Source organism: Sciurus carolinensis, chromosome 13, assembly GCF_902686445.1.
Source record: "Sciurus carolinensis chromosome 13, mSciCar1.2, whole genome shotgun sequence".
Lineage (NCBI taxonomy): Eukaryota > Metazoa > Chordata > Mammalia > Rodentia > Sciuridae > Sciurus > Sciurus carolinensis.
The window spans coordinates 47,181,532-47,252,951 of NC_062225.1; the positions used below are offsets into that span (position 1 = coordinate 47,181,532).

The following is a 71,420-nucleotide window of genomic DNA, read 5'->3' on the forward strand; positions in this document are numbered from 1 at the left end:
ATGCATTGATTTAAAAAGGAAAGATATTCTATCTTTGGTAAAATTTGAAAAATCAAAGCTTCTACCTTCTGGAGCTAACTCCTGATTATGTGAAGATATTATCCAATTGCTTTATGCTAATGGTTCTCAAAGTTCAATGCACAGTAAAATTGACATCCAGATATTTTTCCAAAAAGCAGATTCCCAGGTCCCTCCTAAGAGATTTTAATCCAAGTCAGAGAATATCAGTTACCCTGGTTTTGCAATAGGAGGAAATTTTTTTGCTATAGTTTGGGTGGATTTTGAGTATTCTCCAAGGTCCTATGTGTTGAAGGTTTGGCTGCCAGTTTATGGTACTATTGGGAGTTGGTGGAACCTTTAGGAGGTGGGGCCTCGTGAAAGGAAGTTATGTTATTGGGGTGTGTCCTTGAAGAGGATACTGGGACCCCAAACCTTTCCTATCTCTTTCCTTGCTTCCTGGTTGCCATGAGGTGAACAGGCTTCCTCTGCTACATATTCCTATCATGATGTCCTGAGCAGTCACAGACCTGAAGCAACTAGGCCAAGCAACAATGGACTGAAACTGTGAGCCAAAATAAACCTTTTCACCTTTTAAATTGATTATTTCAGTTATTTGTTAACAGTGGCAGAAAGCTAGCTAAGACACGTTTCTAAAAAAAAATTCTCAGATGTCACGTTGTTAACCTCAATAAACCAAAGAGGAATGATATTTTTCTAGGAATAGCAGAGCACTGCAATGGGAACACTCATGCTGTAGAAAATTTTCAAGAAAGTTGAGGCAAAGGGAAGTTTTTAAACAAAAATGAGGAAGATTATACCAAGGATTTTGAAACATTAATCCTTGGCAACGATGATCAATAATAAGAGCGGTGTCAACCTGAGACAGTTACTTGCAGATGTCCTTGTAGAAGTTTATTTTGTGTGAGTTGCTACAAGCCTGTCTTCCTGTCTGTGAACTTGTGCCTCTGGCAGTCTTTTATGATAGTTACTATCAGGCAATCACCCACAGGAATGCTTTCTTCACAACCTCCCTGCTGGCTTATTGCTGGTGAGGACTGAAATAAGCAACTCCATCTTGATTCTGACAACGTTCACCTTTCCTTCACAACTTGGTAGTAGTTAAGAGATAGAAAAAACAAAATCCACCTCCCAAAAAGTCTACAATTAATTTTGTAACAATTATAGATAAATGTGTGTCTAATTTACCAGGATAGTGTGCACATAGGTATTTGGGAAAAAGTAGGATCCCTATGTAAGAGATAGTGCTTAATCTATCTATAAGCAATGCTTGGTGCACAAATGGTTTCAAATCTTCAAACTCTTTTGTAGATCATTCTATAAACCTTTCCTGTACAACATCATGCACCTGACAGGGAGAAGAAAGGGGGAGTCACGTCCACGGAGCACTTACTGGTACAGCAGTGAACTCTGGTCCTGCTTTATACACAAATGTTCACTTACAAGCAAGAGGCCAGTTCTTTCTTCCATTATCTGCACTAACAGAATAGACACTCAAATTTGATTAAATTCTTTTTTTACTATGATATGATATCCTATATCTCCATTCTGGTTTTTGTGCTTTAGATGACTAAAACCCACATTTGTAAATGATCATGAATCAATAGAGGTATAGAGCTCGTGCATATTCTGTTTTCTAAATTCAAAACTTCTCAACGTTAGAAGCTAAGAAATAGAAAGAACGGGATCTCCCTTCTTTAATCTTTATTAAAGTAACTCTTGAGTTACTAGGTTCTAACAAATGTGGCTAAAAAAGATTATTGTCCCCATTGCTTTTTGCTTAAATTCACATTCAAATTAGCTTGGGTTCCCTGGAAATTCCTGAGTAGATAGTGGGAGATGCTGGTCTAGAATTCAAAATTCACAGAGAAAATCTATAAAGCAATTAAAAATTTTAAAAAGCATGTTAAAGCCAAAGGAAACGACAGCACAATTTTCAATAAACAGGAAGTATTAGCCCAGACTCTCAAGTAACCTCTCACCAAAGGACTGACTCCCGGTTACCACAGGTTAGTTTGATATTTTCATAAATAGTAACAATGAAGACGTGGTCTGTGGAAAAAGCCCACCAGACATACCACACCAGGACAAAAGCTCTCAGGAAGCTAGCTCCATCGACTCAGTGCTGATCACTAGGATACGCCTGGCTTTAAAACCATCAGGCTCACAGATGATGGAGTTGTAGTTCATTAAGAAATGTTTGAAGGGGGCTGAGAAAGGAGAAAATGAGAGCTGCTACGCTGGAAATTTTTTTAATGCTATTTGTCTTCATAACACCAAGGAGAAGCACAAGGAGATCCAGAAGCTACATTTAGCTTGTAAAGACCTTTCACCTCTGTTGACCTCTGACCTGGCTGTTTCAATCATACAGACACAGGAGCTCCACAAGGCAATGTTTTAGGAGGTCGTTTTCCTTTGTGGTGTGGTGGGAGGGGAAGAGGTTGAAAATAGAATCTCTCCAGTAAGACAAATTGCCCCGCGCTTCAGCTGACAAAGGGTTAACAGAACTTCAGGGCTGGTTTCCGCCTTAGCTGTTTAATTGCTGCAGGCTAAGGAAGCAGTGGAGGGAGAGGGGGCTGTTACCAGGGACCTCATTTGTCAAAGACCTGTCAGAAAGCAAGTCTACTTAATGGGTTTATACCAAAACCAGGAATTGGGTCTGTTCCCCAAATTCAAACTAGGAACATACTGACCTGGCCCTCAGCAGGGATTCTCCAGTCCTTGGCTACCAAGGTCCTCTCATCTGTTTATACATTATTCCCCCAAATAAGCACAGCAAATGTAGGGCATGTATGGTGAGATTCTAAAGCAGGGTTCCCAAAACTTGAGCACACATCAGAATCACCTCTAAAGCTTGTTAAAGCATAGATTGCTGACTCCACTGTGATGGTTCTGTTTTGCTAGATCTGGGGGGACAGGAATCTGCACTTCCAACAATTCCTTGGTGATGCTAAGGCTGCTTGTCTGAGGACCACTTTGTGAGAACCACTGTCCTAATATGTATCTTACACTGTCTTCTCTCTGCCTTCATAATTACACTCATGCACACACACATCCACACAATAAATGTTACATATATGTTTTAAAACACTAAATATTATCAACAGTTAATTTGAGTACTTTCTGTGCACCACCATTATTAAGCCCTGAGACAGGCATACTGCCCCCCCAGTTAAGGGCTGATTCAACCCAAATCTGACTCCTAAGTCCACACTCTTCAATACTTTACTTGAGTTGAAATCAACAAGTATTTTTTAAATCAATGCCTTTTCTCTGTTCTACTTAAATATATTCTTGGGCTAGCTCCAAGTGCAAGAGTGTAACCTTTTTTTTTTTCCTTATGTGTCACTTAGAGCCAAGAAAAGAAGAAAAAAAGGGGGATACACAGGAATATTGTAAAATCAACCAACCAACAAATACATTGAGTTCTTCCTGGATGTTTGAGGACCACAAAACAAGCCAGCTTCCTGACCCAGTGACCCTGAAGCTATCAGGGAACAGTGTAGGATTCATGTGAATGTGAGTACCACAAGGTTTTTTTTTTTGTCTTGATCAGCAAAAGTAGGTGCCAAAGGTAACTGGCACCAGAACAATGACTGCAGGCAGTGGTTCTCAAGCTTTAGCAGCGTCGCCTCACCCAGAGGCTTATGAAATGCCCACAGATGCCTCCCAGTTTCTGATTGAACAGGTCTAGTGTGAATACCAAGGCTTTGCATTCCTAGCAATTTCTCAAGTGATGCCAACGATGCCGATCCAGGGACCACAATGAAAGAACAACTGCTTTAGAACAAGTTTTCCCAGATCAACCCAGCCTCTCTGATCCAGTTTTATTCTTGGATTCAACAAACATTGCTTGAATGCCTACTATGTGTACATCATCTTTCAAGTTCTCAGATCAAGCAATAACCCAATAAGACATAATGAATGTCCTCACAGAACTTGCTGTCTAGGAGGGCCAACAGATGAAACTTCATAAATACATAATGTGAAAAATGATCCAAAGAAAATCAAAAGAATAAAAGTGGGCAAATGGAGTGAGACCATTTTAGATCATGTGTTTACCTTTCTGAACAGATAAGAGCCTCAGAGCAGATACCGAAATAAGGTAATGGAGCAAGCCTGGTGTGGATGGCTGGGTGGAGAGTTACTAACCAGAGGAACAAGCAAGTGCAAAGGCCCTGAGGCAAAAAAATTCTCATTGTATTCAAAGAATAGCAACAAGACTGGTGGCAAGAGAGTGCTAGATGATGATATTCAGACTTAAATTCAGATTTTTTAAAAAAACTCTCCAGGAGATTCCAATATACACCCCAGTACAGAATGACTTCATAGATGCACTTATTTCTAGAGTTCAATTCTTATTAACACTATGCAGGATCTGTGAGTAGATGCACATGTAGGACATGTGACAAGAAGGGCATCCTTGTAGGGTAAGGTTTACTGACATGTCCAAGGACTGGGCTTTGTGTGATTTTATTTAATGAAATTGTTTCTCTTTCTTAAATAAGATCCTGAGCCAAGCTGATATGTTGGGTGTGGAATGGAGGAGAAGGACTCACTGCACAGAGGAAGGGAGAGCTCTGAGTGACAGGGGAGATGAGGGGCAAAGGAAAGAGACTGGAGATGCGTGGCCAGAAATGGAGATTCCAAGAAGGAATGGATTTGTGTGTGGGTACAACAATGAGTTCAGTGTCATATGTGTATACATGAATCAAATGGAATTGTGTGTGTGTGTGTGTGTGTGTGTGTGTGTGTGGTGTTAGGGAGTGGGGGAGATGGCAAGAGGCGGGGAACGCCACAGCTGGAGGCACACAGGCAACCAATGCAGGCCCGAAATTAAATAAATTCCCTGAAAAAGTAAGTGAGAATGAAAGAGATCAATGGGGTGCAGGAGGAGAGGACAGAACCCACAGCACAGTACCAGACAGGCACAACAGCCCACCAGCACACTGCCCCAAATTACTGTTTGCAACAGAGCTGCAGCAAACACAAACGGGCAAAGGTCAGTTCACCTGTCCTTCAAACCCGTGGGTATGTAACCCGCCGGCTTTATAAAAGGGAACTCCGTTTATAATGGAGAACACTCTAGCCCATAAATAAGTCAGTCTCAATTATTTTATATCAAAACAATATCTTAGCTTTTAACGAGCACAACTGCCAATACCCCGAGTCACACATAATGAATCACTATTTGCTCCTTCCTACACTTTCTAATTTCCTGCTAAGGAGACAGGGCTGAATGGGGTCATTAATCTGAATTAGAAATACTGTGACCTGTTCTGCACTTTACTTGCTAACACTGTGTGACAGAGCTGGATCTGTGGGGGTTTTGCTCTCTGTACTGTTCTAAAGAAAAGGCAGGGTAGGGGGAGATGCTGAGCTAGTTTTATTTTTAAACCCTTTTTAATTCCAAATGCCATTTGGCACCTCAAATTGAGCTTTGAAATCATTGCTATCATTTCAATGCTTTTACTGGTGTTGCTGTCAAATGACGAGCTTAGCTCAGCCTTTTTCCAGAACTCTAAAAGGCTTACAACCTATGAAGACTAAAATAATGTAACCCCCACACACATTAGAAAAGGGAGTTGTCAGTCAGCTTCACATCAATGTAATGAAATACCCGAGATAATTAACTTACAGAGAGAAAAGGTTTTATTTTTGCTCACCGTTTTGGAGGCCCATTGCCTTCTGCCTTTGGAGATCATACTGGATGACAATGGTAGGAAATACAGAGCAGAACAAACTGTTTACCTCATGGCCAGGAAATAAAAGAGAAAGAGAAAAAGTCTGAAGTCCCACAATCCCCCTTGAGGGCATGCCTCCAATAACATATGGGCCTCCCACTAGGTTCCACCTCCCAATAGCACCACCTGGGGACCAAGCCTTTAACACTTTTGGGGGACCCTTATTCAAACCATAACAGGGGGACATGTATTTTTCTGGTACAATTGACACAATGGATGTTTCACTGGTGATTCCATGGAGGGAAGCAGCTGAATGAAGTAGAAGCATCAGCAAAGCATTAATTCAGTAAGTCTCTCTTTTACTTTAGGGGGGCTTAGATCAGAGGAAATACAAGGATGGCACCTGGAGAAACATTAACTGCAAACCCTTCACTTCATAGCTGCCAGACATTTACAACTTACTGTGTAGACTAGAAAAAAAATAAACAGGAACTTCATATTTATTAATTTCCCTCCTTGTTTAAAAAGTTGGTTAAAAAAAAAAAAAGTGATGGGATTGCCTTGGCTCATGGGGGCGGGGATTATCTCCAGAGGTACGTCAGCCTTTTTCTCCTTATTCTCTTAAAATAGTCACAGATTATAGCAGGCCCCAGTGTAAAAATTTCACACAGCTACCTTTGACCCAAAGAAGGCTCTTTTGACCTGCCCCACCCCACTCTCACCCCTGATTGATCATGGTCCTTATCACTAACAATGCTAGCAGTAGAAACTGACTCGAAATAAAGGCAGACTCCAAAAGGGCTGGCTACACTTCCAGCAGGCAGGTCTGTTCGGAACCGACGCAGGTGCAGCCCCAGCCATCTGAAGTCATCATCCGGGAGAACAGCTGGTATTCCCTTAGGGAGTCCTGGATGTCTCTCCCAGACTCAGAATGCAGAGCTGAATGGATGGTGAGTCCGAGCTGAGGGTCATTCATTTGTCTTTTCTTTCTCCTGGGCTCTGCCGCACTACTCTGGAGCCCTCAAAAGCTAGGAGAATGGGGCCCTCAAATTTCATTTATGACTCCTGCATGGAAATGTCTTGCTTTCTGACTGACCTGCCTTCCTGCATCCTCTTCTATGGTCCTGGATGGTGTGGGCCCTGAAACAGCTCCATCTGCAGCTTTGACAACCCTTCTGAGCTGGTCAGCATTTTCTGCCCCTTCCACATGCCTCACCTCCTGAGTGACCCAGAAGTGACTGTAGCCAACTTGCTTTGGAGCCTTGGGCTTTGGGGGTTTTGTGTTGCTCTAGGGCTATGGAAAATTCAAGTAATTTTCTGCAGTCACAAGCCCCAGGGTCCCCAGTCAGTGTAATTATAAGTCAATCACCTCCTTCTGACTCTGGTTCCCCTTCCCTTTGGGCTAGTAAAATCATTACCATGGCTTCTTTCCCTCCCCAGTCAAACCTTTGTACAGGCCATTTGCCTTGCTTCTCATGAATCTTCTCAACTGAATATTATTTGGGGCAGGGGGCGTTTATTTATTTAACTCAGAACTGCAAAAGGCATATCTGCCATTGATTTTCTTGCCTCCCACAGCCTACAGCCGCCTTCTGTTTTTCTAACTGTGAGGGCAGGAACAGATGATCCCCGGGAGGAACCTTCCGGAGCCACAGCCCTACATGCAGCTCTCAGCCCCCAGAAGCCTGGCTTGCAGACATCCCTGATCAACAAGGCCAGGGGAAGCAACACTGCCTTACAGGGAGGCATGTGGGCAGCCCATGGAGAGGGTGCTTTAGGTGTGTGGGAAATGTGAAGAACCCTTTCCAAACAGGGCCAAACCTTCCCCTCTATGCTACCTAGAAAAATTAAAAGGATTCCCAGGTCAGGTGGAGGCCTACGTACAGGATGGTCAGTTATGGCAGGGAGTCCTGTTGAGCCAGAATCAAGGGGGCTACTACATTCTCCCAAGATACACTCTCATCTCCCTTCCTCTCCCTGCTGCCTGTGGCCTCTGCCCCTGGCTGGACAGAAAGTGTGCCCACTGTGGCTTTTCACAAGGTGGCAGGGTCCCCGCCTCAGCAGAAACCCAGGCTACAAGCTCAGGTCACACAAGCTCCATCAGGGAATGCCTTTCCATTTCCATACTCTAAAATTCCCCGTATGTGTGTACTTATAAGGGGATTATAAGTCCCCTTATCTGAGGGCACTGATTTCATATCTAACTTGGAGCCAGATTCACTGTCCGGCTACACTTCAAAAGCCTTCTGCATTTTTAATTATGTAGTTTAGCTGCTGTCAGCATTTCCACAACCATTTCTCATGCTCCTTCCTTCAGCATTTTACAATGTAGCAGCAATTCCCTGAAGAGGATGTCAATATAGCAGCATAATGTCATGGGAGAATGTGGTCAGAGTCATTGGGGCCTGGGTTCAAATCCCAAGTCAGCAATTTACTAGCTGCATGTTGGGAAGCTATCCAACCTCCCTAAATTCTGGTGTCTGAGCTAACAAAATGGGGATGCTAACAGCACCTCCCTCATGTCACAGTTGTGAGGATTAAATAAGAAAATGAGCAGAAATACTTTTCCTGAATCTAGAGCAGCGCTATCCTACAAATACAGAAGGTGAACCACACCTGTTATTTTAAATTTTCTAGTAGCTATGTTTTAAAAAAGAAACAGGTTAAATGAACCTTATGTAACCTAATACATCAAAATAATATCATTTCAACATGACATTGATATGAAAAATAAAAATGAGATACTTTAAGTTCCTGCTATCATACTAAAATTTTTGAAACCTTGTGTATGTTATAGCTATAGCACCTTTCTATGGAGACTAGGTATGTGCCAAAGGCTCAATAGCCACATGTGGCTAAAATATGGGGCAGTGCAGGTATAAAACAGAGTAGGTATTAAGTAAAGGCAATCTCCTTACTAAGATGCTGTCTTTCCATGCTGGGAGTTTAGAGATATTTGGAAATAAAACTCTGAGATCACTTTTAGCCACAGGTCTAAAAGACTGTTTCTGAGAATTTCCTCAATGGTCTCTTTCTTCATGAAACCAGTCAGTCTTGGTGCCTAGTCTACCTGTATATAGGCAGAGTTCCTAGGATACTCTACCATCCCGTCTGAGCCAAATGGGCAGATTCTACAACCATCCTAGTTTCTTGGAACACTCCACACAGTGTTGAAGGGCTCCTCAGTGGTCCAGTCTAATCTCTCTCAAATGATCAGGCAAGTATTGTGCAAATCCCTCAGCTGCTTCTTGAATACCTTTAGGGATGGGCAGTTCACTATGCCCTCTGCTTGGCCACCACACTTTCAGGTGACTTTGGTCCTGAGGAAAACCCCTTTATATGAGATTCACCTTCCTCTCTCCACTTTCTACTCACTGGCCCTAATGTCAACCTCTGGTAAGACATAAAACAAGTCAAAGCCATCTTCTGTGTGGCAGTTCTTGCCAGTACTTGAAGTTGACTCTAAAGTACCCTTGAATTCTCTGTATATTCAGGATAAATAGCCCCATTTTTCCTACCACCTGTTGGGGTGTTCACCCTATCCAGCTGCTCTTCCTTCCCAGCCTAATGTGCAAGGAGGGCCCAGGATACACTTCTATGCCCACACGCCAGCAACTGCAGGCCCTCCCAGCTTCTTCACAGCTTCCAACACAGAAGCTGGCCAAGGGCATGGGGGTAGAATGACCTTAACCCCCTAGAGAAAGCAGCCCAGGAAGCTTCCCTTCATGTGATATAGAAATTCCTACCTGGCCAGGCTGCAGCTTTGGTTCCTCCCCTTCAGAGTCTCCAGGCGTTTCTCTGTCTTGGTTAACTTAACAAAAAACTCCCTTTAAGATCTGGTAGAAAGTTGTGGGGCGCGTGATGCTTGGGGAAGTTGGGCCAGGCCAAGCACTTCTCCAGAGATGTGCAAGGGAAGGAGCAGCTGCAAGGGCAGATTAAGCTCAGCTTTGCTCCCATTGATCAATAAATCAGTCAATCCTTATTGAGCTCCTCTGCCCACACATGCTCATTAGCCAGCATGGACCCAGAAGGAGCAGACTGGAATTTGAGGGGGAGGGGAAAGCCTCTGGCCAAAATATTTCACCTCACAAAGGTCAGTGGTTTCCCTGTAGGGTCATTAGCTAATTCACGCTAAGGTGTTAATGACTTATTAGCTTTTATTCTTTCTAAAGAGACTCTATCCACCGGGAGCTCTGGGAAACCATCTTGGGGCCTGGGTACAGACCACCTAACAAGGTAAAGGACAGAGAAGAAGATACCAAATGCGATTTTCTCTATTTTGACATTTTCCCTAGGACTTGGGAAGGCTGAATATTAATTAGCATTGGGACAGAAGGTAGGGGCAGGGACTCTGGTAACAGCCCTGCTTTTCAATTCCTCAGTTCTTCCTCTCACCAAATGCAACCCACAGGTACATCTGGAGATCCTGTTCTCTCGCCAGTAAAACAAGGGTCCACAAGACAGAGTTGGGAGAGTAAAGCATTTAGTAACAGTTCTTGGTTTTAAAAAAAAAAAAAAAAATGTGGCGGCTGCTTTTGTTCAGAATGAATTAATTGAATTAACAAGCCTTGTGCCTGACAAGAAAACAGGAATGGTTGGTCGCTCTTCCTCAGCCTTCTGGAACAACTCTTAGCACCCAGGCCTCACTTGATGACCTTTTATGATATCATCATTTGTAAAATTGCCTAGACACTTTTGATATTCATTCTTGCTCATTTATGTAATCTCCCTAGATTACCTCTTCATGATCAAGTCTCACAAATTTACTTCTCTAAAATGTCAAAGGCAGCCTTCCCAGCCCAGCATTTTGGGCTTTTGGTTTAGAATTTTATAAATTCTGCCATGTCTTCACTCAGACTTTTGCCTCTGCAGAGCCTGCCACGTGTCTTTATGTCACAGACTTGCCTCTTCCCACCATTCCTTCTTTCATTCATTCCTTCCTTCAGCAACATTTACTGGGCTCCTCTATGCACTGCTGATAGAGGCGTGGCCACCAAGAGTCCCTTTTCTCATGATGATTGCATAACAAGACAAGCAATAGGTAACCAAACAATTTTTTTAAAATTCCAGTATAATGAAGTGTACATCAATGTAATAAAGAAAACAAATTAAGAGATTGAGATGAAGACTGCTAGAGAGAAGGAAGAGCCCCTCAGGTGGGAAAAGGGCTCAGAAAGAGAAACTGAGGCACTGAAAGATGCTGTGGTGGGTAGTGAATCCTGCAGGGACTGCAGTTGACCAGGGAGTCTGGAGCCAGGTCATGCAGAGCTTCATAACCCAGCACAAGGAGCCTGAACTTTATCTCAACCTTTTACTCCCCACATTTTTTATTGGCGCATTAGAATTGTTCACACTGCTGGGATTTGTCATTACATATTCATACCTGCGCACAACACACAATATTACAATAAAATTTGGCCAATCACACTCCACAGTGCTTCCCCCTTATTTTAACCTTCTCAAGAAGCATTCAAAGTTATTCATCATGGCAGCAATATAGGCTGATACGTCTTTTGAGAGATATCCTTTGCCATCAATGGGAGAATGGACTGGGTTTGGGAAGGAGATAGAGTGTAAATTCAAACCATTGCTTTAGTCTGAATGAGAAATGATGGTGGCCTGGACCAGTGGAGAGAATTCAATTCCAGGGGCATTTATAAATTAGAGGAGGTTAACAGGACTTGGTAATGGATCGGATATGTGGAACAAGGGGAGGGAAAGATCACCAGTGAAGTAATCTGAGCAGTATATGAAGGTGCACAAAGCAGGGGGAAGTAGAGATGATCAAGCGTCTTGTTTCAGACACATTTGTTCTGTGATGTCTGTGAGGTGTGATGTATCCAACATGTGTGTATAGTGAGTGAGTTGGAACTCACAAAGCCCAGCAGGGAGTAATTTGGAAGTCAAAGCTAAAGACCTTTAATCTCTGGTTAGGAGCACACCCCTCCCTCCCACCAAGCACTCCAGTGCTTCTCCTATTGACTGGTCTCATGCTATTATAGTTGTTGGGCAGCCACTATGGCTGGACTCATAGCTTTCCAGGTCTAACCAGGGAAACCCAGAAATCAACTGGCTACCCAAGGATAAGGGCTCACAGCAGCAGCCACTGCTATTTCTTTTTTTTTTTTTTTTGGGGGGGGGGGGTTTCTGGGGACACTGCTATTTCTTATAAACCTCACCCCCTGACTTCGATTCTACGGAAACTGTTTATTGCTCACACTGTTCTGGAAGGGGCTTTTTTCTCCCAAGGCTCACTGTAGCTATTATATATACCACCTGGCCAAATGGCCATCTCAGTAAGTACTCAACACACATTTGTTCTGTTTTTGAAAGTGGAGGTAAAGGACTATTCCTGTCTTACTCTTATTGATTGACACCATGTCATCCAGGTTGATTTTCCCATTACTCCTAGCTTTTTAAGACAAACATCTTTTAGGCGTTGTGTATGCCCATAACTAGGTCATCAAATGAAAGGAAATATAAAATTTGATAAACACAGGAAAGGGCAAGAAATGAGACCCGGGCATCTTTTTCCTCAAGAATACATCCTGAAGGGCGGCACACTTCCTTAAGGATCCCTGTCACCGAGGGGTTCCATGAAACATTCTTCATGACAGCTAGTCTTTTCTAGCTTTTACATTTTTCTCATTTTAGCAACCAAAGGAATTTTGGCTTGATTTCTCCTCCTTATGTGTAGAATATTTACTCCTAAGCATGGTTAACAAAATTTAGATTTTATACTTCCTTAAATATTTCCAGAGGTAGAAATTTATGATGGAGATTCTAGTTTGAACAAAAATCACTACACTATTAAATATTTTGCATGCTGTTATATTGTTTTTCATATGAAATGACAAAAAAAAATTATTTGGTAACTCCTTACCTGCTTTCAGTCTAAGGAAACAAACAAAGCCAGCAGCATATGCCACCCCAGCAACTTTTTCTCTGTTTTAAACTGCAGCCGCGAGCTTGAATTTGCATGCTAAAGTAAATGAAACAATTTGATTATATTTGCTGAAACAGCCCATTACTGTGTATCATCTGAGAAGACCACAAAATTCAGCCCATATAATCAAAATGGATTGCCTCCTCCTAACCCAAGAGCATTGAGAGGAAAAGATAAAAACATAGAGAATGGTGATGAATTGAGTTTCCGTAAATGAAACTGGTTAATTTTCTTACCAATTATCTTGCTATTACTTGAATACACTTTAAATACCATATAAGTCTTAAATCTTTGCATCCTCTCTATAAATATGTTGGAATTTCCCTCAGAAAGATTTGCCTCTGCATTTATTTCTCTGCATCTAATCTTCTCAGCTAATTAGATTTTCCTTGAGCTTCTGATGCAAAAGGAAGCATCGTTGAATGCAGTAAGTTGCTTACTCTAAGGAAAAAGTTCCTAGCATGTAACAATTTAAATTTTTATTTAAAAGTTTCTAATTTATTCATTTCTAGTTAACATACAAAGAAGAAATAGGTTAAAGAAGAGTTTCCTCATCTTTCTCTGTGCAGTATATGTGCTCTGGAAGCCTGCAAGCAAAAATTAGAAATGTTCTTTAACTCCATGAAAAGCACACACAAAGTCTAAAAGAGGTCCAGGAATTGGAATAGAGGTAGGTAGAAAGCTTACAAGTCCTAATAAGGAAACGCTTGATGAAATGGTGTCAGATTTCTGTATAGATGCTCCTATTCATCTTGCTTATCTATAAATCCCCTCTGCTGTCTTGGTTCCTGTCTATAATGTTAGGGGACAACATGCTTCTGGGCTTTTTGTTTCAGTGCAGTTGGGGAGACATTTTTTTCTCCATGGTCGATTCAATTGGGAGAGGATTTATTTTATGACCATTCAAAAATAAAACCAATAAAGAAACTTAAAGAACTTTTCTCACAAGTGTTTTTTGACACACAAAAAATATTAATAAGGATATGAAGTCAATATTGAGCCAAAAATAAAATGATGGAAAAAGAATGTTACGAAAAGGAGAACTGAAGACCTGTGGAAACAAAGTGCAAAGCCAAAACAGCATCATTAAGGAAATAACAACATGGAAGAATAGGGATCAAGTAAATACCACTGATAATCAGACTGCCGGTGTAGAATGAAATCTTGAGATAACTAGGGTCCATGAAGATTGAAAAAGTTAAAGCAACAAGAAAAAAAGATCATCAATATAAAAGATACAGGATAACTTATATCCCTGAAATAACCTAAAATATGAAGTAGTTAATGTATTCAAAAATACAATACAAGGCACTTTAACTGAACTAAAGGAATTTTTTTAAAGAATCATCTATAGTTGGAAAGAACATGTGTTATGTGAAAACTTAATATAGAACTTTACACAAAGAAAGATGATAGTCACACTCTTGAATTTCAGAGATAAAATAATTTCAAGCCTCTGGACAGAAAAAGCAAATAACAACAAAAAGACTTCCTTAGACTTTTCCACAGCATCAGTTGATGCTGTTAGACAATGGAACCATTGTTTTGAGGTAAAAATAGCATGACCCGGTAATGTATCCCAAGTAGAACTATGGAAGGGTTAAGGGAACGTATTACCCAGAAACCTGTCTAGAAAAAACAGACATTTCAATCAAAATGAAAATTCAGAAATAGAGAAGGTACATGTGTGTGTGTGTGTGTGTGTGTGTGTGTGTTACACACTGGAATTGAACCCAGGACACTCACATATTACTGAATATGCACCTTACCACTGAGCTACACTCTGATCACTCAAATGATAAGATTTTAATTATGAGCATCACTCCACAAAAGTATTGACCATTAAACAAGTAAAAATTGTAGTTAGAGAATAAAATGTAATGTTGTAGACCCAAAAAATGTAAAAATAATAATAAAATTTATAAATGTTGGAGGTGAAAGGGAAATAATAGATGTGTGATCATACTCTGGTCCTATTTCAAAGCAACAAGTAAATTTAAAATGTTGAAAATTAAAACATATAATTTCAAATATCTTGATTCTGACATCAACATTTTCCATATTTACTTAAGCTTAGAAAGCCCTTTTATGGAACAGTATTTCTTGAGGTGAGGAAATATCTATTTGACATTTAATAGTTCCTCTAGTCTTACATCAATAAGTTCAAAGAAAATCAAAGCTAATATTTTATTTCAAAATAATACATAATTTTAGAAATGTAATAATAAACTAAATCAAAATTTTTAAAAAGATTAAAAGCAAATATGCCTGGCTATTAGCAATAGTTCATTTTGAATAATGGAAATAGAGGTTATCATAATTTGTTCATAATTTGAACAAATATCATATTTGTTCATAATTTGTTCATATCATAATTTGTTCTTTTTTGTAATTTTTTTAATATTTAAAAATAAATAAATAATAAAATCAAGAGTTAGACCTGGAACTAGGGATGTCTAATAAGAACATTTCTCAGACTTCTCTGATTCTCTGTACTTCTTTTAGAATTTTTGTCTCGATGTGATTCACAATAGCCAAGTTATAGAACCAGACTGAGTATCCATCAACAGACGAATGGATAAAGAAAATGTGGTACATATACACAGTGGAGTTATATTCAGCCATAACAAAGGAAATTATGTTGTTTGCATGAAAATGGGTGGAACTTGAGAACTTTGTGTTAAGCAAAATATGACAGACTCAGAAAATCATAGGTTCTGCTTTCTCTCATACATGGAAGCTAGAGAGAAAAAAGTAAAAAAAGGGAGGAGATCCCATGAAAATAGAAGGGAGACCAGGAGGGGAGGGAGGAAGGGAGAGAAAGGGGAAGTACTAGGGAACAGAATTGACTAAATTATGTTATGTGCACATATGGATATATCACAATGAATCCCACTACTATGCTTAATTATAATGCACCAATAATTTTTTAAATTTAAAAAATAATTTTTGTTTTGAGTAGCTGAATGATTTATGTAGCTATTTTTATACTACTACATTGTGCCTACAATACATAGGTATGTTTGTCTAAGTGTTTTTAGTGCTGGTAAAAGAAATAAATAGCCACTTAGGTTTTCGTCTCACGTCTACTCCTCCGACTCTTCCCATTTCTGACCCTGGCTCTCTTCTGTGCTTCTCCAGTTCATTGGATTGGAGGAAGACTGCACCCTGTCATGAAGAGGTCTACTTCCTCCTCCCTGATTTAGGAGTCTCAGATTGGTAACTTCTCCTGTACAGTTCTTGTCATCTCATCTATAATTATCTGATGATTATTATCAGTCTCCTCAGTCACCCTGAGAAGAACTTTCAGTTAGGATTGAGGATCATGGAAGAGAACTGACCCCAGGACTATGGGTAGCTGGCTCATGGGTGGACCCAGAGCAACCTTGGCAGACTTGGGCCAGCAGTACAAAACTTGCTGTTATTTTTTTCAATCCTTAAACTTTTCTTTTTTTTTTTTTTCACAAATTTTGGTGGGGAGCTTTGGAGGCAACAGTGCAGGGAACAAGAGAGCACATTCTGTAAGTTCACTAGGATGGAAAGCAAGAGGACTTGGGAGGCAAAGATGCCAAGCAGCTGTGTGAGACTCTCAGTAAAACATCTGCATGGCTCAGTGCTTCACACCATTACCTTGTTTGGCTCTACAGACCTGAGAGTTAAAGACAAGAGGCTTCTCCCTACAGTCCCCATTTCACAGAACTCGTCTAATCAGGGACTTCCTCAAGGTCACGAGGTTACTGAGTGGTAGAGGAAGGCTTCTAAGCTACTCTTCTTACCTTAAAGATGATGCTCTTTTTGATACCCCAGTCTTTCAAACATAAAGTTATCACAGCCCTAAATTCATTCAACAAAGAAAGAAGCAGAAAACCTGAACAAACACAGTAAAAAGTTTTAAAAAATAAAATACAAAAACTTCCCAGACTCATACAAAGTAGTGAAATCTTTCTCCTTTCTTGGTCTGTGCCTTCTCCTTTGTGGACAGCATTCCATCCAAATGCCACAGGGTTCTCTGCATGCAGTGCACAAGGCTCAGCTAGAGCTCTGTACAGATGAAGTGAAACAGCACAGTGGGAGAGACTGTGTGTCTCACATAAACTCGCTCGTGAGTGCTTCATTTCCAAACCCTTTCATGTCTGTATGCAGACATCTGTATTGATCTGCTCACAGCTGTGTGGGGCTAACTGATAGGTGCCATGCCATCACCTTCATATCTCAACAAAGGAATAACATGTGTAGGCAATATTGATGTGTTTTATATTCTTAGTACCTGGGAGACTGCAGTTCTGTCAGTCTTTCCAAGTTCCCTTGTACACAGCACTCCAATTTCCTTATTCACCTGCACTAATGTAATCTATGGTAGCGTTAGGCAGAATTATCATTGTGAGAAGAGTTCACATTTCTTCAGTATTTATAAGTTCTGGGCTAAGAGTTTTGTTAGTACTATTTCATTTAACAGTATTACCATCCTAATGTTGTAGATGAGTGAACTGAGGATCATAAAGGTTAAGGAACTTACTCCTGACAGCATGGTGAGGGAAACAAGAGTCAAGCCATGGTCCAACTGACTTCAGAGTCATATTCTCAACCACTAGAGCAGCATTCTACACATTTCTCCTAGTTATTATCACAACTGGCGAGCATGAATCACCCACAGAATGCCTGCGGAGCCTCCTTGAGAAGCGATATGGAAAAGCTTAATGGCAGCCTGGCTTTGTGGCTAAAAGTTTGGGTCTTGAAGTCAAGAAACCCTAAGTTAAAATCCCAACTCTGACACCTACAACTGAATATATATGGAGCCTTGGCTTCTCTGGAAAAATAAGGTGTTTTAGTCAGCATTGTGTCACTGTGACCAGAAGACCTGACAAGAAATACTTAAATGAAGAAAAGTTTATTTTGGCTCACAGTTTCAGAGGTTCAGTTCGCAGTCAGCTGACTCCATAGCTCTGAGCCCAAGGTGAGGCAGAATATCATGGCAGAAGAAGCTGGTGGAGAAAAGGCAGCTCTAGACATGACAACCAGGAAACAGAGAAAGAGTTCCACTCACTAAAGACAAAATATAAACCCCAAAGGCACACACACAGTGACCTACTTCCTCTAGCTAGACCCCACCTGCCTACAGTTACTTCCCAGTTCATCTGCCTACCGTTACTGCCTACAGTTACCTACCTACTACCTATGGTTACTGCCCAGTAGATCAATCCACTGATTAGGTTACACCTCATAATCTAATCATTTCACTTCTGAAAATTCTGGCATTTTCTCACACATGAACCTTTGGGAGACACCTCATATCTAAACCATAACAAAAGGGAAATAACAGCACCAATATCATAGTTGTTCTGATGATTAGGTGACAGATTATCAAAACACATGCTTAGTTCAACAGCTATTATATTGCAAAGACTTGAGATGTAACTATTATTCATATCAAAATAGAAGAGACTACATCTTTCTGTCACCCCCCATTGGAAACTTATTGAGAGTATCACTAACAAGAGTTTCCAAATTTTAAAACTATTGACTGAAATGGATTTGTCACTTTTCAGAACTCCCATCTTTCTAGTTACACATTTTAATATCTACTCTAAAATAATACTGCGAGTGAGGCTGGCTGCAAAATGGGGTTAGATCTATAATTTTCATACTTCTCCTCCATGTACCCAGTAGGTACATTGACCAACTAATATTGACAAGGTGCATAATATTTGCAAAGCATTTTGAGACGCAAAAGCAAGTAAGCATGGAAGCCCACCCCAAAGAGATTTCAAGCCTTGTTATATAAAATTAGGATGAGAGGTAACAACAACAGCAACAGAAAGACAATCTGATACAGGAGAACTTGCAAAGCAACATTTGATAAATCATACTTGTAGGAGTATAAATGTCACTTTAAGCTCAAAGTTAGGACTCGTGAGCCAGAAAACACATAAAGCTTAAAAGAAAAAAAAAGAGAAATTTAAGAAAAGGGCAAAGACAGAGAGAAAGAAAACAAGGGTGCCTGATGGGAAGGAGAGGGGTGGAAGGACTGTGTGCATGTGAGTGGCTGCGGGGGGCATGTATGAAGACAGGAAGGAAGAGGTACAAGCACTGAGCTCCTCAGACCCCTTCTGCCTTTTCCTCACGGACACAGCAAAAAAGTAGGACAAGCCAAAGCGCTATAAAAAAGGGAAATTCTTAAAATCATTTTTCTGGGGGAATTTCAGCTGCATTATCTCTTTTGGAGTTTTAGGGTGATAACAGCTCACCACAGTAAATCCACTCTGAATTTGGAACCCATTAAAAGAAGGTGTGAGTTAAATAGTCAAAATACAATTATCAGCTCATAAGACTGACTAGAAAATGGATGTAGTTCGAGGGCCAAATTTGTAATTAATCCCCATACACAGAAGTTAAATTTATTGGCCCACTTAGGAGAAAGTAATACAACTATAAGCTCCCCCCACTCCCTGACCTTCCCATTCAGCTTACCATACAAAGCAGGGAAGGAAACCATATATATACTTCACGCAAATGGATCTGAAAGAAAGAGCAAGATCTCCGTACTCCCACCTTCCTCCCAACCTCACCAGTCAGATGTGGAGCCAAGAGAAGACAGATGTTTCCTTCCTCACAGTGGTCCCTCCGGGAATGAAGGGTATATTTTGCCTGGTAGAAATGTAAGCAGGTACAAAATTGAGTCTCTCAGTCTATCTTTGTCTCAAAATTTTTTGATTACAGTAAATAACAACTGAATGAAATGCTTTATCTTTTGTATTTTACCTTCTATATTTCCCTAGGAATTTACTATTGAGTTTTTATTTGTTATTTATTAACAAGTTTGTTTTTAAATACACTTCTGTGTTTTGAGGGTTTTATATCCATTTTGACCACTCGGAATAAGAATTAATCAATTAGCTTTCTGTGAAAACCAAAGAATTTCAAGTACCTTTGTTTTATGATTTAGAATTTTCAGGCTTTAACACATTCAAATTAGGGATATGATTTTTCTACTTTATAAAAGAGATTGGGAAATAAGTTGATATATTTGTGTACTGATAGTATTTGAAGATTAGTGTCTAAACTTGAACCAAGTTAAAATATCTCTCCCAAAGAGCTATAAGAAATGAAATCTATCACTGGACCTAAGCAATTAATTGTTTTGTCTCTGTTTAGATTTTGCAATGGAAGACCTGAATAATGTAATATCAAAAGTAAGTTCATTTCTCTCTCTTTTCTTCTCTCAATCTAGTCTAAAGTTTCATTTTCTTAATTATTTCAGCTAAGCATTGATCTGATTAAGGCAAACAGTATCAAGATGACTGACCAATAGTCCCAAATAACCCGATGTGCATTTACATTCCAAAGATGCACTTGTTCACTTGATGTAGGCCATTGGACTTGACAAAGCTTCTTCCCAGTAGACCATAGTGACTCTTTCAGGAAGAAATCTTCTGCAAACAATAACTCCTTTTTAGTGTTCCATTGTTCAGGTTGGTGCCAGGAACAACCAAGCAGGAGGGCATGATAGTGCTACTTCAGGCAGAGGGAAAGCAATCAGAGACCCAGGTGGGCCGATCACCTGGACAGGTTGGGGAACTTTTATGGTCTGGCACAAGTGAGCTGCAAGCCTCTGGCCACAGTCTGGGACATTCAAACATTTCAGCTGCCTATGGGATTGCCAACAAAGTGACCCTTGCCCAACTGCCTTGGAACTAAACATATTCTGAGTCAGCAAACTCAACATCGGTACTGACATTTCAACAATATGTCATAACATGACAGAACTGTCCAAGCTCTACACACACAGCAGAAGACAACCAATTTCAGATTTGATATTTTTCTTTAAACATCCCTTTCTACTGCCCATTTCTCTCTGATCTTACTGACACCATCACCCCAAACCAAACCTCTCTAACCACAGTGCTTCCATATCATCTCTCAAGCAGAATGTACATTTATCACACTAAAAGCTCTTGTTTCTTTCCTGTATTGCCACACACCTTTCACATTGAAGTTCATCAAGTTATCCCTCATGTAATCTATTCTACAATCTACTCTGAGCTCCAAAGGAAAGGTCCACAATTAGATGATTTTTTTTTTTTAACAAAACCTAGGCTTTACCAAGATCATGGGAACACTAAGATGGTTTGCTCATCTTCCTTATCACTTGTTGGCACAGGTGTCCTTATTTCTGCAGTGTCTAAGTCACTAGTGGCCACTAATTAATGATATCCATGAATTTAAGAGCACTGGTAATCCAGAAGAAAATGAATTCAACTTTCCCTAAGAGTAATATCAAGGAGTCATAATATAGCCAATCCTCAAATAGAACCAGCTATATCTTAAGACAGAGCCCTGAGAAATAAGAAAAGTGGGAAGTATATTGGTACTTTAAGTGCTAGCACACAAGGTGAATTGACATTCTTCCTGCTTGTTATAGGTAGCCCCACAACTCATTCTTTTTCTCCTTTACAAGTCTTCCTAGGTTAAAACCCAGGAGCAATGTTCCCAGGACCAACAATATTAAGTTCTCTAGGAATTTGTTAGAACTGCAATTTTCTGGGTCTCATCCCAGACCCACTGAGCCAGGAACCCTGGGGCTGGGACCCAACAGTGTGTAGCTTAGGACACCAATTAACATTTCTCTTCCCTCTCCTAAACTAGGCACTGTCTACTCATTGGGGGACGCTGAAATCCACAGGTGAGAAATACTACAATGGTTTGTATTCAGAGCACATAGCACTGGTACAAAATTTATTATCCCCTTAGGGATTTTTATATACAAAAGAATAAGCTATAGTGTATAATACCAATCCCCACTCACACCACAGCTTTTGGAGATTTAAAAAATAAAAAAGTGTAGATTAGGCTAAGTCTATTTATAAATTCTTTTAAAAATTAAGTGATCATTATTTGATTTCCACTTGGATCTCTGTTGAAAAACATGACCCTTGACCTTGATTGTACCACATCTACCAGCATGATATAAGTAAGTTAAATTGCATGAATTTTAGAAACTCATTTATTCTTCCAAATACTACCTGAGTATTTAAGAATCTGATCAGTAAAGATTGTTTTACTTAACATCATTTCCTTCCCTCTACCGTTCCCTACCTTCTAATCAGCCTCATCTTTCAGCCAGCGAATGGTCGCATACCCAGAGCACACCTACAACATTTACAGACCTTTTGGGCACTAACTTAGTGAGGAAATGCTAGTTGGGAAAAGAAAAGAAAAATGGAACTCAGAGAGAATGGGGGTGTGGGGAGATCAATTTAGGAAAGTGAGGAAGGAGAAGGCATTGGATTCAAAGAAAGTAATAAGCCTCCCACACGACTCTTTAAGTTCAGCTTTGAGTAGCCAAAGCTCAGTGTGGGAAACTAGCATCATTGGTAAACTGAGCTGAAGATGAGTCCAACTGCTTTCAATCCATTCCCAAGCAACTTTCTCCCTTGTCCAAAGAAGCATGAGCCGGTTGAGATTGCTGTGAGCTAAATAGGTTTCCTTCCCTTTATTTCTTATATTCTAGGTCACTCCTATCTTGTTTCTAATATATTTCTGAGAATTGCTTTGGTCATTTTGAGACAGGAAAGTGACTCCACTAGGTTCTGTCCAAATTTTCTTTAAAGAAAAAGGGTCAATCTGAAAAGTAGAGTTTGTATTGATCTGAAGAACTAGCATACATAATTATGACATTTTGGTCTAGGTGACAACTTATAATTATTTTCTCTGACACACACAAAAAGTGGCTTTTATACTTGTAGTGAATATTTTTTTCAAACAGTCAATCATATCCACCTCTTGTTCCATCCCCAACCAGCCTAAATGTTGAGAGGAGGTTCCGTTACTTTTCACCAACCCAAACGTTCATTTTTGGCCTCCAATTCTGCAGTACTGGGCAGATGATCCCAAATAAATGTGTCTGATAAAAAAGAAAAAAAAAAAAGAAAGAAAACCACTAAAAGAGAACCTAGCAGATACAGTCAAACATGTCTTCATTTCCTCTTTTACTTAACAAGAAAACATGTTACAAAAACAAAAGCTATTATTCCATTGGATAACCGTGGCAAGTGGCATGTTCATGGAGGGATGCATTTACATAATATATGGTTAGAGGTTAATCAATATTTAATTTCTATTTCACAACAACCAAATGTTCATATAGGTTATCTGATTGTTCTTTGGCATTTTATTGGTTAAATGAAATTGAATTATTCTGCAAACATTTATTAAATGCTTACAACAGTGCCTATTACATAGTAGCTATTTGCAACTCATGGTTGATGAAATTTCTCAAGAACTTGCTATCTGCAGTCATGGTACTACGTTTCCTGGGTAAAATCATAAATAAGCAGGGATGGGAATTTTTTCTTCTCAGAGCCCTGACTCTGACTTGAAATTATTTGCATATCAAGAGTCTCCAGACTCTTCCTTCCTCTCCCCCTCACCATTCTCACCACTGCTAATGAGACAAAAAATCTAAAACTTGAGCGATGTGCCTATAAATCCATTTTTAAAGATCTACTCAACGGTGTGTCCTCCCCTGGGCCCAATGCAGGAAAATATGCACCATTTGAAACCTGAACCATCTGCTGCTATAGAAAAATACATGAATCAAATGCAGCTGGCCCACAGCAAATTCCAGGGCTTACTGGCCCATCTTCTGTAGTAACTCCAAACACCGTTGTCATGATGGTTTGCTTAACAGGGTAGAGTCACCAAAAGCAATTGCCCAAATAGCTCTTGTAGCAAGAAGGAGCTTTGAGACTAAAGCAATCCTCCCAGAGATAACCTGCTGTGGACCTTCCCTGATAGTCTCCCACACCTTTTCTTCAATGGGAATCCCTGTGTTCTTTGTGCTCCCCCTGCTCTTAGAAAACTCTATGAGAACTTCAATCACATTCTACTAAAATTATCTGATGCATGTTTACCTGACCTTCTTGAGAGCAGGCATTCTGGCTTCTTCATCTTTGAAACTTCAGCAACTCATATAACGCACTGGCACATAAACAGGGTAAATAAATGGTTATCAGGTGAATCTTCTTTGTTCTGAGTGAGTCAATAAACAAATATCACCTAACCAGCATCAGCAAACTTTATGATCATTGGAAGTGTCTTTTCAACCTTCTGTATACCCACTGAAAAATGCTTAAAGGTATTGGCCCAAGTTGATCATTGAATGCAAAACCTAGAAAATATTTTGTCCCGTTATTGTGTCAAAGTAAAACCATGCAATTTTGGAACAGGTAAACCTTGAAGGTCTTGTACAGATCTCCCATTTCACAGATGAGTAAATCAAAGTTCCAAGAAGTTAAGTCAAGGTCAAACAGCTAATGAATGGCAGGGAAAGGGTAGGATCCTAGTCTCCTTGCTCTTTACCTAGCTAGTGCTTAGTTTACGAGTCACCAATCCAGATTCAGTCTTTTGAGATTTCTTAAGAGCCTTATGAAGGAACTTGGAGAAACTGGAATCTGAGCTGGATTCAGACAAAGGAAAACAACCTCTACCAGATGATCTATTTCTTTTTCCTCCCCAGAGGCAAGAACACTGGTCAAAAAGCTATCCTAGCACAAGGAGTAAGAAAGGCTGGTGTGGATGGTGGAAATATACATAATATGCAGCTAAATAAATATAAGGAGACTCTTTAGGACCATTTGGGATTTATAACCTAGGGTCAAGATGGGCCGCCCCTGGGTCAGATCTTCTGGAGTGAGTGAGAAACAGAATAGAACATTTAGAGGTAACATAGCTTAAAAGTATGTCTCAGATGAACCTGGAATGTGAGTAGCCCATGACTTTAGAAAAAAATAGGGACAAAAGCAGTACTTCCTGAGGCTTTCACTAGGAAAGTGCTTCACCCTTTAACTCACACTAAATGCCAAGCAAGGCACTGACTATGGCGTCTACAAAGACAAAGGAGACAGAATCCCTACTCTCAGGTGCTCCGTATTTGTGATGTCTCCAAGAACTCTTTAGAGAGCCCAGTATACACACCCCCCACAAACGGTGTTTCAGAAACACAAGTAGCTCTGTCACTCAGGATATGGCACTCAGTGCAGTATAGTATTACCCTGAACCCCAACTTTCAGACTCATGATGAACATCATTTAGGCATCTGCATATCTGTCCTGTTCTCAAAACCAAAGGCAACTAAGGTCTAAATGTTGTGAAGCTTTGTAGATTGTGCCTCTACAAAGACCCAGATGAACACAGCTTCAAAGCAGAGAATACGAGTAGTGAAAGATTTCAGCAAGAGAGAGGAAGATTAATTCCCATAGCAAACATTCCCCTTTCAGATAGAAAGGCTATCACAGATTCTTTCTTAACTACTCAGATCCCAGTGTGTTATTTGGGAAGTGCTCACAAATTAGTACTATATGCACAGCAGCTACAGGTAGAGGTCGAAGAAAATTTCACATTAAGCAAATCATATTATTATTAAATTTGCCTTTGTGTACTTTTAGACATGATATGTATAGGAAATAACAAAGATTTTTTTTATTATTAAACTTCTTAAATTATTAAAACTGCAACCAGATGAAATTTCAATGTTGGAATTGTGAACAGTTTCATATTTATGAACTTAGTCAAATTTTAAAATGAATTTTAAATGTCAGCCTTATTTAGAAATTGTCATATTTTTCAATTATAATTTGTATTTTATCTCTTACTCTTTATAATTCTTGGTTTCTTTACGAGAAATGTGACTTTTTATATGTATGTGATAAATAGTATGAACTTTGATTTTTATGTTTACTCTATTTTTGACAATATGGAATTATATAGTTTTCACACAGATATATTTTATTCTTTATTCTGTACCTCATGTCTACAAACAGCATTCAAATTATGCATACTTTTGAGTAGACAACATAATTAATGGTTTTGCTAAAATAAAGAGAAAAATGTATCCTATAGAATAAATTACATGATAATCTATGAATGATGCATACCTTTTACTACTTGTGCAAACATCATTGGCCCATCAACTGAATACCAAGACAAGCACCATAATAATCACATTTAGTCATATTTAATATTTTGCCAACTTTCTATTATATAAGAACTGAGGCTTCACCCACATTATTTTTGTTGTGTCATTATGAAAGTGTATGTGTTAAAGTAGAAAGTGAGAACACATTTTACCTCACAGTTGGTGAGCTGGATTTAGAGTCTTCAGGAGTGTAGACATATGGTTTGTGGGCCTCCGTTTGTCCTCTCATCCCAGGTGCTGAAATGTTACAGGCGACCAGTGAGTCAACTCGTTAACAAAAAATGATTGCAACCCCAAAGCACAAGGCAACAAGGAAAGTCAGAAAGGAAGTCTCTTCTCTTTTATAGAAAGCAGGATCCTTTTTTTTTTTTTTTTTTTTTTTTCCTCTTACACGTTCAGTCTCAGGCAAAATCACATAGGCACCTAGGCTGTGGTGACCTGGAGTGCTATTGTCGTTGCAGTCTGTATGGGGAAGCACTCATTCACTCAGCCTTGTCCTATGTGCCTGGAAGGATTGATCTGTTGGAATGGATGCAGTTTGCATTTTTATTTAAGTACAAAGAATGGAGGAAAAGAAGGCGGGCAGAGCTTTTCAGATTTAGAGGTCCTGCCAGTGGCTTCCAAGTTCTGATTATATTGGGGACTTGAATGTGATCAGTCCAGCAAGTTCCCTGCCCAGCTATGACCATACAGCCACAGTGGATCTGGTTCATTCTGGCATGTTTTTAAGGGTCAAAGCAAGGATATGACAAAACGTGATTATTCTGGTTTGGGTTTTCATTTCAGAAAGAGAAAGGAATTCATCTTTCATATGTTAATGTGTTTTTTAAATTTACCTTTTGTGACTATTTTGGTATATCTTTTTACTTCTCCAATTCATCTTTCAAAACACCCTCACTCTTAGAATTCACCCTATTTCTCACGAATAGATATTATGAAAGTCTGATAAATTTCCTCTCCTTGGTGATTTTTATATAGATCATTTGAAGTTGGTTAGAACTTTCTCTCCATCAGAGTAACCTGAAAAAGTTTTCACATCTTATCACCTTTCCCACTATAGAACAGCATCTTCTATTATCAAACACCCATTGATTTTAAGAAAATTTAGACAAACAACGAGATGAAGAAAGTGACAGCATGAGCAATATGAGCAATGGTGCAGGTGACATTCCCGCATTGGTTCCAACTCTGTTCCACTCAAAGAGCACATGCCTGAGTGGACGCCAGTGGGGAAGTATAACTCCCTGATGTCCTGTGAACTAAATATGATTCCAGTATTTAAGAACATAAACTTTTCCAAACATTACTCCTAAATGCAGGCTAGCCACATCCAAAACTCAACGGAAAAGGCAGTGTTCTCTCCCAAAGTTAGAAGAAAACTACCTGTCCCAGGTGTTTTGAAGGCAGCATGTTGGTCTCCAAAATATTTCCCTCCTTAGCAATTTCCCAAAGGTAATTTTGACTAGTTATGTTTTCAATTCATCAACCAACCTTAGAAGTAAATCATTATATACGCTGTGAATTTTAGATTTGTGTTCAGTCCCATTTCAAAATAAAAAATGAAAAGAACTGGGGATGTGGTTTCGTGGATGTGCACCCCTGGGTTCAATCCCTGGTACCAAAAAAAAACACGTTTCCCTTTATTGAAAAATGCTTCTCTCTTGTGGCCTCCATAATCCATGTAAAGATTCACCAGATGGTTACTACCATATTGATACATTGTAAGACAGAACTAAGTACTGCATTTTCCAAGTGTGGTGCCCAACTCACCTTCTTCAGAATTACTCAGGAGATGTATTTAAAAGAAATTCATGGGCCCCACCATACTTCTGATTTAGTATTTCTGGGAGTGAGCCCCAAAGCCCACATTCCCTCATGTTTCCGGGGTAGTTCTTGTGCACTCCAAAGTTCAACACTTGTGGATGGTTCTTAATGTGCCTGTGCATTAGAATCACTTAGAAAGATTACATGACACAATACCTTGCCAACCCCAGACTGATAGACCTGAAACCCTGGGAATGGGCGAGGCCATCATGTATGCGTGATAATCCTAATGGGCATGAGGGTTGAGAGCCAGTTTAGACCCTTCTTTCTCCTACGTTAGCCCACCTGCAATCTGCAGTATCAGCTCCATTCAGCAAACAGCAGACACTAGGGAAGAAAGGAAGAGGAAGGAAAACAAAATAACACACAAATGTTGGTGTCCGTGGGAAAGCAAATCTCTGGGCAAACCACCTCGCAGCATGGGCTTTCAAAAGCAGTCAGCATCAAAGTAACCAGCTCTCTCCAGGCCACTCAGAGTGTGAGTATGATGGAGGTCCCATAAAGAGACTCTTTGCTACCTTAGATATGTTACCTATTAATAATTTAAGTTGAATTCAAGTCACTGTTCCCTGGACTGACCAATAATATACTTCCTTGGAATTAGAAGAGGATAAATTAATCTCTGGTTTAAAAGAACAAAGTGTTCAATTAAATAAATATCTATTTCCCAAAAGCTACTTATATAAAACTCTAGCTATCATTTGTTATAAACCTCCTAATATCTGCATTCTATAAGCAGAAAAAGTACTATTGTCCCCATACTGGAGATAGTAAAACTGGATGGAAAGGGTAAGGGGCCCTGTCAGAGTCACACTCTAGAAACCAGAACATTACTCTGGTCTTCTGACTTAAATCTAATGTTTGTTCCCCCACTGACTTAACTCGAATTCATTAATACTACCCTTCCCTTGAAAGAGAAAAAAATTAAGATTAAATGGAAAAAACTCACCTACCTGCATCTCTATTATGATATTTATTAATGTCTTGTTTTATATTTTATAATCACAGCAGAACTGTCTTATTGTTCTACTTAAAGAGGGATGTGGTATGTATTTAATTTATGTTTATATTTCCCATAATACCCCTATTTAGCCCTGGAAAATGGTAGATAGGCAATAAATGTTTCTTGGGTAATTAAATAAAATGAAAATAAAAATAATATATATTTCAATTTCCAAATTGTAAAACCTTTAACCCAAGAGCAAACAGTTTGCTAATCACAAACTGACATGTTCTGTTCTTGAAGAACACTTTGTGCTCATCTTATAGTGACATTACCTATAATTAATCACTACTGGTATTTTAAACACAGATGAGAATCATACATCAGGAATCAATGATGACTTAAGACATCAATATTTTAATTCCAAATGAAAATGTTCTTTCTTTTAAAGTGGAGGGGCAGGTAGATGACAGAAACTTCAGAAAGAAAAATCTTCAAAAACATCTGTAACAGGAAAAGAACACAATCTCTATTCTACAAAAAACAAACAAACAGCAGAAGCCAGTTGTTATACCCTCCTACTAGAATGGATAGAATGAAAAAGAACCAAGCATTGACAAGGATGTGGAGAATGGGAACTCTTACACATGCTGATAGTAGAAATTGATACAACCACTTTGCAAAGAGTCTACCACAGTTGAGCCAGCAAAACCGTGTACATACATTCACCAAAAAACAAGTACAAAACTGTTCTTAGTAGTGCTAGTTGTAACAGCCAAAAACTAGAAACAACCCAAGTGTTCAACAGTAGAATGGATAAACCCAGTATCCTCAAAGAAAGGAATCCCAACACACAATGAGAAGGACCAACTTACAACAATACCCAAGAAATATACATGAGTTTTCCAAACGTAACTTGGAGTGAAAGAAACCAGAAACAAAAAAGTACATACCATGGGTACAAAAGTCAAACCCCGGGCAACACTAATTGATGTTATTAGAAATCAGGAAGTTTTCCCACCACCTTGGGAAGTGTACTGGTTAGAGGCTGGAAGATGGAGTTGGTAATGATTCATTTCTGGATTTGCATGATGGGTAAGGAGTGCCCTCACTTTATGAAAATTGGTAGAGCACTTTATCCATGTTAAACAAAGAAAAAGTTTACTTAATTAAAAAAAAAAAAAGAGTGATACTCTTGGCACCATTTAACTTGTGGTGCACTAATTCCAACAAGCTTCTAATAATAGGTGGAGAGCGGGGGTTGAGGGGGTGGCATTTCTCCACAAGTGGGATTTTAACAGCAGTGTTGCACATCCACTCAGAATCCAGGTGCATGTGGGGTATTTCATTGATTTGGCGTTTCATGAATTTACATCTCACATTCATCTGGGTTTCTGCCTTTTACCACCTAGCATCTCTTGATGCAATACATACTCAGGCCTCTCATTACTCACATCCATCCACCAAACCCTCCTCAGGGTGTGGACCTTATCTATCTCTTTGATTTTGTGTTCTCTTCACCCGGCTCAGGGTAAACCTATAATAAGTACTTAGTACCTGTGTTAAGAGCCCAAGACCTTTCCGGGCTTTCACAACATCTCTATCTTCAGAGACACTTGGTCCTTTGTCCCTATTCAGCCAAGAAAAAGTGTCGTGTTAGAAGGAGGTACTTCAACAACACGGACGCTCTTGACTCCTAAACCTCCATTAGCCCCTATCGCACTGTCCTCTAGAAGAATTGCTGCCCCTGATTCTGAAATGGTTCTTTCAGCTTTTTCCAAATGGTGAAGTATTTTCAGAAAGGACAAATAAGAGTTCTTCCAAGAACATGAAAGAATATTCCTCATCCTGTGGGTCTGGAAGCCACCTTCTATCGATTCTGTTTCTTACCTGACTGCCACACAAACTTCACCTCCCCACCTCCCAGGTCATCATTTAGTCCACTGCCTCTCCTTCTCAGGCTAACTTTAAAAGAAATGCTTCTAACACCATCCTTTTTCAGAGACCATTTTTACACTTGAAGACAGAGGAAACAGTCTCTTCAACAAGTTTGAAACTCCTTCTAGAAACTGTTCAGCAGCAACAAGTACTGTTTTTCAAATACACTTGTTTAACAAAAATCAAATTCCTCGGCTCCATCTGGTGGTGCCCTGCATCTAGTAAACTCACAAATAGCATATAAGTCCCTCCCAGGAACTGTATGTACTCTGTCCCCAGGCAACTATGGGGTGTAGACACCAAATCTCTGTCAATGATGAAGCAAGGTCCCATTCTTAGTACTTAAGGTAAAGACACCTGCATAAGGCCAATGTGACACCTGCCATTTTGGGTGTGATTAATCTCAGGGAGTGTCTTAATTCCAAGTAGATCTTGAGATCACATACATAGAATTTAAAACAGAATTTACATTTACATAAAAGTAAATGCTTCCTCTAAGTTAAGATCTGAGGGACAGTTTGTAAATTTAAGATGAGTATTTTCCCTTTTGGTTTCAATGTCTTCTCAGTATATAAAGAATCAGGGCACTCTAATTCAATATATTACCCAGGCAAATGTTTCTACCTCCCTCTCTTCTCAAACGTACCCAAACAACAGCAATGATACACAAAAGGGTAGGCCATGAGTAGGGCAAAAACTGAGGACATGCTCTTGAAGATGGATGGCATATGAGATGACATTGACAGGGCAGAGATCAAGAATTACTGAGTTCCAGAGAAGGCACAAGAGAAACAGCAGAGAGAGTGGGAGCTGATGTCCTGGAAGTGGGACTTGGAAGGGAAAGACACTAATGCAGCTGACCTTCGGATGGTGCATAATGAAAAAAGTTCATGTTTCTGATGTCAATGAGAAAACAGTAAAGGAAACTAGAAATTCTGCATTAAAAAAATCATGACAAAATCATGGTGCTTGATTGTAAGAAATTCATGGAGTCTAAGAAAAGAGATTCTTGATTATAAACTTTAAATATTCTTGACGTAGACTTGATTTAAGAGCACAGATTACATCTCCTCTACCTTCACTCTGGTTCTAAAGTGAATACTATTAAGCAATATCATGCTATTATCAATAATATTGATTTTTTTGTTTCTCAGAATTAATATATAGACAAAGAACAGAAGATTTAATAAAAGTGTCCAGTCAGAATGTAAATGCTTTAAACTTTGGCAATATAAAAATAGTAATAGAAGCTGGGAATGGTGGGGCACACCTATAATCCCAGCAACTCTGGAGGCTGAGATAGGACGATGGCAAGATTAATGCCAGCCCACATTAATGTTTATAGCAGCACAATTCATAATAGCTAAGCTATGGAACCAACCTACAGGCCCTTCAACAGATGGATAAAATGTGGTATATATACACAATGAAATATTACTCAGCCATAAATAAGTATGAAATTGTGGCATTTGCCAGTAAATGGATGAAACTGGAGACACTCATGCTAAGTGAAATAAGTCAATCCCAAAAAAACAAAGGCCGGATGTTTTCTCTGATATGTGGATGCTAACACATAATAAGGAGAGGAGGAGGGAAGAATAGAGGTTATTTGGATTAGACAAAGGGGAATTAATGGAAGAGGAGAGATGGGAATAGGAAAGACAGTAGAATGAATCAATGTAACTCCTTCATTCATATATGAATATACCACAGAGAAACTCCACATCATGTACAAACACAAGAATGGATCCTAATTATAATGTTATAATTCATGTTTATATAATATGTCAAAATACATTCTACTATCATGTATAACCAAAATTAACAAATAAAAAAGGAAAAAAGATTGAGGCCAGCCTCAGCAACTTATTGACACCCTTAACTACTTAGCAAGATCTTGTCTCAAAATAAAAAATTAAAAGGACTTGGGATGTACCTCAGTGGTAAAAGCTCTACTGAGTTCAATCCTCAGGGGGGAAAAAAAAACCCACAAGAAAAATAAAAAGCAAAAATTGTAGTAGAACTGATGAACAGTAGGAGGAGTTAGAGGTGCAAGAGAGCACAGGAGTGCTCAACTCCACATCTTACACCATGAGTAGTTGCATGACATGCCTGAAACTGAAGGAATACGAAATCAAAAGCAAACAAATTTTATAAGTATAACCAATAAGAGAAAAAAATAGGATTAGATATAGGGAAAAAGGAAGAGGTTACCTGGAGCTTGCTGTAAAAGAACTTGCTGTAAATTTTTATTTCCATGAGCAGTTACTTCTAAAATTTTCATTAGCATACTAACATTATAACATCCCAGGTTTATAATCTTTCCAATTTTCCAATCCTCAGCCAAGGAGACTGACTCCACAGGATCACCAGAACTTGGTATCAGGTTAAATTTCCATGGTCTTCAACTACAGAATGAGTGATCAGCTCACTGGAACTTACGTCTGACATGTTTCACCTTCTGGGCTGTAGCAGATCCTTTCAAGCTGCCATATATCCAAATACTGTTTGGTTTATCTAAACAGCATTACCTGTTTTCTATGTGTGTCATCTTCTCATACAACCAAGCATCACAAATCTCTCAGAAACCCTCTTTAATCAGGTGTACCAGAAAAATCCAGGAACTCCTTACTTTTGAACTACTTGAAAAGAAAAAGCTAGCAGGGCTGAAATCTGGATGATGAGACTTTCTAACTTTCAGCTCTGGGGGAGTGTATTGATGATATTTCCAGTGTACCCAGTCTAAGAAACTTCTAGATCCTAATGTCAGGGAGGGAAACAGGTATTAAATCTTAGAACTAATCCCTCCTCCCACTTTAAATGCCAAAGCTAAATGCTGGAAATCCAGGAAATAAAATGTTTAATATGCTTCAGGAGAGGAGAGGTTGCCATTTTTTTTTCTGCTACTTTCCATCTTCATCTTGCTTCAAAGCACACCTGGTTTTACTGGACCTTATTGGTTTGATACAGTCCCAGGATCATTTCACTTCACTTGATTTAATATGTGTTTGCATCACTTCATCTTACTTAGTTAAGCACATGATAAAATATTTAGAAAACGATAAAATGTAAACTAATGGAAATTATCAAAAACTGTTCAAGGAAAATTATTTATGTTTGCCATATGGAAAGAAGAAAGAAGAAAGAAAGGAAGAAAGGAAGGAAGGAAGGAAGAAAGAGAAGAGAAGAGAGAGGAGGGGAATGTAGATTTTAAAGTACTACAAAGTTCTTCTATGGTTGGTAAGGTCACACAGCTTTAAATATTAGAGTCCAGTCCAAGATCATTGTTTTCTTAACTAAATAATTATTATGCATAAGGGAGATGATAATCCTCAAACCTATAAATCTACTACAAACTTAATGAATATGGCCTGATCTGAAAATGATGATGGTATAAAATTGTTTCTACGTATTGGCAAATTTCTACTGAGGTTTATTCTAAGCCTTGAGGGGGTACTTAAGTTCAGGGAAATAAAAAATGTGGATTTTTTTTCTATTCACATAAATCACAGAGAGGTTGAGACAAAAATCATTAAGTTTGATTATACAAGTCATTGAGAATATTAAACATGAGAGAATTTTACTTCTGAATAATCAGGATTATTTTAAGGCTAACCTATTTTGATTTCAAGATTTTGAAATTAGCAAAAAGTATCTTTTACCCAAAATGCATCAGTCTTTTTGCCCAATTGTCCTCTTTGTTATGGGACTAAATGTGAAATATAAAATGTGTGAATTATTATGAGCTGCAATAAAAAAAAAATTTAAACACTGACCTAAATCTATACTAGTCGTTTCCATAATATAGCTCCACTATTTTTACCTTTAACCTTCAAATTTATGTGGCTTGTTAGAATAGGTTTCCATGAATAGGTTTAATTTTACCCTGCAATACCAATTGCTTGGAGCATAATGTTAAGAAGAATTCTAATGTTGTACCCCAATTCAGTGAAAGGATGGCAGAGAGTGATTATTACCTCTATCAGGTGCTCAAATTTAGCCCATTTTAAACTCTGGATAATTTTATAGTTAATAAAATAAAACACAGTCTTATGAGTTGAAATTCCATCTTTAAAACTTGCATGAACACTTGAGAAATTATCCAAATTATCAGTGTTACCCAAGCTGTCACAGAAAGATGGATGTTCCAATACAAACATCAACTTGTCATTCAGTCTTGAAGGTAAAAGTCAGAGGAATCAGATGTCTTGGTAACCTAAGTCCTCTAGCTTAGCACCACCCTTCTCTAAATGCAGTTGATTCCTCTAATGACCACTGCTACTTTCCATAGACTAGAAATATTTCCTATTTAAAAATAATTTCTTTTTATGTAATTGAGTAGACAGTCCAGTAACGTACATATGCGAAATGTGTACAAGTTTAACATGATCAAGTAGATATTACAAATCAATAGGAAAGGGAAGGATGATTCTGGGACGACTCATGAATTATTTAATTTTATTAAAAAAATGTTTCAGTTCTATCCTTGTCTCATACATATACCAAAGTAAATTCTAGGTGGATTTAATTTAAATGTGAAAGTTTAGATCATTTTTTTCAATTCTAAAAAAAAAAAAAAAAAAAAAAAAAAAAAAAAAAAAGAGGTGAATCTTTATCTGATTGCTAATTAAGGAAAGGATACTTAATTTAAATGCAATGGAGATAATGACAAGGATATGGCTATCAAAAGTTTCAAAGTTTATGAATATTTAAAAAAAAAAAATAAACCTAAGCAAAGACTGGGGAAAAAAAAAGGTTTAAAAAAAAGTACAGGAAGAAGCTGGACCTCACAGTAATAGGAAAATGCTTGGGTGGCTACTCTCTTTATCAGCATCCTTCTCTGGACTCATGGTCCCTTTTCTCTGCACTTACTTCCTCTGTTATCTCTTCCAAAGGAAACTACCTGTTCCTCCCCTAAACTTTGATTTGCATGTGTTTTTCACTGGCCTTAGTGCCAAATCTGGCTTCAAACCCAGCACCACCTCAGTTTTTTAGTTCCTTAGTCCAAGTTTCTGGGAAGAAGACCTAAGAGACCTAACTTGGGTCACATATCTATATATGGGTCAGTGCGGAGGAGGGTGTCCCATGACATATGGACACTACTACTGCATATCCAACAGAATATCATGGAGTTAACATGCAGCTTTGTAACAGGAAATTAAACAAGAAAAGCCCTTTGCAGAGTGTTAGGGTCAAAATTATCTCTAATATATAAAGAAGGGGAAAGTGTAGATTTACTAGCCATGCCAGACAACAGTGAGCTTTTGTTATTCTAACTGGTTACACTCATTTGGACTTTCCAAAGTTTCCACCACCAATATGCATAACTCAAATAATCAGGGGGTGGGGGAAGTAAAACACCAAAAGAAAATAAAGTTAAAAGCATGGGAAACTGAGTGGCAAGTATGCAATTTAGGTTGAATTGTCAGGTCACTTTTTTGGGGTATGTCCTGACTTTCAATAGCCCAACTCCCCTCCACACTGATTGCTACACTCCAATCTCAGTAAATGTTGGACACAAATACGCATTGAGACTGACTGTCTGCCAGACACAGTGTTAGATGCTAGATTATCCCAGTGATTCAAAATGAAATATGACTTGATGGTAAGTTAAGCTTGGCTTTCTTATGAAGTAATAAGCTGCTTCCAAGTTGTTCCAAAGCCTCTGACACAAGGGCGGCACACTGAAACAGAAGCGAAACTCCTAAAGTGACCAATCATGACTTCGATGTGGAGGTTCTGGTCTGTTTGCTTTTAAAGACAAGATTCATCTGTCTTTGGTTCCGTTTCCTAGAAATAAAGCCTCTTAGATGCCCCCTGTGGGTCTTATGGAGATGGGTGGGGGAAGGGATTACAGTGAGGCATCCTTGAAATTATTTGGGACTTTATGCGGCAGACTCACCTTTCACATGCTATTTATTTGTGGAAAATTGTAAGACTGCAAGTTGAATCATAGGTGTTTGGTGAGATCAGAGATACACAAGAAAGTATTTTCAGATGTTATTAAGTAAAAATCCTAAAGATATGTGCAAATAACGCATGAAAACAAATATATCTTGGTCGTTTTATTCTGTTTTGGTTTTGTGAAACTTTTTTTCCCCCTTCAGAGTCAGAAGAGAAATTACATCATAAGTAATCTTGGTTTATGATGAGATCCTAGAAAACAAAGATATTTAATTCTAATCCTCTTAGAGTGAAAATGGTACTAAATACTTGTCTATATCTATCCATATCGTAAGTTTCTAATCTATTGTGCATGATATTCTATAGCTAGGCTAGCTCAGCATCTATCAATAAGCAATTGTGAAGCACTGGTTTTTGTTTGGCCTTGCTCTAAATGACTCTGCATCCAGATCTTCATCCTCCACAAAACTTTGCTGTTTTGTGTTCCATCACAAGAAATATTTTTCCCCCAAAGCTCCAACAGTTTCTGGTAGAAACTGTTTGCCCTGCTTCCATAAGCCTTCACGGGTAGCAGACTCTGGAGAGCAAGACATCCAGCTTAAAATAGTTCAATCCAAGTAGCTGCAGAATTCACACAGGCCTGGCTTTTGTCAGCTCTTAAATAAAATATTAGATGTGTGTCTATTGTTTGCAAGCTGTCCTTGGTCTCTTGTTTAGCTGACTAGGGTTAAAGGGTATGTAGATTAGTAAGTCAGCTGTTTGGCAATTGTCACAGCCAGTTACTTGGTAACCCTTAGAACAGCATTCTCAGGAGGTAGAGCCTTGTTGCTAAGCAATAAATTCAGGTAAAATAACCTTTCCCTGGTTCCAACTGGTTTGGTTTCAGAACACAGGGATAGGTGGGGATGTCCTCTCCCATGGCCCACCCATACCACTTTTGTTTTTCCACCCAGGGCACAGAATGACTGCTGATAACTTGAACAAACTTGTTTGTTGGGACTTATCTAGTGCTGATGCAGGCCGGGGACCAGCAAATGGCTGGGACGCATTATTTCCCAGGATGTGCTTTCTGAATTCCACTGACATAATGTACCTTCTGGATCTCCTTTTTGGAATTGGCCAATATAACAGTCAGATCAACTCAAAGAAGACCATAAACAATGACTGGGATTTGAAGGAAAAGAAGATAAAAGTGTACCTAATGATATTTTCCCTACATTAACTATCAATTTTATTATCGTTGTTACATTTTGAAATACTTATATGCCCTCGATATTTGCATAAAAGCTTTTTAAAGTAAATGACTGAATAAGAGGGATTTGGGCAGGAAAACCTCTCTTCAGTGCCTTCAGAACAGGTTTGAGCCGTCTTCCTCCTCTGCAGGGTTGACTGCAAACCAGATCATCAAACAGTTCTCAGATGCATTTCTACCTCAAAAATGTTAAGGACATCAGGAAATGATATTGCAGGTGATAATCTGAGATAAATCTCAGTCTCCATTTTTACTGTTTCACCTGGCAGTGTTTGAGCAGAAGAGAAGTAAGAAAGTGGGGCTGTGTCTTTTAAAACCCTGCCAGTCCAATAGAGCAGTCTCAACATTCGAGGTGGAAAAGTCACCACTATTCCTCAGAGGTACTGTCTGGATTCTGCCTGAGATTCCTGCATGTGGGGCCTCCCACTGTGGCATCTTCCATGGGGGAGCCTCAGATGCACTCCACAGATAATTTAACATCTTCTTTCCAAAAAGTTATATTCATGTTCAAAAGGGTTCATAGAACAAGTCCTTTCAAAGACAATCTCCCCTAGAAAATGTTAAAAAGAAAAAATTCATAGGGAACCAAAGTGTATTCATAGAGTACAAAAATTATGAGATGCAGTGTGCTTTAAGACCAGTACAGAAGCTGTTTTCTTGCTAACACTCACTGGAATTACAAGTTCTCTGCTAGACTGCCGTTGCTCCTCCACCCTGGGTGATAATTAGGGGCAATAAGAATCTGAAACAGTTTCACCACTGAGCAGGTGGAGATCCTTGGACAAGAAACTTAACCTCTCTCAGCCTCAATTTCCCCATCTTTAAAATGGACATTAAAATAAAGTCATTTAAAAAGCAAAGTTTTGGGAATTACCTGAAAGAACCCACATAACCACCTGCATGCATAATAATGATTAAGTTTGGTTAGTTACCTCTCCTTCGAGACCCTCATTGTATTAAACTTTAACAAATGTCTGTTGCGGGCACACTGTGGGCAAGACTTAAAGTCTTGTTTGAGGTAAGGAAGATAAAAGATTAAAGCAAAGACCACTTTGGGTATTCATTACTTAGTGTAATTATGATTTTTCTAGAAAAAATAGCCTACAGAGAGGATAGAGTAGCAACACAGCAAAACCCACACCACATGAGTGACACATACCTCTGCCTGGGTAGTAGCTCCTACACCTGTGTGTTTGCCCAGTGAGCACGTTGTGGTTGCAGAAGCATGAGACATTTAGCATTGTAACTTGCCCTCACCCCAGCAAATTACTGGCACAGAGTAAATGGTCAGGAAACAGGGAATTGAGTTGTTGAATTAGGGAAGGATGAGGCAGATAAAAGAAAAAGGTCAGGATCAGAGGGTTTGCTATTGCTTTTGTTGTTCACTTATTTGTTTCCTTTTTAAATCTAAATTCTTCAGTCTTTTATGAACTCACCATCTAGGGAAGTAGAGAAATAATTTTACCATCACCAGTACATGGATATGAGATTATTGAGTAAAGAAGCAACCAGGTTGGAGCCCAAAACTACGGTGAACAAACTGCACAACAAAATATTAATTTGGACAAAATTCCATGCCAGGTTTCCTAGGGTTTTTTCCCTCATCTTAATTCACAGAGTGTTCCTTGAAATGCCAATTAAGACAAACCAGCACTTTTATGTAAAAAGAGAAGGTCTGAGTCCTTTAATAAAAAGAATATATGATAGGAAGAGAGGCAAGCAGGATGCTGTGCCTTGGGGGGTATGGATGCCAAGTGCTGCCCGGGCTCCACAGGGAAGAGGCCCTTGCAGCTCACCACAGTCTTCCATTGGGCAGATTTTTATCACACACCCAGATTGAAGACCAAGGGCCACAAGGTAAACTGAGCAATTGAGAGCACAAAAGGAAGCCCCAGCACAACTTTAGTGAGGCAACTGAGGAGAAATACTAGTCTGACTTCTGAGGTTAGGGACAGTTCAACTTAATGGACTCTGTTTATATACAGAGTAAATGTTTTGGATAAAAAGGAAAATTTTAAAGCCATAAAGTAAATTAAATAATCACCATATTTCTTTGTTACAACTATGCCACTTAAATTGTTAGTTGATGGTGCCAAGTAGAACCCCCAGGAAAACATCCTGTCTCCTGAATAGCATGTTTTGTACCCAAACTTCACCCTGGTAGACTATTAATGAATTGTAACTAAAGTTCATAAAACTAAAAGTGGACTTTAACCATGTTTCCATAGCCTGTGTCTGCACTATGCTCTTCTTCTATTTCTTTGTATTTGGGGATGACCCTCTGGATAGCAATAGCTCATAAAGAAGTCATTTTGATATTTTAGGAATAAAGCCCCTTTGGATAGAGTCCAAGAGCCACTATCACATTAAAATGAATTGCTCTTTGTGACAGATAATACATTAAGACTCCTGTGCATTTTCACTTATGTTGGGAAGAGTACTCTATCTCCAATACTCAAATGCCGGAAACCTAAACTGAGACATGTTCACTTTTTCATCATTTCCTGTCTCTGAGTATTATGAGACCCAGTATTTTGACAGTGTTCTATATTTATACTCCACACACAAAAAAAGGCACAATTGCACATTTTGTCACCACACAAAATAAGCCTAAGTAAATCTCTCTCTTTTTCCTCTTCTACATGTGTCATTTGGACAGGGGGCATGAATATTGCCTCCTTATTCCATGTTTTGAGCAAGTTCTGTTATAACCAAACTTTTTTTCTTTTTTCTTTTTTTCCTGGAGTTAGTAATGATCAATTAGATGTCTCCTTACCCTGCACAATTAGAGAGCATCTCCCTCTCTGTATATGCTTCCTACTTCCTGACCCCAGAGCTCTTCACAACTGGAAATAATTCTTTTTCTACATCAAGACAGGATATATTAGAAACACGCAAATGGACAGTTAAAGGTCTCCCCAAATAAGCTCTTTTTTTAGAGCACACTTATCATTAGCATGGTACAGAGCTGATTGATCATTATTATTATTTTTTTAATCTAGACAAAACTCTGGTGAGGATTTTTTTGTTTGTTTGTTTGGTTTGGTTTGGTTTGGTTTCTTTTTTTTTTTTTTTTTTTTTTTTCTTTTTCTGTCTCACAAAAACCAAGTGTTCTCCAGCAATGAGGCAACGGAAAAAATCAATACTTGCCATGTACCATGTAACCAATAGAATAAGGGGAATGATTTATGTATGGATGGATGCAGCCTGAATCAGCTGGGGCCTCGTACAGAGAGCGAGAAAAAGAGAGGGGAAGAGACAGAGAGAAAGAGAAAGAGAGACCAGGGGGAGGTAAGGGGAGGCTCAACTGCAGTGATTGTTTCTACAGTGTGGCCAGATTTTTTTTTTTTTTCCTTCCTGCAGCAATAATCCCCCTCTCTGACTCTGCAGGACATAGGCAAAGCCTGCAATTTGTGGACTATATGATGGCTCAGCTTTCCCCTCCTTTCCTCAGTCATGAGGCCATGTTTATATTAAGGTCCACTGAGAAGAAGAGAAAGATGCATGGCCTGCAGCCCTTCGGGCTTCCAGTCATCTCTACCCTACGAAAGGCTGGTGATGGGTTGACAAGCACTAGTTGACAGAGCCTCAAATAATCAACAGGATTCAAAAAATAAAAATAAAAGCACCCCAGCACTGCTTCCTAAGAAGACCAGCGGGAAGGGCTTACAGACAAAAACTACTCTATGCCTCAAGAGTTTCGGCTGGAAATATAGTTTGGTTAACTGGAAATCCAGGGCGCTGCAGCATCTAAAGGTATTTAATCCTGAAGGTAACTTTTAGGGTTAGCTACTTACTCTTGGTGGAAGCTTAAATATGAACTGTAGTTATGTGCTTATGGTGGGAAGGTACAAATAGAAATCACCAAACCCAAGTACTTCCCAGCTGGATACCTGGTCCTATTGTAGAGTGAATTCTGGTAGCAGTGACTTCGGGCTGAGTTAATCATTTGCTTTAGAATGACATAGTAAATGTATGTTTAAATGCGAAAATACTTTATAAAATTCCTACTCCCAGTTTCAAACTCAGGATGAACGGATAAACCTCGTTAAGACTTTGTGGGAGGCAAATTTGATCATTTCTTTGGATGTTTTTTATTTTCAGATATATGTAAACAGACCTAAATTTATTTTTGTAGGTTATCTTCTCAATATTGTGCTTGAAAATATAGGAAGCTTGACAATATAATTCCATCAATCTGTAAAGGAAACAGAATTATGTCCTTTTATGAGGAACATTGATGCTTTATAATTTTTTGTTTTTATATCCTTTAACTCAGACCCAGTGCTGACATCACAGTTAGGCATTCCCCTAAAATATCCTGTATTTTGTGTATGATTCATTCTACCATACATAACAGCGAAAGATATTTTAAATACCAACTATGTCGGAATAATGCCATGTCGTTAATGTTTCTTAATTTGGAGCCAGTTAAAATAGCCTCCCCATATTCAGCTGAAAGTGCCTATTCAACTTAACAGTATCATAAACTCTCTTGATAAATGTCCTGTAATTTTATGTGTATTTACCTTACACAAATTATCTTATCTCTGTTGAAAAATGCCATGTTGTTTCTTAAATATGTATATTAACCCTATAAAAATTACCACAACTCTTAACAAAATTCCATGTTGTTTTTTAAATATGGGTATTCAAAGTACACTGGATAGCAGTTTTAACATTTTTCTACGTATAAATATATTTTCTGATTTTTTTCTTTTGTTTATCACATAATAATCTTTGATTTTGTGACATCATATTTAGGTTTATAGTTTATAGTTAGGTTTGCATAAACAGAATGAAGGATTAGAAACAAAGTGTGGATAGTTAGAAAACATAAAGAACTATTTTCAGTACTCCTCGTCTTTTAAGTGACTTCATATTTTAATACCATTTTTATAAATGTTACTGAAGAGCAGTTAAAGTGAAGCCTTTTTAATTATAAATCAGTACACACTTTCATGTCTTCACTTAAATATCTAGTCACTGAAAGATCTGATTTACCCTGTTCCTTATAAAATTATCTGGGGAAGATTTCTATGTAAACTGAATAAATACATATGATTTTTTCTCTCTCTCAACAAAATGGAGAACAATAAAAATTTAGTCCACAAGTAAACATACACAGTAAAATACCTTTCAGTAATTCTAATACTGACTGATTAGCCAAGCCAGCACAGATGATGCATTTTTGAATGGGGGACCAAGGAGATACGTGCTGCATCTCTCTGTGTAAGAAAAGATTAACATTGTTTTTTTTTTAAATTCCCCAATCTTGACCATTATTCTCCCTCCCACTTTTCTATTGCCCCAAACAGGTAAAAAACAAGACCTATTACCATCTTTACTGTTGGTTCCCCTGCCTCAGCCGCGCTGTCTGGGTGAGGGTTAATAAAGAGAGAAAACCTGGAGATGGTCCAAGTAGAGTGAGGACCGTGAAGCTCAACGCTGCAAGTGCCTCAGTCACAGGATGGTTTTCAGCACCCTGCAAGCGGGTACATGCTCCCCAGAAATCTAAAGCCTGTGGGAACCAAGCAGCGGTCACCAGCATGGTGCTGCTCAACTGTAAGGTAAGCACCACTAGGACCTTATTGCAGGTTTATTTTTAGAAATGTGTTGCTGCCACTTAAGAAAAACTGTTCTCTATAGCAGAGGGAAAGATTAAAAGCCTGCCAAAGGTCACAGAGTGTGTTTAATGAGTCTAGCCAAGTCAGTTACATTATTTGAGATGAACCTCACAACCACAGGTACCTAGGATGGTAGTGAAAAAATTCTGGCTTTAAAAGAGAGGTGGGAGGGGGGAGGGAGAAATACACAAAGTGAGTGATAAACTGTAAGCAGGGAATGAGTAAATAAGAAACCCAAGAACTGGATTCCATTGTTATTTCATAGAGTCCCCAACACACGTCCTTTTGTTGAAAAAGTTTAATTTTATTAAGCATAACTTTTTGAGTTCTAACAGAAACTGGTAATCGTTCACCCCAACTTGAGGTTAATTCCCTATAAACATCTGGAGTTAAGATTCATAAATGAAACTCTTGTTGGCATCTTACACTGTGACAAAAAATAAAATTCTTATTATGAGCAAGGATCTTCAGTGAACACCTGCTTTGCTTTCTTCTTCTTTATCAGTGGTTAAAATTTCACTGATGAAATACCCATTAAAGAGAAAATCAATATCTGAGCTTAACCGCCTGCTTTGTTTTAATGCCTCAAATTATTTTAAAAACTGATTAACATGAATAACTATTTAGGAAGTACAACAAATGAGAGTCTCATATTGCTATTCTTGCAGCCACCAAAAGAAAAAAGATAAATTGATATCTAGTTCTTATTTACTTAATAATTAATTAGTCCACTGAATAAAAACAAATGAAAGAACTGATTCGAAACATGTTTCTAAGTCTAATTTCATCTTTACATTATGAATAAAAATGAAAACATTATAATGTTAAAAATAAAAATATCATTCTTCTGAATAAGTGGGATACTGCTTTTATCTAAGAGATAACTCTTACACACTCACCACAAAAGAACTCTTTCTTGATCATTCCATTTCTGTTTTTCTCCAATTAGTCTATAGCAGCCAAAGCATCTTGAATTAGTCAAGTTTAATCTGAACATAATTGGGTGGCAAATTTCTATTTTCTAACCTAAACTAGCTCACTTTAAAAACAAATAGAACTTGAATTCTATTTAACAGAAAGGCTAAATAGGGACAACAAAATGTGAGGATGCATTTCTTTGACATACTGATAAAATATTATTACCTGGACCTTACAGACCTTGCCAAGGCATAAAAGCACAGGCAATAGTCTACTGAAAATATTTAAAAGATGGATGCTCAGACCTACACTTCAGCTGCTTCACTGGGTGGAATGAGGTTCCTCAGCCCTTGTCCTGGCTGTTTGCATTTGCATCTTTATAGATTATGAGGAGATATAGATCCTTTCGTCTCTCACAAAGCTGTCCAATTCAAGCCACAACCTAAAATGGTTTGACTGTATGGGCTGCCTCATTTATTCAAGCAGAATTTTTCTCTAAAGATCTAAATGAGAACACATCCTCCCTTCTCACCCCCAGGGAATAATCCAAAAGATGGGAGGTTCCTAATAAAACAATTAATTGTGATAAATTTCTGATTTTTGCTCCTTCGTCCAGGGCTATTTCCATGGCAACATCCTCTCATCCTATTGTTGGGTTGTTCTTCATTCACACAGCAGGTTAAGCCCAGGGCAGCCAGGGCAGGCTGATGGTCAGCCTTTATTTTCTCTGGCCCTTCAACAAAGGTTAGTTGGGGTCACCAGAAGCCAAAGGGTAATTACTTTTCCTCCTCAGGGTTAAAGGTACACAGATTGCTATTGGGACAACTGTATGGATGACCTTCAGCTTTTAATGTTCAATCTTCTTTTCTTTCATCAGAACGAATAAATATGATAGAGCAATCATAATGCAACCTCTATGCTAAGATTTAGAGCAGAGAGCCAAGCATCTTTTTGTAAAGCTAATATACATTAGCATAATATACCCTTGAAATCAATTTGGAAAACCCAATGCATTAAAAAGGTTTCCTACCCCTTAAATAAAATTAATAAAAAAAAAAAAAAACACCCAAAGGCAGAAAACTATAGCTGTGTACTGGTTTCTCCTATTCAATTAATCTGATATCCATAATTTCTCAGGCTTCAATCATTTTTCTGAGTTTGTGTTCTTTAACGATGAGAAGAAAATGGAAGCTTTCCTGACTCCATCAGGGCTCTATTTCTTTCCCTTTAAATACTGATAGTAGCCTGGTCCCCCTAAATCAGACCAAATTAAATTTGTGCGTATGTAGGTCTCTCTTGTTAAAGAAAGTCAGTCTCTAAAATAATCGGGAGCAAGGGTGTCTGCTGAAATTCAGTTCTTTAAACACTTTGTCCCACCCATTTGAGGAGCCACATTCAGTTTTCAGTTCTCGCTCACAATCTGAATGTTGGAATAAATGATCACACTGGACTCCCAAAATGGAGCCCTGCATCAGTTAGAATGCATGTGTTGCTTTTCTACCACCAGGTAAAAGACGTTCAGCTCCCTGGATGTGATGGGTTTGCAGATGGTTCTACAAAAGAGAGGCACAGAAGGGGGCCTGTGTCCCTTCTGAAGGAGGGAGCTAGGACCATCTGGAAAGGACCATTTGACCCACAGCCTTAGCCAGAGGGAATCCCCTCTCTGAGTCTCTTCATCTTTGTCCTAGAATTTGCCTCAATGAAAGGAACTCCAGGGGATTGAAAGCAGATTCCCACTCCTACTAGACAAAGGTGGAGACACTGTTTCTGCCCATTATCTCAGATTCACCTGTGCGTGATCTGAGAACATCCTCACACTTGATTTCCCTCCAGGCCTCTGTCTCCCAAGTCAGCTTTGACCTCGCTGTCTCTCCAACACCTCTTTGCACTCTTTCATATGAAATCATCTTACTGGAAACCTTTCGGAGTCACCTCCTGAGGCTGACACTCTAGGTCACTTCATCACTTGCTCTTCCATGTGGTTTGAACTCATTTCCCAGCCTCTCTTCCTTGTCCACTCTGCCTTACTAAATTAGCCTGTAATCTCCTGTGTGTGGCTTTCCCAAGCTTGTACCTTTTCCCTAAGTGACCATTCTCTTTTGCAATTCTTGCTTCTTGTGAAGGTTGGTTCAGAATTTAGTTCCTTCAGGAAATCCTTCATGTTTTATCCTCTACTACATCTAAATAAATGCATGTAATCAAAATACATGTTGTATACCTGTAACACATATTATATACATAACTATCCATTGAAGCTGTAGAAAATGCATCTAGATATCTGAATCCTATTAAGTAACAAGTTTAAAAAGAAAACAAAACAGTACTTCAGGTTACTCCCATTTACTAATTCAGGGGCCTCTTACAACAGCACGGTTTTACATTAGAATTTGTTACTTAGTTGTCCTTGATATTCATCTTGGTAAATTCTGGTTTTTTTTCACTTTATTTTTGATGGCCTTTCTGAATTTCTACAAAGTCTTCATAGCTGTCATTCTTGAAAGCAAAATATTTTGGCATCATCATATCACAATCTCCAAAAATTATCTCCTTGTTCTCAATGACTGTCAACAAATGTCTGTTATTAGTTCATAACAGACAGGGCTGTCAACTCTTAAAGTTGGCTCTAATGTGGTCACCTGGAGCTTCAAGGAGTGTCAGAGAGACAGTGAGGTGTTCAAACAAGGTAAACTTTAAGAAAGTTATTATCTTTTTCTTTCTGCATCACCTCTCCCTTCCTAGTCTCCACTCCATCATCCCCCACACTCCCAGCTCTGCAGAGTCCCACCTCACATCAGGATTTGAATGTCAATAGGCCATGCCTACCCAAGATCCATTAAGAAAGATGCCTGGCTGAAGGTGACGTATTTAGCAATAAGCAGTGCATCTCTAATGATAACATCTCAGGCATTTTGGCAAGTGAGATATGGTAGAAGTATCACCTGCCTAGACTTGGCCAGATCATTCCTTTGAGTGCTCTCTGAGCCAGAAACAGATTGGAAGAAAAGCACCTGGGATGTGTTAGGTCAAAGCCTCTGGCCACAAGCACATGGCACTTTCCCTCATCTCAAAGCAGACACAAACATTACTCCTCCTTAGAGGGAAACTCAGGCAATTGCCCTTAGCTGCTTCTTACTAGCTTTTTCATTTGCTCTTAAAATTCAGTCATTAGTTTCCACATCTGTAGTAGGTTTCTATCCTTTCTATTTTGAAAAAAAAAAAAAAAGATGTTACAAGAAGGACATATAGAGAGAGATAGATATAGATATAGATATAGATAGATAGAAACATATTTCAACATAGAAGTATTTTTACAATCAAAATCAGTTCTTCCTTATGTGCCAGAAATAGGTGTGATTGTCACCCCTTCTGATTATTGGCTACACCTGTGGGACATAAGGCTTTATCTGAAGGAAGTTACAGCAGAAACTTCTCCAGCAGTTGCTGAGTAGTTGAGAAATTACAGGAAGTGATAGGGAAGTGACATGATCCAGAGCACTACACTCCTGTGCCAAATGGGTGACAGGTGTCAGTGCCTGGCATCTCAGGGTGAGACGGTGTCCTAAAGCATGGAACACTTCTGGGACTGACACTGAGTAGGAGTTGGGAAGAAGATTGGAGTACAGAGATGCTCAAATTTCAGCACATGTACAAAATACAGATATCCCGACCTCAGCCCAGAGACCCTCAGTGGGTCCCCAAATCTGTCTCCAACAAGATGTCATGTGATGATGTTTCCCAGCTGTAGACCACTCTTGGAGCAGTTCTGGGGTAAATTTCCTGTCTCTGGATTGACTCATTTGGTTAAAATGAACCAGCATCTGTGCATGGGCTAAAGGGTTTCTCACCTGTTCAAAAATGCTTGTGATTTTGTGATTTCTAGACACCAATCTCTCCCTTTGTGCTGGTGTTTTGCTTCACTTTGACATAGACAGTTTATATGAATCATGTGAGTCCTTAGGAATAGGATCTTTTCATTTTTATTCAGCTGCAAGATCACTCCTTTCCTGCAACTGAAACATTTTCTTGTCCTTCACCAATATTCTATATCCAGAGAACCTATTTCCACAAATTTTAAGTCCCCACTTCTCTGCCATTAATTGATTCTCTCTCTTCTCTAATGGTAAATGAGCTAGGAGGTTGCCAAGACATACAAGGTGACATAATCCCTTTCACAGGAAGCTTATACTGTGGGCAGCAGCTTAGTAGGACCAAACAGACTAGGTTCAGGTCCCAACTCTACCTTTTATTGGCTGTGACTCCAGACAAATAATTTAGCCTCTCTTATCCTCAGTTTCCCTTCCTACAAAGTAAGAATAATAATAATAACAAAAAAATACATACATACATGCATATATACATGCATGCATACCTCAGAAGGATATAGGCATATATGAAGTTTAAGCATGTAATGCACATAAAGAGTGTAGCACAGTGCCAGAAACACAGTAAGACCTGGATCAACTGTAGCTATCATTTGTATAAAACCCACATTGGCACAGAGTTTAAAATTCCAACTCATTGTTGGGCATGGTGACACATGCCTATAATCTCAGTGACTCGATGTGGGAGTCTAAGGCAGAAGGATCGAAAGTTCAAAGCCAGCCTCAGCAACTTAATGAGGCCCTATGCAACTTAGCAAGATCCTGTCTCAAAAATAAAAAATTGAAAAGGCTGGGGATGTGGCTCGGTGGTTCAGTACCCCTGGGTTCAATCTGCTGTAACAAAATTAAATTGAATTAAAATTCCAGCTTTGCAGCTTTCTTGTTAGGTAGTTTAGGACAACCAAGTATCTAATTGAGCTTCATTTTCTTCAGTTTTAAATGAAGATAATTCATCCATCCTGCAGGATGGTTATGAGGCTTAAAAATAAAGATCTATATAGTTCCTAGCACTGTTCCAGAAGATATTCCATCAATGACTACTACAAGTAGTACTGTTATTTGACATATTTCCCTTTATCCAACTGTGAATTGGAAACTTTTACATTTGTTCCATGCTAGAATTCTATAAAGTGCATTTGAGAGATGTTGCCTGAGAAAGATCAAGTGTCCTTTCCTCTGTGGCCCATGTGCAAGTCAAAGAAAGACAAGCATCATTTTTAAATTGCTCTCAGGCAAGTAACACACATTAGCTATAGATTACATGCCTTATCCCATGGCAGTATTGTTATGAATCGCCAGAGTGAGATTTCTTAAGAATGTATCATGGAAAACCTAAATTGGGGGTCTCCAATTATCCAAGGACATACAGACTCTGGATTGGGTAAGGGAGGAGAGATGCACATTTTACGTTTGGCAAGGAAAACACCACAGGTTTGCATTAGGAGAGAGGAAGTCTTTTTCAGCCAGCCAATGTATTTTGGGGTATTTAAAAGCATTGCCGCAAAAGACTTGAGGTTTACTGTGGCTGCTGCTGCTGTTTGCTGAGGCAGTCCTGCTACTGCTAAAAGAATGTTCCTTATCTTGATATAGAATATTGTGCAAAACCAACTTCCCAAGATAAACTTCTTCCCAGCCCTGGAATCTGAACACAAGTAAGTCCTACCTTTGATTTTGAACTCTGGACTCTGAACAGTTTCTTGAAGAATCTCTTACAGTTTCAAGTTTCTAATTAAAGTAACAACATGGCTTAATTTCTGTGCTCACAGAAGCCAAGGCAAGCCACTTCCACAGGTTTTAGGATTTCACAGACTGGTAAATTTGTTTTTGTTTTTGTTTGTTTTGGTTTTCTTTTTTTTTTTTTTTTTTTTTTTTGGTCATGGAACTCAAAACAGGACACTGACATTTTTTTCCCCAGTAAGGTTTCGTTTTGTTTTTGCTTAAACTATTATCTATCAACATTGATATTTCATCAAAGAAAAGACATTTTATCATTAAAAAGTGGAAACACAAACTGGGGGGTTGGGGAGAATCCACCTTGCACATGCACACATGTGCACACAGACTGTGTGATCTTCCCATTCTACTGTCAAGGTCAGAATGTGACCGTGGAATGCCAAGTGGCCCACAAACACGAGTGGGGCCCCTCCCATATATTCGCCTGGAGTCCTGGATCCTCTTGTCACCTGCTGTCCCTTGACCTCAGACAAGAAAGGTAAAAGTCCCCAGTGGAACCCCTCTTGCCTGCAGTTCAGTGCTCTCACATCCTGGCTGAGGATGACTTCCTTGTCCCTTCCAGGCCCCAGGTGCAGATTGCTAGCTGTTGCTTCCCAGCTGTTGCGCTGTTTCCTGACCCTCCCACCCCACACTCCCAGCACCTCTTGACTCTGCTAGGCAAGCATTTGGCAGGTAGATGCAGGATGTTGTGCATCTTATTATCCCCCTTTTGTGGATAGATCAAATGAGATATAAAATGTCAAGAGACTCACCCCAAGAACCCAAAAATGAGACCCCTCACCACATCCTGTTTGAGTCCCAGAACAAGGTAGAAACAATATGAAATGAATTTCTCCCCTAGGCAGCAATGAGACTGCACGAGCGGGATTTTCCTTGATGCTTCAAGCTGAACACTCTTTTGTCCCATGTCAATTGAGTGGACCTTTACTGAGGTCCTGTTGGTTTTGCTTGGTGCCTGAAATACAAGTATGAAGAAATGTAGATTCAGGTCTCAAGGCAACAGTCTGCGATTTATTTCTTCCTGTAGGCCCCAGAGAACTTGTGTAATTTTCATGCAATATGCCAGAGACCCAGACCAGCAGGTGTGATGTAAGTGCCTCAGGCAGGCGATAAAAAGCAACCGCTGAGAGTACAGCAGAATCGACTCCAAGGGCTCTCAGGGAATCTTCGCAAGTGTTAATCTAAGTGTAAGGACACGTTTTTTTTACACAGGTCTTTCTGAGAAGCGCTTCCTTCGTCCCAAAAAGCCATGATTAGTTCCCCCTTGAAGATACTTGAAAGGTTTTGTCATATTTTTCTTCATTTTAAAATTCTCAATAAAGGCAAATCCTGTGGACAAAATCCACAGAAGACAGGGAGAAGACCTGAGGGTCAGTAAACAGGTTCTAGTCCTGGCCCTGCCACCAAGCAAATCAATACCTTGAGCAAGTCAGTTCATCTCTCTGGACTCAGTTTCCTCATCCGGAAAACAAGGCAGTTGAGCTGGCACTGCAGTACATACCACATGGCTGTGTGCAGGGGCTGCTCTAGGACCCCATGCTTGCTGATTGACAGTCTTCACACCATGACAAAGAAGTTTTTATCCCCACTTCATAGATGAGGTCACTGAGGCACAAAGAGGTTAAAATAGTCTCGCTCCACGTCATAACCAGCAGGCAGTAGAGGTGGGATTTGGACCCACTCAATCTGTTTCCAGCATCTGCTATCTTGCCCACGAAGATGTGCCACCTTTCAGCAGTTGAGGAGATAGAGATGGTAGTAGGGTCCCTTTCAATTATGGATCTATGAGTTTTAGATGGCTGCCACAGGCTCAAATTATATATTTTGGGCCCATGAAGCAAAGAGTTTATTAAAGATTTTTTATAATTTATGAATCAAAACTATAACTCATACTAGCAAAATATGTGTGTGTGTGTGTGTGTGTGTGTGTGTGTGTATTCTAAGTGCTTTTGCAGACATGCTCACATTATTTCCTAACTGGATCTTGGGGCAGGGTTCAGGGAACAGCAGCATCCACTAGACCAGGAAAATGAGGTCCAGAGAGGACCCGGTTATGTCACTGAATAAAACCAGGTGATGAGTCTTACTTCTCCAGCAAGATCAGAAGACTCAGGCTGGTATCCTCAGGTCATCCAACCTGAGTCGCACATGTCCTCCAAGGCATTCTCTGGACTTCAGTGGGGACCCACCAAAATCTTAGCAAAGACAGAGAGTGGAGCCTCTCCCCCTAAAGCTCTCCTTCACTCCCCTCCAGCGCTGTCTCTCACATGGTTCCCTACATTTAAGATGATCAGCCCACTCAACGCTTCAAGTTCAGATGCGCGTACAGGGGGGTTGCTGTAGAATGAGCTGATGGCCTTGAGCCCCATTTCAGGCCTTCTGAAGAGCAGACTCATCTTTCAGCATCTGCTAGCTGTCCTCTGCCTCCTTCCTCTCTTTTGAGGAGCCTTCTGCTCTGCACTGGAGGAGACTGCTCTCCCAAATGTCACCTGCAGCATCCTAGTCCAAGAAGTAACTGCTTGTTCCCTTGACACACCTGGTGCTTTCCCAGTGCAGCATTCTGTACCCATCTCTCCTTTCCTCAGGACTACATTCCCAAAAGTCCTACCTTCAAATCCCAAGCTCTTTCCCCTGCCTGTTTCCTGTGTCACCTCCTCTAGGAAGCCTCTCCTGCTCCTTTTAATCAGACATGATCCATTTTTCTTCAATGGCCTATGGCTATGACTTTTTTTTTTTTTTTTTTTTGGCCTTCCTCATGACACGCTCAAGTTTAACTTTTCACTGCTGTAGGGCTTACACTTTCCTACCCTCCTCAGCTTCTCCATAACCACACTGCATTTAGCTCCTGGCAGAGCTGACAGTAGTTCCTGCACTAATATTTATCTGCTTGACCTTAAATTAATCTTCTTCTTCTCTGTAGGGTTCGCTCTCTGAAAAATACACTGCAAAGAAAAGAGATGATGAGACTCTAGAGTCTTTCGCAAATTTTACTGATTGTGGACAGATGATTTTTAAAATGAATTCCTGCCTGACAGCTCGACCTAGAGTAAAAACCTGCTTTCAGTAACCACCACATGGCCCGTCTCCAAAGAGGTTTCCCAGTGTGAATGTGTCAGCCCAAGACTCTGCTAATTGGACCTTGAGCTGCTCAAGGTCCTCAGTGCACAGCTGCTGTTTTACCCCAGAAGGGAGAGCTGGGGATGGTGTGAGCTGAGGTGCCAGCCCTGGGAAAATATCCTTGCTCTACTAGACACTTGCTTTTCACTTCAATTAGTTGCCCAAACTGAGGTGGAAGGTGGGACCCAGGAAAAACTAACTGATATGTTTCATTCTTTTTACTCTACCATTTTAATTTATTTGAGATAAAAGTATATTATTTGGAATGTTGACATTAACCAAGTTAATTTATAAGAGTTTAATTTATTCTGGTAGGGGAAAAAAAAACATTAGTGTTTTCTTTTAAAGAGAGCAAAACTGGTCCTAGAATTTTCAAGCCTTTTAGAGTTTCTGTTTATGAGTATACCATTCTATGAGGTAGCTTAAAACACTGCAAATTCTGCCAGATCATGTTTTTAAAAAGACCAGCTTAGGGATCTGGAGAATTGGAACCAGAGGACCTGTCCATGGGCCAGTGCTTGGGAGATTAGGTTTAAGAGAGAAGAGCGCTTGAGGCACCAGGGCCTCCTCTTCTGCCCATGTCAAGGTACATGTTGACCCCTTGGGACTTAGGGATGACCCACCAGCAAATGGGTGCCCATTGTTCTAGAAGGGTTAAGAAATAAGGCAAAGGGACTCTCCTTCTTCATCACTGAGCAGTGTTCCTCAACCTTTTTAAAATTATCACCCTCCTGAAGACTTGTCTCCCAATTCCTCCTCTTGGACTATTTTTATGCCATAGATCCACTGTATTTCTGTTTAAGCGCTATGACCCTTTGGAGGTCCACATGCCATTGCAGAGCCTCAGATTTCTTTCTTTGCCCCTCAAACTCTGTTGCCCCTGCTGCCCCCCAGGGTGAGAGTCCTTTCTTAAGGATCCTTGTCACAGATTCACCTACCCAGTAGGTGAAGAATTAACAGGACACTTCTTGGGCACCACTCAGGGTTCCTTTCCATCTTTTCTCTCACTCTTCTTCAGATTCAATAAGAGCCCGTGCTTTGCAGGGCACAGAACTACAAGACACATGATGAATGAGTGATGGCTCTGTGGAATGCCATGGCAACATGGTGGCCTCGGGGCAGAGAGAGTGACAGCAATCTCAGAGAAACCATGTGTTTCATTCAGTGACACATTAGGGCCTACAGTAGTACATGTGGTACTAATAATTATAAGACGTGGACTAATGGGCAGAACTTTCTACAATAAATTTATCCAAAGAATAATATTACCAAACCCCAGAAATCAGACATTCCATTGCCCCTTTTACCAGCATAGGTGTATGAAATTGAATTTTCTTTCCATCTAGTTCATTTTTTCAATATTATAATTAATTTGACAAATAGTTTGCAATTTGTACAACTTTCCTTTTGTCTGAACATTTTATAGGCACGACATAATGATTCTAGTTATTAGCTCACTTTAGGCCAAAAATAAGAGGGCTAATAATACATTAGCATTTCCATTATCAATAAGAAAACTGCAGGTCAGCTCCTGGAATGATACATTGCTCAGCACATTAAAACCTTGAACTCAGCAAAAATACATGAACACTTTTGCTCCTGAAGTTATGGTTTAAGAGAGGCTGGGTAAGTGGGAAATGAGAAGGACAATCAATTTAGATTGTTTAAATAGAAGAATAATGGATTGCTATTTTTTCCCTTTACCTAGTGTAGAAATTGAGTGCCCAGGCAACCATGTTGAAATCAAAGAAGTGGCAATGAGTAACCAATGAAAGATAAATTTCTCAGCCTTTGCTTTTGTGGGGAAACATGAGCATCTGCCATGCACCTATCACCCTGGGAGAGAGCCAATAGATATTTACCAATTTACATGACTAAAACGTGGTTAAGAACAAATTTCTCTCCTTTTACTTGGGTACCAGTGGATTTGGTTTTTCTGTTTGCAGGTAGTGCCAACTCTGTATGTCAGTCACTGCCGATGCCATGAGTTTATTATTAATCTCTTTTTTGGTTATTGCCAATATTTTGAGAGCTCAATAGTGTATGCAGGTAACTCTCCTTCATAACAGTAGCTCTCTTCACAAAATAAAATTTAAAATATCTGTTTTGGTTGACATTCTTCTAGCAGTATCTGTAAGAGGGGAAGTAAATACAGAACTGTGGGCTAATCCAGTCATGTGCATTTATTTCCATGTTGTCTATGGCCACTTTACCTACAAGGGCAGTACACAGTAGTTGTAAGAGTAACAATTTGGTCAGCCGAGCTGAAAATAATTAGTCAGGGCCTTTAAAGGAAAAATTTGCTGTCCCCTATTTTGCAACATGGATTTTTTTCTTTTTTAAATTTTTTTAAATTTGTTTGAATTAGTTATACCTGACAACAGAATGCATTTTGACATATCGTACATAAATGGAATATAACTTCTCATTCATCTGGTTGTACATGATATAGAGTTACACAGGTCATGCAATCATATATGCACATAGGATAATAATATCTAATTCATTCTACTACTGTTCCTACCCCCATGTCCCTTCCCCTTCCTTCATTTCCCTCTGTCTAATTCAGAGCACCTCTATTGTCCCTATGACACCCCTGATTGTGAGTTAATATCTACATATCAGAGAAAACATTTGGACTTTGGTTCTTTGGGATTGATTTATTTTGCTTAGCATAATATTCTCCAGTTCTATCCATTTACTGGCAAATGCCATAATTTCATTCTTTAAGGCTAATATTCCAATGTGTATATATACTACAATTTCTTTATCTATTCATCTGTGCAACATGGATCTTTAAAAATAAAAATGAGAAACAAAACTTAAAACCCTTTTCTTTCCAAGCTTTAGAATTCAGAGTTTAGGATTATTTTTAGAGCAGAATGACAAATGATTGGTTTCCTAGCCCTGGGAATGAAATTTGGAAATATAAACCCAGAAATGTAATAATAATTACTGATAATGATACAGGTTGTCTATCAGTCATCTGTTATTTTTGTTGAAAAGTAATATCAGGCTTTCTCTTTGAACAATAACCATGGATGTCCATATAGAGCAGGTTAGTATGCCTTCACAGCTCAGAGGTTGTCTTCTGCATCAAGAAAGCATGTTGAGGAATCAGGTCATAAACTAGAATTTGATGCATGTACGTATATTTAACATTAATATAACAAGTGATCTTTTATTGAGCATTAAGGTTAAAAAATGTAATCAAAGCTATGTTGTTGCTGAATGTGACATTAGTTAAGGAAAGTCAGAGATCTGAGAACATAAGTATAGCTATAAGTGATTTGCTCTGTACAATGGTATACTCACATCTATATTTTTTGAAGATGTCACTATGTTCATTAAATCTACTACTCGTTATTAAATATCTACTATATTTATTTGATTTATTAAATATAAGTATATAAGCATGCAAAATATCTGCTATATAATGCAAAGACACAAAGTTACAAAAGACATGGTCCCTGCTCTCAGAGAACTTAAAATCTAGTAGGGATCCAAAGATCTGCAAACAGATTCTACTTTACATAGATTTTAAAATTTCAAGATATTATCAAATATATAGAAGTAAGAAAAACTTCATTATTGATTTAGATAATTGTTTAATTATTATAACTCCCACAGTATGGAAAAGTCCATCTCATGCACCCCTGAAAGAATTCTCATTCCTTTCCAGGTGACTGAAATCCTATTATATATTAGAAAAGCATTTCTTGAAGTTAAGCATTATCCCTATTTCCTTCCAATACCAAAGGCTATAATTTAGATGCTTTTTCCTAGAGATATTAAGTTGTTGATAGGTTAAACATAAGAATCATTTAAACAGATTACTGCAATAGATCGCTTTCATTTATTCTGGTAATATCATTTAAGAATTACCCATGGGTGAGTTAACATATTGCCATGTTATTCATTTATCAGATCCCCTTCCACTATGAGAAATAGGGCCCCCGCTTTGTGAAGGAAGTGGGCATTTGATATGAAAAGGGGATAAAGGAAATAGGCAAAAAGGAAAGGAAATCACATACAGAAACTTCAATGCTTTGTAGTCTATCAAAACGGGGCATGTGCGAGGAGTTAACGCTACCAAGAAGATCCAGAGTCAAAAACGGATCAAACATGGTCTTCTCTGTTACCCCCACTCCTAAAAATCAATCGCAGTCAATAGTCATATCAAAGTAGGATGATAGAAATAAAAGGAAAGAAAAAAAAGAGAAATTTCCCATAAATTCTGTGTTATTGATGACTGACCACACAGAGGCTAATGTTCACGACAGGATTGAGCCTTCATAAACACATGCATTAAAGCTCTGCTCCATTCTAATGCAAAAAAAAAAAAAATAACTATTAACATTTTTATGCCTTGATCATAAGCAAAACCACAAGGGATTACTTACCAAGCTCAAAGCAAAATGCGAGGCACTGAAATCATAACATACTTGTGGGTAATTTAAATGCATTGTTATTCAATAATAAGCACTAAAATCTATAATAAAACTGAAGACTTCAGTGAATCTATTTCAAATGACAACAGGTATAATATGACTTCATAAAATGACTGTAAATTTGCCTCTCCAGCAACAGCTAATAAGCCTCCCTCAATCTTAGCAATAGATGTTATATCTACTTTTCCATTTTACTTGTTGTATAGTATTTATGTGCAATTGACCTAATATGTGTTATAACATATGAACATCTTGTTGGAATTTTTTTCTTTTTTATTTATTTGTTGTGTTTATGTGCGTAGGCTTAGTTCTATGAAATTTTGTCACATGTAAAAAATCATGTAATCACACCAAAATTAAGTTACAGAACTCACCAATCACCACCAAGAATTACATGTCTACCATTGGCAACCACTGATCTTGTCTCCATCTCTCTAATTTTGCCTATTTGGGAATGCTCTATAAATAGTATCAGACAGTATATAAAATGAAATCATCATGATATAGCTTTTTTTAAAGATGTAACTATTTTTAAAAATTGCATATATGACTCATATACATATATTTACTTGATATAATACTGCCTCAAATTTTATAAATTTTTTTTAATTAGCACAAACACATGTATTACTAACCAAAGGGATGAGCTTAGTTAAACCAACACTTTGAAATAATTGCATGTAAAATATTTGTGATAGAGATATTTGACACAGTAATGAAAAAAACAAAGCAGCAGTCTGGAGATTTGCTCATGGAACTGAGCTTCCTCATTCTTACAGCTAATTCCTGTCTGAAGTGATGATGGAATTTTTTTCCTACTTTCTCATAGACCCGAGTACAGGTGACATTATCCATGACACGCTCAACTACCAACTTCCCATCTTTCGATGTTCTTGTTATTGCGCTTCCCTTCCCATCCCATGCCTGACGCTGCACCACCACACCACTGGACAAAGCTGCAGACTGTCTGAGTTTTTCTGCCATCAGCTATAATTTGCTCAAACTTCTCCCCCAGGCTACAAGAGAACTGTGTTGTTTTCAAAGTGCTTTCAGTTTTTATGAAAGGCTTCTGGCCTTCAAGGTTGATGACACAGTCTGGTTTGGCCATTGCACCCATTTTCTGCATAGTCAGTCTCCAGGGAGTCATCAAAGCTTTTGCTGTCCACCAGGCGCCATTCTCCTTCCAGCTGCTGAATGGTGGCCATGGTGGGCACAGGCGGGCTGGTGAACGTGGCAAGGGGAGCGACTTGGGTGCGGACAGTGTGCTCTCTATAAAAATGTGTTTAAGTTCAATCTGATTCAATCTTGAAGACATTAGAGACAGTTCCTGGGGAAAAATTTGCCAGAGTGCCCACTGAAGGGTGAATCATGACAGCATTTTAAATGGTTCAACACCTCTTAGGACTGGACTGTGTCATGAAGCTCAAAAGTATTGAATATTAAGTATTTGGAACAAGTCTCTGCAGCATGACCCTCTGACTTTGGGGGAATCATTGGAGAAAACGCTCCATGGGAAGGCAGGCAGCATGCTTTCCAGGTGCATTGTTCATCCTGCCTTCTCTCTGATTCTCTAGCCACCAGTAGATAAAGAGTTAATGGCTTCTAACCAGGCCATAGATTAACCTGTTTTTTAAAAATCTGAAGGAAGAGGTGCTCCAAAGGACTAATGAAACACATATCTAAAAATAACTCCTTGTTTAATTAACAGCACACTACACAGTCACTCTAATTAAAACTGCTGGCCAGACTGAAGACTATCGGTTCCATGTCTTTCACAGACATTAAAAAGTTCAATGAAATCATTTGAATGTTATGGGGAAAGAACCGGTAGGTGACTATGGAGAAAGGTATCAGAGGGGGAAATTAATTTTGTGTTAATCAAGGAAGAGGCAGTGGACTAGAAGTCAAGCTGTGCAGAAGGTCAAGGTGAGAAAGGAAGGGAACTAAGGAGGAAACAGGCAAAAAAAAAAAAAAAAATGTTGGTCTCTGAAGCAGACAGGGAGCCAACACAACAGGAGTATCCACTCTGCCTTTGGGAGCTGAGCCCAGCCCTACCTGGCTGAAGAGTAGGCAGCTAGCTCTCCGAAATAGAAGGATCTCAAGACCCTACTCTAAAGCACAACAGTCAATGTTTCCTTGGTGCTTATTTTGAGCCAGGAATTGCTAACACTTATTACCTCATGTAACACTTTTAACATCTGTGAGATGATTTGTTGTGTTACATTTGTTGTGTTACATGAAACTGTTTCAACTAAAATTTGGAACAATTAAGTTCCCTGCTCAAGGGCCTAGAGTAGGTCACTGGGGCACCAAAAAAATGACCCTAGTCAGTTGGTACACTGTGCTGCCTCACTAAAGGGGGACAAACCCCACTTCACAGGATACTGTGACAATTCAAGAAAGCCTAGAACCTGTTAGGGTGCTTAATATATATTTCCCCCAAATCTCCTGCAGAGACTTACATCAGTCCCTAAAGAAGTCTACCAATTGCCAGGCTCAGTGGTACATGCCTGTAATACCAGTGGCTCAGGAGGCTGATGCTGGAGGATTAGGAGTTCAAGGCCAGCCTCAGCAAAAGCAAGGCACTAAGCAATTCAGTGAAACCCTGTCACTAAGTAAAATACAAAATAGGGCTGGAGATGTGACTCAGTGGTCTAGTGCCCCTAAGTTCAATCCCTAGTACCCCCCACAAAAAAGGGGGGCTGGGGATGTGGCTCATAGGTTAAGCACCCCTGGATTCAATCTACCAGTGAAATTTGTTCTCCAGGGAAAGGTGTGTGTTTTGAGGAATATTCTGAAAAACAAACAAATAAAAATACAGGCACTACACATTATATGCATACAATGTCCCTTCAAACTTTTACCAGTAGGTCACTGGATCTTTTACCAGTAGGTCATTTTACCAGTACGTCATTTTCCATCACAAAGATGGAAATACGGGACAATAGATTGAAATACTCCAAGAGTATTCTCAGAAAGGTAAAATATTAGAAAACATACCTTCTCTTACAGATCTGATCTTTGAAGCTCTTTCCTACACTGAATGCACACCTTTAACTTTCAAACTTAAATTCTGATGAAATATTGAATGAAACTAACAAATACTGCACTGCATTTCAAACTTCATAACATCAGTGCTAGCCCTTTTCTCATCTCCATTTTTTCTCTCACTTTAAAATGGAAAAAGCCAAAGTTAGATACAGATTCTTCTATTGTCCAAATACTGATAGAGGAAAAAACAGTAAAATCTGCGACGCTAAACTGACAGGCCATACTACTGCACCTCAGCATTTGCTTATCATCTTAAAAGGCAATCCATGTACATTAAGGCTTAACACACTGGGAACATGCAAAGTCACGTATTGCATTAGGTTACTCCACCAGTTACCACCTTTTGGGATTCAAATGTGTTAGATCACAAAAGTAAATGATTGTAGGGCACAGATGGGAATGCCAATGAGGGCAGACCAGGTGTAAGACTTCAGGGAAGGGTGGGAACTGGGGGGAACTGGGGGGAACACATAACTGTCTAGAGAGGACAACTGCTGCTCAACTATTTGGAGAAAAAATAGAAAAAATGGAGATGCTATTAGGAAAGGTGAGCCCAAAGACACACATGATTTCCTGACTTTTATGCGAAATTTCCTGTTTTTAAAACTAAATAATTTAAAAAATGAGTGTTATGCCAGCCAAAGGAAACATTTCTGAGGTTGGATCCAACCTGCAGATCAGGGACCTTCACACTCTGGGTAATTTTTAACTGGTTGAAAAGGGGAACAAAGGGTCCTGGGTAGTCTGTGGGCATGGTGCCAGAGACCTGGGAGTGAATGTGAGGCCCTACCATGTACAGTGTGTCTACAGACAGGGAGAGAAGGGGAAAAGACAACAGGAAGAGGCTTTGCCTTCTTCACTTTGTGCATATTATTAGCAATAACTAGAGATGTGGGATGGGAAAAAACAGAAAGGGCCGGAGATGTCTATGAGCATGTTCAACGTAGAAGGCTAAAGTCACACAAATGAAATTTGCATCTGATTTTCACCACTCACTGCTGGGCGTGAACTCATGACCATCTCAGCAGCCAGAATCTCTAGACATCATGAGTCCAGATGTGTGGTTCACAGAGATGACCACTCATGTCCTCTCAACAACAAAATCAAGTAGATCTATTCTCTCTGCTCAACAGATAAGAAAACCGAGAGTTAGGGACACTAAGTATCTAACCCAACTTCATAAAACTGTAGGTAGCAAAGCAGCATTGAACCCCAGTGTGTGACTCCAGTGACTGAGTTCTTAACCAGTGTCCATTGTCATTTCTATTACTGGCCTCTAAATGGGGCCTCAAGATTGAAAAATGAGGTCCTAGAAACGTGTAACTTCTCAGAGCTCCAGAAGATTCCAAGTCTAGAGAGAGTGAAGGAAGCCCACTGTCTTTCTACTGACAATAGTATTCTGTGGATGACAAAGAGGTGTGCTAAGAACAGTGTACCCGCATTTCAGTGCTCCCCTTGTCCTCCACTGCTACTCCCACGCTGTGGAAGGTTGGCCAAGCCACCAAACTGGTTCCCTAGGATTTAATTGTTTAGCTGGTCAATGAAGACAACACTATTTTAGCTGCCAAAGAAAGGCAGTTCCAGCTATTTTCAGAAAAAACTGTCCATACAATGCCAGCATGACAAAAAAATTTTTTCAACCTTCTGTCACTAATACCAGAGGAGCTCACTGCTGTGCCCAGTTCTCAGGCTCCCTATGGGCCCTGGTTATGGTCAAGAACCCTAACCCAGTCAATTACTACTGTTGAATATGAGGTTTTTAGCTTTTCCTGGTTAAACCAAAGGAATGGTAGAAAGTCTTAGAGAAATTAAAATCCCAAGGTTCATGACTTCAGACCTAAAGATGAAGGCTAATGATAAAGAATCCAGCTTTTAAAAGTTCTTTTTAAAACAATTTTCTTAACACATCATCCAAACACCCACTTATTCACCTTTATTTGAAGTCAAAAAATAAGAATTTTCAGAGCAAATTACTCAAACCTTCACAACTAAAGCTGTCAATGGTAACCCATAACAATGACAAAACTGAATACCTCCAAAGTAAAAACTTAATAAATGTACGTTGATGGTGGATTAGGATGATGAACTCCATAGTTCAATTAATATTAATATATTGTGCGGCATTTAACTTTGCTTTGGATGAAAGGTATCCGAGGAAATTACACAAACTGCTATGGGTGATGCATCCCAGCCCCACGTGTGAACTGGCTCAAGTCCACCCCCCACTGCTGTACATTGGAAAGCCCCCATACTGCTGGCTCCTCCCTTGTGCACATGGCTGACATGCACAATTGTGCTGTTGAACATATTGCCTTACTCCCACTCTGAAATTCTGAGACACTGGCTTGTTCAACAGCATCAGTGTTTCTGGGAGTCAATGTATTCATACTGAAATTTTAAAAGTGGTCTTAAGACATAGCTTCCCTTGAGCAGCCATCCTTCTAGGCCTGAGATGCTGAGCTGCAGATCTTCATTCAACACATCCTTTTTGTGCCTTTTCACCTGAAGGATGTCTGGAAGCAGGGCCAACTTATCTCTAAACATGAGTTTATTTTTCCAATCATAACTTTCTTCATTCATTATCTTAGTTATTATTAGCCCTAGCCACTCACTAGCCCAAAATATAGACAACAGAGCTATTTTCAATTTTGCCCTCTCCCTCATTCTCACATCTACTTGTCATGGCCAGTCAACTCCAAACCAGAGAGCCCTCACCTGTGAGTTCATCATTAATGAACTGGCCTAGACTCTGAAAGCTGCAGAATCAAAGAGAGAGAAAAAGTTCCATTGGTCACCTGGCCACATCTAAACAGCCCCACCCAGTGTAGTTGATTGCAAGGAGCACAGCTAGTGATGAAGCCTGCTACTCTGAGTGAAGTTGTCTCTAGCCTGCCTTGATGGTTACTGTCAGAAGACGTGGGCTCAACTCTAGACTCCATCCACCAGGGAGCTCAGCACATGATGAAGATATAATTCATCACTCAGACAGGAAAAATCCTATCCTATTTGAGTAGCCTGCAGACCACCAAAATAGAAGAAGCAGTGCTGAGCTGTTCTAATGGCAAAAGAAGACATTAATACAAAAATAGCAAAGAGAATAATAGTTGGAATTTAATTCTTTTCACAAACAGCATCAAAATTGGTTATAATACTATCCATGCATGATTCATCTCTACAAGTCAAACTTGCAGGCATATGGTAAAAGAAAAAAAAATGACATTTGACAGGAAAGATGCTTGCAATACATTTAATTTTGCATAACGAATGTATATTTCTCAAGGATTTGACCTAAAGCATTAAGCCAGCCCATATACTGTTCTAATCAATTAGGTTTTCTTGGATCAGCACTTTTATAAACAACTAAAGCCATCATGTTCTCTAATTGGAAGGGAAAAACTCATACAGATGGGTTTCTTTTCAATTTTTTATTATATTTCTAGAAAGAAAACAATAACTTTTAAAACAGATTTGAGGATCTCTGCAACTAAAATGATGTCATCATACAATTATACTCACTTGAAAGGGAGATACAGCTAAATGCTACTTAGTGTTTCTTTTCACCATATGAGATTTTTAAATGTGGAGTTTTCATGTGTAAGAAATGACATTTGGAATTATCCAAGTTTTAAAAAAATGGAGATTTCAATACTGCTCTAGTGTTTAAGTTTATCAAAATTACAAAAGTGTGTATTTTACAGCTAGGAAGAGTTTAGAAATAATTTCCTCCCTATGGAAATGCAACAACCTTTGTGGAAGAATCTCTATAAATGAGATTACTATTAATGGACTGCTTATTGTATACCTACTATATGGTAGGTGCTATGCAAAGCTTTATATGTACTTCATCTCATTCAATCACAGATAAGACTGTTTCATAGATAAGACTGAGATTACCAGTTAATGAGCATGCTATTGAATTCTTTGGTAGGTGTCAAAGGGTAAGGGCAATGAGCACTTCAGTACAAAATCTTGAGAGAAGTGTTTCAGTCCTAACCCCAAATGGAAGGACATGGCTCAAGTTTTCACCTCTTGAGCTCTCAGAAAATATCACCACTTTTTTAAAAAGTTCATATCCAAGTATTTTCCTAAGAAATGTTGGTTATATCACCCTGAGACTTACCCACTACTTATATCACTTCATTGCTCATTAAACTCTCTAGAATATAAAGATACAAATTTGACTAATGTTTTAAGGATCTACTATGTACCACATAATATGCTGAATACCTTGTGAATTGCTTGGTTTTTCATAATATAGTTGTGAGATGGTTGATATCTTTTATAATAAATAGGTATAAACTTAGAACAAAGAGACAGACAGCTGATAAGGGCTGAGACTGGGATTTAGAGGTAGACTTTCTAATTCCTAAAGGAGAAAAAGAGACTAAGACTCTAGTTAGTCACTTGCAACTGTGGGGGAAAAATGTTTTACAGCAAAAACAGACTGAAACAAAGTCAAAGGTCAGATAGGTCATCAAAAAGTTTTAATTATTAATTCAGTTCTTGGATCTGGGTAGCAATATATAGGATGCTGTCATGGTCTCAAATTTCTTTTGGAAATTTTGCTAAGAACCACATAAGATGTGAATCCTAATAGCTAGCAGCCCAGTGCTCTTGCTTTCTGTGATACAGAGTCATTTGCTTCTACATCCATCCAGATCAGCATTAGGGGGCAGAAAGCAAGCCTCACATTCACAGCAAAGAAAAGGAAATGGGAAAACACACCATCCGGACCACTTGCAATTCCACTGATTGTTTTTTTTTTAATCTGTGACTATGCACAATACTATTATCATAAACTCATAATTCAACCAATGAAGTCAATAACACTAGATGACTTAGGTTATTGACGTTTTGTGACAACTGAATTCAGCATTCTGAGATTCTAACAGCAGTAGAAGCAAATACTCAAAAATGAATATGTTCACTAGTATTTTGTTTTGAATTCCTGGAATTGATCTCCCTGCTTCAAAAAGTGTCCCTGAACCCAAATACCAGGTGAACTACACAACATGGATCAATAGATTTTTCAAGTGCAATAATTGTTTCTCTCTGGGAGATTCCCATTAGTCCCAGAAGGAAGAATACTTTGACCTCGAGGAACACAGCAGATGTGGATAAACTGTGTGTGTGTTGCTGACCTTATCAGAAGAAAGCCAGGCCTTGAAAATCACAGGAGAACACCCTGGGCATGTGCACATTGGCTGTGGGAAACCAAACGGCTGGTCAAATGTGTGTTCTCCTTACAGATCAACCAAATTTAAAAATGCAGACCACGGAAGAGAAAGAAGGGAAAGCAGAAAAAAGTAATGTGTGCATTGACAATACCTCTTTGTTGGAAAACATGCTCAGGATATAATAGTATATATGGAAATGAGGAGGTTTGTTGTGAACACCTGGGAATCTTTGACGCATTAGTAAAATTTTCTATGTGAAATCCTGGGGTCCAATTTCTTAACGCAGAGAAGTTGGCCATTTTACCTTTGAGTGCCACATTCCCTGCTCTGTTTGAGGGCTCCATGGCCAAATAAGATGGCAGGAAGAGGGTGGAGAATCAGCAAAATGTATTCCTCATAGATAGTTCCCAAAGGAACAGTTAAAATTGAGAGGGGAAGGGAGGGTCTAAGGGACCATTGGGAACATCTTTAACTTGAAATGGAGATTGTAGTGCCACTGAAACCACTTCCCAGAACCAAAGCAGCAGATCTGTCTGCAGCAGGGGCAATTCCCTGACCCTTGCCGTGCACTGGACCAAGAAACTGAGTGCATTGCTGGTATAGAAGAATCACAGGCCACTATACCCTGACCTTTCTGAGAAAGCAACATGATACCAGCAAAGCACAAAAATGAAAGTTCACAAGGCAAGTTTTTATAATTTCAGGTGTAAAATATTTGAATTCTGTAGCAAAACCAGTGCACTACTGAACAAATGGAATAGATTTTCATGTAGAACTTGAAAATAAGCCCTGATTAACGGCCAGAAGAGGACTTAAATGAAACCCAGGAATGCCAGCTAAGGACCCACAGTAGATATGGCCTAAGAAGAAATTTAAAACATCAATACTACTCTTATAAACATCCATAAATTAGCTGGTGAGCTGGAATAATTTGTTAATTTATTCTAATAAGTCACTAATTTATTTAAGACAGTCTAACTATTTTCCTAGCACAGTATTAGAAGCTAGAGATACAGAGACAAAATAAGAGCTCACAACTTAGCAGAGGAGAAAATCCATGGCATTAATTCACTACAATACCATGTGATGTGCAGAGGTATTTAGAGGAAAGTGTCAAGGGTGAAAATAAAAAGGGAACAGATGGAAAAGCAGAAAACTAGAAGAGAGAAGAATGATCCTGACACATTTAGGAACCACAGAGTTATAAAGATCTGGAATAATTCCCATCCATTTGTTCATTTATTCAGCTAGGCTTTATGGGAGACCTAATATGTATCATCAGTGTGGCTAAATCATAAGGTACCAAGTGAGGTGTGGGGAGTGGAATCAGGGACTGGATGGATAGAGGCTAGATAGCAGTAGAACCTCAATGACTACAGCCAAATTTGGCACAAGGGAGAATTGTGTTGATCAGAACAGTAGTTGTTACGACTTTGATTCTTGAACATCTCTAAGGAAATGGTACACCTTTTTGCAGCAAGCACACAACACACAACTAAAACTTGGTCCCACTAGGACAGAGGAACACATTTATGTTATAGACTAGCCTCTGATCCCATTGGCATTTGTATTAATGATTCCTGAGCCAGGTCATGGCTAAGGGAAATAATAGACCTAACCACACAGGCCTATTGCAAACACAAGAAGATGTTTTTGGTCATCACAATAAGTAGGATGCACTACTGGAAGTTTGTGACCCAGAAGCAAGGGAGTTCCTCATCCTGAAGTGCCTAGGAAAGTGCCTCACAAGAAAGACTAGCCTGTCCCAGAATACCTGGACTAGGAGGCCAGATGATGTCATGCTACAAAATTTTTACTTTAAATGTTAATAATTATTGTCTGATTTATAATACTGGTTCTACCGAAGTTATTAACCATTCCAGATTTCTAACAACAAAAGAACATCTAAGAATTCCAAAGAGAATCTTTGCAATTGATGCTGAGAAAGAAGCAACATGTTTTGCTACATTTGAAAAGAAAGCAATAAATGTTTCCCCCGAAATAGTAAGTGGTATCTGGCCTCAAAGAAAGTCTTCATAAAATCAAGATGTCCCTTGCACTGTGATTTCATACCAGCACCTAATTAGAGAAACAAGAGGGAGAGATAATCAAAACCACCTTTAACCTTTTAGCTTTCAAATGTGAAATTTCTGGCATCACCTGCCCTTAAATGGTAGAAATGTTGTAGGAGGAAGGAGGGTTGCTCATTGCACACATCGGGAGCCAGAACTATGTAATGGAAGTGTGTCCCATCAGCCATGCAGGGCAAAGACCACAGTGATGGTAGTTCATGGTCACTCCAGCTGATGCTATTTCTTTCTATGGCCTCTCTCCTGATATAAATATCTAGGAAAAAGAATCTATACCTGTAATGTTCTTGGCAACTTCAAAGAGTATGTAGAAAAGGACAGAAGGATGTGTTTCCTGGGATTCAAAGGCAACTGGCTGGTATTTTATAGAAATTTTGACTCCGCAGAAAGGGATGAAGGAAGGTCAGCTCTTCCAGTGATGATCCTAGGTGCCCAGCAGTGCACCCTGCGTGGAGACAGGTGATAATTCCGTCAAACCATCGCTTCAGTTTTTAAGCAGATTAAGTAAACATAAAAATGAACAGAGTCTTCTCATAGACAGGATCATTAAAGAATGGTCAGGGGCATTCTTAAACTGCAAGGGAGGAAGGTTCCTACTGGGTTTTCTGGTGACAACTTAAAACCACATTTGCTGTTACTCAGTCCCCAGCCTTCCCTTACTGTCAACCTCGGTGAGAACTGAGCCCACCCTTGATGTTCCCACTCTCATCAATCTGGTTGCTGCCGCTAGGAGGACTCCCACTCTACATTCACTAGAAAGCCAGTCTCCAGCCTAGCATCCTCTTCATTCTCACTGTCTTTACTGCATTTTTCTCAAATAGATTCATTCATGCAGTATTCATTAAGAAACCACTCCATGTATCATTACTCTAGGCCTGGGCGAAAAAGAGAGTTCCTGCTATTATGGAACCTACAGTCCAATGGAGTGGGTGGGGTATAGACAATAGGTGGGCAAAGGAAAATGGATGGGATCCTTTCAACTAGCAAAAAATGCTACAAAGAAAATCAAAGAAGGTATTAGGCTACACAGTGACAAGGAGAAGTGTATGAATGACAAAGGAACCTTTGTCTGCTGGGGCCAGACCACCTGGTTTGATATCCTGACTCTGCCACTATCCTTAGTTCTAGGATCACCTCCTTGTTTTTCAATTTCCTTGCCTATAAAATGGAAATAATAATACTTCATGCTTCCTAAGGTTGTTTTAAGGGTTAAATGAATACATGCATTCTGTGAGTTCATAGGACAGTGTCTAACATTAATTAAGGGCTTTTCCTGCATCTGGTGATATGATCATATGACCTTTAAGGTCCTTCCCAGCCTGTATCTCTTTTCTTGCATTTTCACTAGAGGTGATAAACAGACCTGAACCAGCAGGTCTTATATATACTTTATATAATACTATGCGTTTTCCTTCCTTGTCCTGTTAATGAATCTGCTAATTACAAAATAGTAATCTTCTCAAGCTATACTGCTATTTAAGAAGTAAAAAAACTAAAACTTGTCTCCTCTAAAACTTCAATTTTGCAAAGAAACTTGACCCCTCTAATAAATACAAGATCCAACCAGGAATCTTCTCACTCTCTTCTTCATGCAATTAATGACGAACACCTTATCATAAATATTTTTAAAATGTCAGTGATGGCAACAGTTTTGCAAAAGAGATAAATAGTCAAATAAAACACTGCCCTGGTAATTCCTGAGTTTGAAAACATTTTGATCAATAATGAGATACACAAAGGGATCCTGGGAAAAGGGGCAGGTTCAATCTGAAGTAATAAAAACTTGCCTAAGTCATTTTTACCCCCAGTATATCTTGTAGTACAGCAGATACTGGAGCAGTTAATGGAAAATTCATAGAAAAGCAAGATTCTGCCTATGAACTAAAAGTTGGCTTAGGTTGAAGGAATACTAAGAATAAGGAATTTTGCAAAAGTCAAGGTAAGAATATTTCGCCTCTTATACATCAGTTACTGAGTTTAAATTTTGAATGTTATTTTGAATTGTATTTATTAGTTCTTGCTTTATCCTAGGGCAAACCACAAATATTCAGAGAACACTAATTCATTCCTAAATGTATATGATTATAGCCTAAATGTGCCTTAGAAATAGCATGTTTTATTTTTAGGTTGCTATGTATTGCTGTTGTCTTAATAAAAATAACTTTTTGTACATTGAAGAGGAAGCTTTCCTTTTTAAAATTATCATTGTGAACTTTAATTTTTAAATGAAGGTATTTCTAGTCCTCATGTCAGATCTTATATTCCTGGCAAAAGTATTTTATCACTTAAACTACATTACACATTGATTATCTATTGTCTGCTCATATTAAAAAGCCTCCATCATCAGTTACTGTTTACTAAACAATCAATAAAATCTAAGTGAAACAAGAATAAATTCAAACAAATAAGTAGGCTGAAATTCAGAGAAAATTGAGGCCATGTCTATTTAGAAAGGCAGCCTTTGCAAGAATTCATTTCTGCTTAAAAGATCTAATTTATCTTTTTTAATACCATCAAAGTTAATAATGGATGACATGTCTTATAGCTTTAGTGATGCAGCAGCTTGTCAATAACAGAGAATTTAGAAACCAATTCATCAATTCATGACTTTTTAATTGGACTGTGGATGGTTAATTTTAGGTCATTAGACTCTCAAATAACAAAAATCTGGAGAGTTAATTAATACTGAAGTGGGTAGCTGTCCCCTATCTCTTCAATGAATAACTCAAGAGTTCCTGTCCCACCTGAATAACAGGTGGCACTTTTCACTCTGAGCACTTTTAGATGGGATAGGGCCAAAGTGAATGCAATGGGAAAGAGTGAGGTAGAGAGGAAATGTATGTATGTGTGTGTGTGTGTGTGTGTGATATCTCCTCCCAGACATCAAAAATGAGTTCAGTGTACTCTAAGCAAAAGAAAGGAATACCGATTTCTCTATTCCTTATTCAAAGGGGAAATCAAAGAAGTCCCCAACTTCTCAGGTTTGCACTTACTGGTAGGGCTGCACTGTTGCTCACATATTTCCCTGTTGATAGTCCATCATCCATTGAATGTCCTAGCTGAAAGGGATCTTGGTGATTTTCTGGTCCACCACACCCTCTTATAATTGGGGAACCAGAGACTCAAGAACATTAGGAAACTCACCTATGGTCACACAGCTAGTTAGAGGCAGAGCCAGTCATTCTTCCACCAGCCATCATTCCACTCCACCACACTTCTCTGATCTCCCTTTCTCAGGAACACATCTTCTGACACTTACAATGGAGAAATTAATGAGTCTGCAAGTTAAAGATTCATTTTAAACAAATTGGTTCATTATTATTTAATTGAGGAGGCTTTGGAGCAATAAAAGCCTTGCTTATCCAAACTAGATAAGCAGCTCATGAAACATTGAGCTCAAGAAATGCAAAAACTGTCACAAGTCAATATGTGCTGCCTTCCTGTTTGATAAATGCCACCCAATAGCTTCAGAAGTATAAGAAACTAATGGTGTCCCAGCACTCTATAGGCATACATTAATGGGATCAGGAGCATAAAATATAAACAATAATGTACATATTGATTGTTCCGGACACTTGAAGCCCAACAAACATTTGAAAGGTCAGTCGTTTCACTTGCATCAAATTACAGATAAGTCATTTGCTTGAAGCTGGAAACTTGCCTCTCCATGTAAATTTATTTTATGACCTATAAACTTAATCATGTCATACCTCTGTTAGCTTCCTTAGGCATGAAAAATGTACTAGAAGTGCTTACTCCCATAAAGCATATACCAATAAACAATACATGCATTGCCAGGAAGGCTACTGGGTGGAGAAATCTATTCTATAGGCTGCATAAATACCATGGAACAGCATTTTACTCTGACGGAACATGTTTCAAGGTTTCTATA

General features: G+C 39.0%; 1 long non-coding RNA gene and 1 pseudogene across 1 annotated transcript; both read right to left on the reverse strand.

Moving 5' to 3' along the window:
* Window positions 1–19,244: 19,244 nt before the first annotated feature.
* On the reverse strand, window positions 19,245–43,025 carry LOC124963326 (uncharacterized). Its single transcript, XR_007104707.1, has 4 exons — window positions 42,822–43,025; window positions 25,774–25,858; window positions 23,559–23,625; window positions 19,245–19,293 (listed from the first exon to the last, which is right to left on the reverse strand). It is a non-coding gene; the product is annotated as an uncharacterized LOC124963326 (long non-coding RNA).
* A 13,817-nt stretch (window positions 43,026–56,842) lies between these two features.
* On the reverse strand, window positions 56,843–58,415 carry LOC124962881 (fatty acid-binding protein 5-like; annotated as a pseudogene).
* Between the last annotated feature and the right edge of the window lie 13,005 nt (window positions 58,416–71,420).